At 49.7% G+C, this 72,089-nt stretch overlaps 1 protein-coding gene across 1 annotated transcript; it reads left to right on the top strand.

Moving 5' to 3' along the window:
- Nucleotides 1-4,851: 4,851 nt before the first annotated feature.
- LOC138350666 (uncharacterized) lies at nt 4,852-46,220 on the top strand. Its single transcript, XM_069301843.1, has 3 exons — nt 4,852-8,007; nt 11,494-11,700; nt 43,749-46,220. The coding sequence occupies exons 1-3, from the start codon at nt 5,346-5,348 to the stop codon at nt 43,901-43,903; spliced, it is 3,024 nt and encodes a 1,007-aa protein (XP_069157944.1). The 5' UTR covers nt 4,852-5,345; the 3' UTR covers nt 43,904-46,220.
- The last annotated feature ends 25,869 nt before the right edge of the window (nt 46,221-72,089 follow it).

The following is a 72,089-nucleotide window of genomic DNA, read 5'->3' on the forward strand; positions in this document are numbered from 1 at the left end:
TATGTGCCTCTAGGCGGCCCTTTTTGTACCTCTAGGCGGCCCTTTATGTGCCTCTAGGCGGCCCTTTTTGTACCTCTAGGCGGCCCTTTATGTGCCTTTAGGCGGCCCTTTTTGTACCTCTAGCCGGCCCTTTATATACCTCTAGGCGTCCCCTTTATGTACCTCTACACGGCTCTTTATGTCCCTCTTGACGGCCCTTTATGTGCCTCTAGGTGGCTCCTTTATGTGCCTCTAGTCGGCTTTTTTATGCACCTCTAGGTGGCCCTCTCTGCACCTCTAGGCAGCATTTTATGTACCTCTAGACAGCTCATTTATGTGCCTCTAGGCGGCTCCTTTATGTTCCTTTATGCTCACCCTTTATGTACCTCTGGGCGGCCCTTAATGTACCCCTAGGCGGCACTTTATGTACCTCTAGGCGGCCCTTTATGTACCTCTTGGCGGCCCTTTATATGTCTCTAGGCGGCCCTTTATGTGCCTCTAGGCGGCCCTTTATGTACCTCTAGGCGGCCCTTTATGTATCTCTAGGCGGCCCTTTATGTACCTCTAGGCGGCCCTTTATGTACCTGTAGGCAGCCCTTTATGTACCTCTAGGCGGCCCTTTATGTACCTCTAGGCGGCCCTTTATGTACCTCTAGGCTGCCCTTTATGTACCTCTAGGCGGCCCTTTATGTACCTCCAGGCGGCCCTTTATGTACCTCCAGGCGGCCCCTTTATGTGCCTCTAGGCGGCCCCTTTATGTACCTCTAAGCGGCCCCTTTATGTACCTCTAGGCGGCCCTTTATGTGCCTCTAGGCGGCCCTTTATGCGCCTCTAGGTGGCCTCTCTATGTGCCTCTAGGCGGCCCCTTTATGCGCCTCTAGGCGGCCCTTTATGTACCTCTAGGCGGCCCTTTATGTATCTCTAGGCGGCCCTTTATGTACCTCTAGGCGGCCCTTTATGTACCTGTAGGCAGCCCTTTATGTACCTCTAGGCGGCCCTTTATGTACCTCTAGGCGGCCCTTTATGTGCCTCTAGGCGGCCCTTTATGTGCCTCTAGGCGGCCCCTTTATGTGCCTCTAGGCGGCCCTTTATGTGCCTCTAGGCGGTCTTTTATGTGCCTCTAGGCGGCCCTTTATGTGCCTCTAGGCGGCCCTTTATGTGACTCTAGGCGGCCCCTTTATGTGCCTCTAGGCGGCCCTTTATGTGCCTCTAGGCGGCCCTTTATGTGCCTCTAGGCGGACTTTTATGTACCTCTAGGCGGCCCTTTATGTGCCTCTAGGCGGCCCCTTTATGTGCCTGTAGGCGGCCCTTTATGCGCCTCTATGCGGCCCTTTATGTACCTCTAGGCGGCCCTTTATGTATCTCTAGGCGGCCCTTTATGTACCTCTAGGCGGCCCTTTATATACCTGTAGGCAGCCCTTTATGTACCTCTAGGCGGCCCTTTATGTGCCTGTAGGCGGCCCTTTATGCGCCTCTATGCGGCCCTTTATGTACCTATAGGCGGCCCTTTATGTATCTCTAGGCGGCCCTTTATGTACCTCTAGGCGGCCCTTTATATACCTGTAGGCAGCCCTTTATGTACCTCTAGGCGGCCCTTTATGTACCTGTAGGCAGCCCTTTATGTACCTCTAGGCGGCCCTTTATGTACCTCTAGGCGGCCCTTTATGTACCTCTAGGCGGCCCTTTATGTACCTCCAGGCGGCCCTTTATGTACCTCCAGGCGGCCCCTTTATGTGCCTCTAGGCGGCCCCTTTATGTACCTCTAAGCGGCCCCTTTATGTACCTCTAGGCGGCCCTTTATGTGCCTCTAGGCGGCCCTTTATGCGCCTCTAGGTGGCCTCTCTATGTGCCTCTAGGCGGCCCCTTTATGCGCCTCTAGGCGGCCCTTTATGTACCTCTAGGCGGCCCTTTATGTATCTCTAGGCGGCCCTTTATGTACCTCTAGGCGGCCCTTTATGTACCTGTAGGCAGCCCTTTATGTACCTCTAGGCGGCCCTTTATGTACCTCTAGGCGGCCCTTTATGTGCCTCTAGGCGGCCCTTTATGTGCCTCTAGGCGGCCCCTTTATGTGCCTCTAGGCGGCCCTTTATGTGCCTCTAGGCGGTCCTTTATGTGCCTCTAGGCGGCCCTTTATGTGCCTCTAGGCGGCCCTTTATGTGACTCTAGGCGGCCCCTTTATGTGCCTCTAGGCGGCCCTTTATGTGCCTCTAGGCGGCCCTTTATGTGCCTCTAGGCGGACTTTTATGTACCTCTAGGCGGCCCTTTATGTGCCTCTAGGCGTCCCTTTATGTACCTCTAGGCGGACTTTTATGTACCTCTAGGCGGCCCTTTATGTACCTCTAGGCGGCCCTTTATTCACCTCTAGGCGGCCCTTTATGTGCCTCTCGGCGGCCCCTTTATGTACCTCTAGGCGGCCTTTTTATGTACCTCTAGGCGGCCCCTTTATGTTCCTCTAGGCGGCCTTTTTATGTGCCTCTAGGCGGTCCCTTTATGTGCCTCTAGGTGGCCCCTTTATGTGCCTCATGGCGGCCCTTTATGCACCTTTTAGCGGCCCTTTATTTACCCCTAGATGGCCCTTTTTGTGTTTCTAGGCGACACCTTTATGTACCTCTAGGCTGCCCTTTATGTACCTCTAGGCGGCCCTTTATGTGCCTCTAGGTAGCCCTTTATGTGCCTCTTGGCGGCTCCTTTATGCACTTCTAGGCGACCATTTTATGTGTTTTTAGGCGGTCCATTTATGGGCTACTAGAGGGCCATTTTATGTCCTACAAGGCGCCCGTTTTATGGGCCTAAAGGCGGCCATTTTATGTGCCTCTAAGCGGCCCTTTTTGGGGCCTCTATGCAGCCATTTTATGTGCCTCTAGGCGGCCCTATATGTGCATCTAGGTGGCCCCATTATGTGCCTCTAGGCTGCTCTTTTATGTACCTCTAGGCGGCCCTTTATGTACCTGTAGGCGGCCCTTTATGTACCTCTAGGCGGCTCCTTTATGTACCTCTATGCAGCCCTTTATGTACCTCTAGGTGGCCCTTTATGTACCTCTAAAAGGCTCCTGTATGTACCTCTAGGAGGCTCCTTTATGTACCTCTAGGCGGCCCTTTATGTACCTCTAGGCGGCCCTTTATGTACCTCTAGGAGGCTCCTTTATGTACCTCTAGGCGGCTCCTATATATACCTCTAGGCGGCCCTTTATGTACCTCTAGGCGGCTCCTTTATGTACCTCTAGGCGGCCCTTTATGTACCTGTAGGCTACCCTTTATGTACCTCTAGGCGGCCCTTTATGTACCTCTAGGTGGCCCCTTTATGCACCTCTAAGCGGCCCCTTTTTGTACCTCAATGCGGCACTTTATGTACCTCCAGACGGCCCTTTATGTACCTCTAGGCGGCAGTTTATGTACCTCTAGACGGCCCTTTATGTACCTCTAGGCGGCCCCTTTATGTACCTCTAGGCGGCCCCTTTATGCACCTCTAAGCGGCCCCTTTATGTACCTCCAGGCGGCCCCTTCATGTATCCCTAAGCGGCCCCTTTATGTGCCTCTAGGCGGCCCTTTATGTGCCTCTAGGCGGCCCTTTATGTACCTCTAGGCGGCCCTTAATGTGCTTTCAGGCGGCCCCTTTGTGCACCTCTAGCTGGCCTTTTTATGTGCATTTAGGCGGCCCCTTTATGGGCCTCAAGGCGGCCATTTTAAGGGCATCTAGGCGGCCATTTTATGTTCCTCAAGGGTGCCCTTTTTTGTCCTCTAAGCGGCCATTTTACGGGCCACAAGGCGGCCAATTTAGGGGCCTTTAGGCGGCCATTTTATGTGCCTCTAGGCGGCTATTTTATGTCCCTCAAGGCGACCATTTTATGTGCCTCTAGGCGGCCATTTTATGTGCCTCTAGGCGGGCATTTTATGTGCCTCTAGGCGGCCATTTTATATGATGAGCCTCTACGCGGCCCGCCATCATTGCTCCTATAAGAGACTCTCAGGGGACGGAAGTTTACTTGTAGTAAACTCCATGTAAGTTGTTAACATTATACTGTGAATATTGTCCACAAGAGAGCGGAGGGGGAGAGGGCGATCTACACAGAAGCTCAGCTGGGAACCCTTGCAAGAAAATAAATAAATAATTTAAAGCCTAATTAATATGATATAGCAAAGTTCGTGGTAGGGGGGTAGCTTTGGTACTCTTTAAAGTTGTACTCCCTACATATATGCCATTCCCTGTTGGGCACATACCCAGCAGGAATTACTGTTAGAAATTAGGTGAGGCTAGCTCCATGAGTAGGGTCTTCTAGCTCGCATAGACAGAGAAGCAGACATTATTTTTTATTGATACAGATTTATCATTTCTTGTTCTATTTTGTGTTGATATAGTTAACAACTTATTATTACTACTTTCGATATAACTTTTCATCCTTTTGACGACATCAATAATATCTACTATACTTTCCGAAGAATGTGTAAACATAGCTTCCTGAATCTCTCTTAATAATGGAGATTTCTAATTCCTGAGATCAACTTTGTCATTCTTCTCTTTACGGGTTCAAGTTAAATTATGTCCAGTATATTGTATGTTGACCAAACTGAACTGCATAATCTAAATAGGTCCTTACAAGAGCAAGATAAAGGCAGAGAATAACATTACTAAATGCTACACCGTATATTTCTGTGTGAGAAAATGAGCACCATTACTCTACCTAAACCAGAAGCCAACACCACAATGATCACAGGAGTTAGGTCAAAATATTGGCAAGTTTTAAGTTATAAAATAAAACAAAATGCAGGAGGCAGACTTTGGAATTTTATTTGTTTTAGTGATCTCAAAAATGTATTTCTGACCCAATGTTTAACACTAACATCTTGTTTTAATAACGTTAAATTGTTCTTCCAGATGACAGAATTCTGAAGAGTATAAAGACAGAAGAAATTAACTAGTTAAAGAACAAATTGAAAATAACAAATAAAGCTGGAACCGAATATTGCATTAATATGTGAACACATCTTGTAAAATTTGGTTTATTTGGAAATCACTTATATTTTTGGTCAATTAAGTGACTGTATTATGGTTAATGCAGTCGGATCATCACCGATTAGATCCGAGTTTGATTCCCTGGCAGTGTGAGATGCTCAGCCTCCTGATACCTCTGTTCACCTAGCAGTAAACATTAACCTGGAAATTAGTCAACTGTTGAGGGATGCATCCTGAGGAAGGTCTGTCGTTGGCTTAGGAAGGCCTACATAAGCCTAACAAGCTGCCCGTCTCCGACAGTGAGAAACAATGTTATGTTTTTAAACATAATATAATAACAAAACCAGCGTGGGACATTTACTGCTTGTGTGAAACTTGACAACAGTTGTGTGAGGTGAGAATCATACGGCCCAATATGGCGGCCTCGAGTCCTGTTATCCAACCGGAAGATGTGAACAGACTGCGGTATGGACTGGCTGTGACTAAGGCAGGACGAGACGCGCTAGCAAGTGTGTTTATGTGGTCGTACCGGGGCACCTTCCCAGTAGTGACTTACCTCACTCAGGACTTGGGGTACACCAATGCTCAGTACAGGCGTGTCTTCGATGCTCAACAGAGGGATAAACTCGAAGCTTCCTCTGACGCGGCAACTTTTGACATCACCCTGTTGTATAAACTCCTGCAACGTGTGTGTGGTCTGGCTGAGATGAATGACCCCACGTGGACCACTCCAGGGCCTCAGGGACCATCACTTGAACACCTCATTTACAGCCTGAAGCAACACCGAAACACGTTGGCCCATGATAATGTAGGAATGTCAGAGCAAGATCTTACGTCAACACTGACGGAGCTCAGTGACTTATTGGCCAAGATGCTGGCTGAGGCCCGCGTCCGGTGTGGGACAAACAGCCAGGATGTGGACCACGTGACCAGAGATGTCACCGAGTATATTGGTGATCTGCTAGCGAAGGTCAGAGAGCCGCTGGATCCCTCAGATGTGGCGCATTTGCCTCAGCTCCGCCAGGAGATTAAGATGTTCAAAAGCCACATCACAGAAGAGGTTAAGCAGATGAGCAAGCAGGAGCTAACTGACGGGTATAAACTGCTGTACCAGATTGTTCCCGCACCCTGGCTCCTCCTCAACATTAACTACAACCCAAGTCTTGCTTTTACACGACTACGACTCCTTGAAGATCCCGTCATAGGGGCAAGACCCTCCCACGCTGCCAAGGGTCAGGATATAAACTATGAAGACATCTTGAGTATGAGACGAGAGAACGGAAGAGTCCCTGAGTGTGTCCTCCTGACGGGGGAAGGTGGTATGGGCAAGACAACTTTACTCAAGCTCATCCTCGAGAAGTGGGTAGAGGACCCTGCTGCCATACGTCACCTGGGCACTGTGGACCTCGTTTTCTATGTACAGTGCAGGGACTCACATCTTAATACCTTCGAAGATCTACTCCGCCAGTTACTGCCTCAAACACTTCGTGATTCTGACGCTGACTTCCAGCTGTTTAAGGAGATAATCTTGAGCTTAAATATATTAGTCCTGATTGACGGCTACGACGAGGTCAACGACCATTCAGGAAGGCTGGTGAAGGAGCTGTTGCACCTGCCTGGCAAGGATGTGAGGTTGGTGATAACCACACGGCCGGGGTGGGACCAACACCTGTCACAGCTCGTCCCACACACCAGACCTCGCTGCAACATCCTCGTCTTGGGCATCACTCCAGAACGTCGCGTGGAGTTCGCCGAGAGAACCATCAAGGTGCTGGTGGAGGAAGAGAGCCAACGGCGTGTCATCACAGGGAGGTTTACCCAGCGGCTGGAGCAGATGAGTCAGTTCCTGGGTGAGTACCTCAACACTCCACTCACCTTGACCTTGTTGGCGCTGCTGTGTGTCGAGTCTCCAGAAGAATTTAACAACCTCACCACAAACACTCAAGTCTACGAGAAGATTCATGACTTCATAACCAACAAACTGGTGTCCAGACTCACAGACAAACATGTGACCGAACCCAAAGGAAAATGTGACCAGTTTCTGTTGTTCTTGGAAGAGATTAGTTTAAGAGGGATCCAGAGGAAGGAGTACGACCTTTGGCCGGAGACAGAAGCGGAGATTAGGGAGAAGTGTGACACTCTGGGACTGCCACAGGAGGAGGTCTTGTCCAACTATTTCACAAGAACCAGCTACCGTCGGGGCCTCAATGTGGTGTGGGTGTTTGGCTATTTTCACGCCAGGTACCAGGAGTATTGTGCCAGCAGGAGGCTGGTCGCTCTCTTGTTGAAGGCTGAGCAAGACCGAGGTGATCCAGCATCACACCGTGTGTCAGGGAAAAGCTCTATAATCATTGACCTCTTGGTGGATGTTGTACGTAAGAAAACGGGTTCCTTGGGAGATCACCTGAGATGGTCAACGTTTGATATTAGCGACGTGAATCATGAGCTTTGGGCGTGTAACAGATGGTGGAACATTTTACTCAGCACTACCGGGGTGCTGTATGCCCGGGGAGTAGAGCACAGGTTCATTACTCACATAATTGACCTGTGCAAGATGGTTACACATAAGCCTAACAATCTGTTGAAGCATGTAGCAGAGTCCCGCGGGAGTGAGCACGTCATCCAAGCCGTGTGTGAGAAGCTGCGTACAGAACACTGGTGGAGAATAGAGAGTGTTGAATTGTGGGATGTCCTGCCGCTTGTTCTTAAAAAGGTGACACCTGAGAACATTTGCCTAGTCATGCAAGATTACCTAATCATATACTTTCCATCCCAACTAGAGCAGTGTCTGTCTACACTGTCAGTGCTGGCAAAAATGAAGGTTACCTTATCCTTAGATCTTGAATATTTTGAATATGGATTATTCAGCAAAGATTTTGAGATACCAAAACAATTTTTGGAGAGGCTGACAGCCCCCGGCAGTAAGTGTACCTTAGAGGGGTTTAGTGGTGTCTTGCCTGCGGCAGCCATACCCCTCCTGCCTCACACCCTCGAGTTCCTCCACCTGCGCCTCACACCACAGCAACTGCCCGTCCTCATCTGTCACCTGCCTCACCTTCCTCACCTGCAGCGTCTTGGTAAATATTCATTTTTTCCCACCATAATTTTAAGGGTTATTTATTAATACCAAAATTACGCAAAGGGCTTCATTCGTCATGTTTAATATAGTAATTCAGATTTACATTGTTTACATATATGTTTACAACCTTATGGACGAAAGATTCCTTATATTGTTTACAAACATAATCACCTTAAGGGAGACAAATACCTTATATTGTTTACAAATATATTCACCTTAAGGTTGACAAACACCTGATATTGTTTACAAATATATTCACCTTAAGGTTGACAAACACCTGATATTGTTTACAAATATAGTCACCTTAAGAGCGACAAACACCTTATATTGTTTACAAATATATTCACCTTAAGGTTGACAAACACCTTATATTGTTTACAAATATAGTCACCTTAAGGGTGACAAACACCTTACATTGTTTACAAATATAGTCACCTTAAGGGTGACAAACACCTTATATTGTTTACAAATATAGTCACCTTAAGGGTGACAAACACCTGATATTGTTTACAAATATAGTCACCTTAAGAGCGACAAACACCTTATATTGTTTACAAATATATTCACCTTAAGGTTGACAAACACCTTATATTGTTTACAAATATAGTCACCTTAAGGGTGACAAACACCTTACATTGTTTACAAATATAGTCACCTTAAGGGAGACAAACACCTGATATTGTTTACAAATATAGTCACCTTAAGAGCGACAAACACCTGATATTGTTTACAAATATAGTCACCTTAAGAGCGACAAACACCTTATATTGTTTACAAATATAGTCACCTTAAGGGAGACAAACACCTGATATTGTTTACAAATATAGTCACCTTAAGAGCGACAAACACCTGATATTGTTTACAAATATAGTCACCTTAAGAGCGACAAACACCTTATATTGTTTACAAATATAGTCACCTTAAGGGTGACAAACACCTTATATTGTTTACAAATATAGTCACCTTAAGGGTGACAAACACCTTACATTGTTTACAAATATAGTCACCTTAAGAGCGACAAATACCTTATATTGTTTACAAATATAGTCACCTTAAGGGTGACAAACACCTGATATTGTTTACAAATATAGTCACCTTAAGGGTGACAAACACCTTACATTGTTTACAAATATAGTCACCTTAAGGGTGACAAACACCTTATATTGTTTACAAATATAGTCACCTTAAGGGTGACAAACACCTTATATTGTTTACAAATATAGTCACCTCAAGGGCGACAAACACCTGATATTGTTTACAAATATAGTCACCTTAAGGGTGACAAACACCTGATATTGTTTACAAATATAGTCACCTTAAGGGTGACAAACACCTGATATTGTTTACAATTATAGTCACCTTAAGGGTGACAAACACCTGATATTGTTTACAAATATAGTCACCTTAAGGGTGACAAACCTTCTACTTTGATTACAAATATAGACTTATTAAGGGCGACTACTCCATGAATAATAAATTTTCGAAACATTCCGCTGCTGTATATATTCTTGTGCATAAATAATTTCATGAAGTATTTAGCGACGCCAAACTTTTGGTTCAGATGACTTACCACTTTGACTTTGACTCGTGGTACACATCTCCTTTCACTGTGACCTAATTCCTGTTCAGGATGACCTTTCACTGTGACCTAATTCCTGTTCAAGATGACCTTTCACTGTGACCTAATTCCTGTTTAAGATGACCTTTCACTGTGACCTAATTCCTGTTCAAGATGACCTTTCACTGTGACCTAATTCCTGTTCAGGATGACCTTTCACTGTGACCTAATTCCTGTTTAAGATGACCTTTCACTGTGACCTAATTCCTGTTCAAGATGACCTTTCACTGTGACCTAATTCCTGTTTAAGATGACCTTTCACTGTGACCTAATTCCTGTTCAGGATGACCTTTCACTGTGACCTAATTCCTGTTCAAGATGACCTTTCACTGTGACCTAATTCCTGTTCAGGATGACCTTTCACTGTGACCTAATTCCTGTTCAAGATTACCTTTCACTGTGACCTAATTCCTGTTCAAGATTACCTTTCACTGTGACCTAATTCCTGTTTAAGATGACCTTTCACTGTGACCTTGATCCCTTGGTTAATTAGACCTTCCGTAACTTTGATCCTTAATTCAGGTGACCCATCTATTCCTGTGACCTTGATACTTGGTCCAGATGACCTTTCACTGTGACCTTGACTTAGTTTATATGACCTTCTAATGAGACTTTGACCATTGATAAAGTGTCGTGACGCTGAACCCCGGTTCATTCCGAACACAGCGATTACACAACACATAACACCTTGCCTCAGCAACCGTTACTACCACCGTGTACTCCTACACACACCAGACCCTTGAGGCGTACCACTAGGTTTGTACTGGAACACAATGAGTGAACATATGGAAGGTATTTAAAGGCCGTCGGGTTTTGTCATTTAATTACAAAGAATAGACTCTGACAAATAATAACATATTAACATACTCTATTAGGTAAATACACTTCCAATACCCATAGACCACTTGACCTCCGCGATCACCACCCACACTCGTAACTTCCGCCTAAGTCCCTAATACGGAATGATTACTACAACGCTCCACACCCGGTTAGTCTTTCATTCAATACTCACATACTGCAGACTTAACTTGGTCACTAAGATCACATCAGGTTCTCGCATAGCTGTCTGCTACACTTCGCTGCTGCCACAACAGGGATCCAGAGGACTTCTCAGTTCAACTCCCACAACAAGACTGACTCCAGTCAGCCATGGCCTTAAACATTTCACCACGCCTCTCAAGGAAGGTATAATCCGATTAACCTTATCCCTAGAGCGGTAACCTTGATCCTAGAAGCCTGACGAAGAATAATTCCTCTTTCCAGGAATTATTAATTTGGCTAAACAGCTTCGGTCTTAATCCATTGACCTTTCTTAGATATGTGATCCTTAGTCTGTCTACTTAACATGTACTTCCAATCATCATTCGTTAAGTGTTGTAGTAATGATCCTCTAGCTAATAATTCCTACTAACTTGTGGATTACAACAAAAGATGACCATGACTGTGACCTTGACCATGACACAGATGACCTTGATCATTGACACAGATGACCTTGACCATTGACACAGATGACCTTGACCATTGACACAGATGACCTTGACCATTGACACAGATGACCTTGACTGTGACCTTGACCATTGATACAGATGACCTTGACTGTTACCTTGACAATTGATACAGATAACCTTGACTGTGACCTTGACCATTGATACAGATGACCTTGACCATTGATACAGATGACCTTGACCTTGGCTTTTAAAAGCTATTAATACATAGTTTAGATGCTATTAATACTGTCCAAAATACGGACTTGTCATCAGGTAATAAACCCAGCAGTAAGGTGCGTGGATGGCTCAGTATGTCTTCTTGTTATATCTTAGAACATAACAGTAACGACAGTGACTGTATCTCAGTGTATGTCTTCAGACATTACCCTGGACGCCACGGGCTATGTGGACCCGGACACCCTGGACACTCTGCCGTACCAGGGAAGGACGCTCGACCTGACCATCAGGCGGCGCCTCACTGATGACAACCCCGCCATAGACTGGTGCTGCCACCTGGCGGCTCAGATGTGTCCTCCCATAAGAGGAGGGTATATTCGCCTGGACTTCTTTAACAGGCATCTCACCAGTACGTATTGACGACATTTTAACACGTGAATATCTGTAACTCAGTTGTTTAATTCACAGTGCTTCCAGTGGTTTCAAAAATATTTTTACATTAAAAGTCATGAATTAGAGAACTTATAAGGCTTCTTGAGTAACTTTGAGCACCGTTTAGCGACCAAGAATATTCATTAAGCAAGCTTCACTGCTTATAAGATAACACTGATCAATATTTAGCCCAACATTGTCTTGCTTAATACAAGCTAGATTTACTTGATATAAGTTTTCTTTGGCATGAGTGTGTGACATAGACAGGTGTGGGTGGGGAGAGTAGCCAGGTGTGGGCTTTAGTGTTCCCTCTCATGTGCAGGTGTGGGTGGGGAGAGTAGCCAGGTGTGGGCTTCCGTGTTCCCTCTCATCTACAGGTGTGGGGAGGGAGAGTAGCCAGGTGTGGGCTTTAGTGTTCCCTCTCATGTGCAGGTGTGGGGAGGGAGAGTAGCCAGGTGTGGGCTTTAGTGTTACCTCTCATGTGCAGGTGTGGGGAGGGAGAGTAGCCAGGTGTGGGCTTCCATGTTTCCTCTCATCTACAGGTGTAGGTCGGGAGAGTAGCCAGGTGTGGGCTTCCGTGTTCCTTCCCATCTGCAGGTGTGGGGAGGGAGAGTAGCAGGTGTAGGCATCAGTGTCCCCTCTCATGTGCAAGTGTGGGGTGGAGAGTTACCAGGTGTATGCTCCAGTTTTCCCTCTCATCTGCAGGTGTGAGTGGGGAAAGTAGTCAGGTGTGAAGGAGACAGGTGTTGGTTTACTGTTCCGTCTCATCTGCAAGTGGGCGCTGGCAGTGGTCCCAGCTGTAGAATTCAGTATTTACTCTGAGATGCAGGTTTGGATGAGGAGAATATGCTGGTGTGGGGCTTCTTCTGCAGGTGTGGGTGGGGAGAGTAGCCAGGTGTGGGGCTTCCGTGTTCCCTCTCATCTACAGGTGTGGGTCGGGAGAGTAGCCAGGTGTGACAACGTTTGTTTTCATGTATTAGCTACGTTAATGTGTGGTTGTGAATAAGTTGCCACAACTTACTGCACAACTTTGGCTAAACAATTTTGAGACCGTGTCGCAACCTTAAATGTTGCATAAAAATCGTTTTCCTGATTGATGGCATATATACAAAAAATGAAGAAATATATTAAAAATATATTTCTACATATACTAGAAATAAAATTGAAGCATAATAAAAGGTTGGTTAAAAATATTTTATTCATTACTTTCACTTAATGGAGAATCCATGGTAGTGGTGGTGGAATTGTTGCTGGGTTGTGGTTGGTGGCAGTGGTGGTAGGTTGTGATTGGTGGCAGTGGTGGGTGATGTTTATTGTTGGTGGTAGTGGTTGGTTCTAGTGGTGGTTAATAGTTGTGGTTGGTGGTGGTTGATTGCTGTGGTTGGTAATTGTGGTGGCTGATGGTTGTGATTAGTGGTAGTGGTGGTTATTGTTAATAGTGGTCGAGGTTGTCGTGGTTTATGGTATCTGGCTCTGCTCCACTACCCTCCTCCACCTCTGCACCACTACCCTCCTCCACCTCTGCACCACTACCCTCCTCCACCTCTGCACCACTACCCTCCTCCTCTGCACCACTACCCTCCTCCACCTCTGCACCACTACCCTCCTCCTCTGCACCACTACCCTCCTCCTCTGCACCACTACCCTCCTCCTCCTCTGCTCCACTACCCTCCTCCACCTCTGCACCACTACCCTCCTCCTCTGCACCACTAACCTCCTCCGAAGCACCACTACCCTCCTCCTCTGAACCACTACCCTCCTCTTTTGCACCACTACCCACCTCCTCTGCACCACTACCCGCATCCTCCTCTGCTCCACTAGCCTCCTTCTCCTCTGCACCACTACCCTCATCCTACTTTGCACCACTACCCCCTCCTCTGCACCACTAGCCTCCTCCTCTGCACCAACACTCTAATCCCCGTTTGCACCACTACCCTCCTCCTCCTCTGCACCACTACCCTTATCCTCCTCCTCTGCACCACTTCCTTCCTCCTCTGCACCACTTCCTTCCTCCTCTGCACCACTACCCCCTCCTCGGCACCACTACCCTCCTGCTCTGCACCACTACCCTTCTCCCCTGCACCACTACCCTCATCCTCCTTTGCACCATCACCCTCCTCCTCCTCCTCCTCCTCTGCACCACTACCCTCTTCTACCTCCTCCTCCTCTGCACCACTACCCTCCCTCGCCTCCTCTGCACCACTACCCTTCTCCTATGCACCACTACCCTCCTCCTCCTCCGCTGTACCACTACCCTCCTCCTAATCTGCACCACTACCCTTCTCCTCCTCTGCACCACTATCCTCCTCCTCCTCAGCACCACTACCCTCCCCCTCTGCACCACTACCCTTCTCCTCTGCACCACTACCCTCCTCCTCCTCTGCACCACTACCCTCCTCCTCCTCTGCACCACTACCCTCCTCCTCCTCTGCACCACTACCCTCCTCCTCTGCACCACTACCCTCCTCCTCCTCTGCACCACTACCCTCCTCCTCTGCACCACTACCCTCCTCCTCCTCTGCACCACTACCCTCCTCCTCCTCTGCACTACTACCCTCCTCCTCTACACCACTACCCTCCTCCTCCTCTGTACCACTACCCTCCTCCTCCTCTGCACCACTACCCTCCTCCTCCTCTGCACCACTACCCTCCTCCTCTGCACCACTACCCTCCTCCTCCTCTGCACCACTACCCTCCTCTTCTGCACCACTACCCTCCTCCTCCTCTGTACCACTACCCTCCTCCTCCTCTGCACCACTACCCTCCTCCTCCTCTGCACCACTACCCTCCTCCTCTGCACCACTACCCTCCTCCTCCTCTGCACCACTACCCTCCTCCTCTTCTGCACCACTACCCTCCTCCTCCTCTGCACCACTACCCTCCTCCTCTGCACCACTACCCTCCTCCTCCTCTGCACCACTACCCTCCTCTTCTGCACCACTACCCTCCTCCTCTGCACCACTACCCTCCTCCTCCTCTACAACACTACTCTCCTCATTCTTAGCACCACTACCCTCCACCTCCTACTCTGGACCTCTACTCTCCTCCTCCCATGAACCACTACCCTCCTCCTCTGCACCACTACCCTCCTCCTCTGCACCACTACCCTCCTCCTCCTCCTCTGGACCTCTACTCTCTTCCTCCTCTGCTCCACTACCCTCCTCCCCTGAACCACTACCCTCCTCCTCAGCACCACTACCCTCCTCCTCTGCACCACTACCCTCCTCCTCTGCACCATTACCCTCCTCCTAACACCACTACCCTCCAACTCCTCATCTGGACCTCTACTCTTCTCCTTCTCTGCACCACTACCCTCCACCCCTGAACCTCTACCCTCCTCCTCTGCACCACTACCCTCCTCCTCTGCACCACTATCGTCATCCTCTTCTGCACCACTACCCTCCTCCTCTGCACCACTATCGTCATCCTCTTCTGCACCACTACCCTCCTCCTCCTCTGCATCACTACCCTCCTCCTTCTCCTCTGCACCACTACCCTTCTCCTCCTCCTCAGTACCACTACCCTCCTACTCTGCACCACTACGCTCCTCCTCCGCACCACTACCCTCACCCTCCTCCTCTGCACCTCTACTCTCCACCTCCTCTGCACCACTACCCTTCCCCTGCTCAGCACCACTACCCTCCTCCTCCTCTGCACCACTACCCTCCTCTTCTGCACCACTACCCTCCTCCTCTTCCTCTACAACACTACTCTCCTCATTCTTTGCACCACTACCCTCTACCTCCTACTCTGGACCTCTACTCTCCTCCCATGAACCACTACCCTCCTCCTCTGCACCACTACCCTCCTCCTCTGTTCCACTACCCTCCTCCTCTGCACCACTACCCTCCTCTGCACCACTACCCTCCTCCTCTGCACCACTACCCTCCTCCTCTGCACCACTACCCTCCTCCTCTGCACCACTACCCTCCTCCTCTGCACCACTACCCTCCTCCTCCTCCTCTGGACCTCTACTCTCTTCCTCCTCTGCACCACTACCCTCCTCCCCTGAACCACTACCCTCCTCCTCAGCACCACTACCCTCCTCCTCTGCACCACTACCCTCCTCCTCTGCACCACTACCCTCCTCCTAACACCACTACCCTCCAACTCCTCATCTGGACCTCTACTCTTCTCCTTCTCTGCACCACTACCCTCCACCCCTGAACCTCTACCCTCCTCCTCTGCACCACTACCCTCCTCCTCTGCACCACTATCGTCATCCTCCTCTGCACCACTACCCTCCTCCTCCTCTGCATCACTACCCTCCTCCTTCTCCTCTGCACCACTACCCTTCTCCTCCTCCTCAGTACCACTACCCTCCTACTCTGCACCACTACGCTCCTCCTCCGCACCACTACCCTCCCCCTCCTCCTCTGCACCTCTACTCTCCACCTCCTCTGCACCACTACCCTTCCCCTGCTCAGCACCACTACCCTCCTCCTATTCTGCACCACTACCCTCCTCCACTGCACCACTACCCTCCCACTCTGCACCGCTACCCTCCTCCTCTGCACCACAACCCTCCTCCTCTGCACCACTACCCTCCTCCTCTGCACCACTACCCTACTCCTATGCACCACTACCCTCCTCCTCTGCACCACTTCCCTACTCCTATGCACCACTACCCTCTTCCTCATCTGCACCACTACCCTTCTCCTCCTCTGCACCACAACCCTCCTCCTCCTCCTCTGTACCACTTCCCGCCTCCTCCTCTCCACCACTACCCTCCTCCTACTCTGCACCACTACCCTCCCCCTCCTCTGCACCACTACCCTCCTCCTCCTCTGCACCACTATCCTCCTCCTCCTCTACACCACTACCCTCCTCCTCTGCACCACTATCCTCCTCCTCTGCACCACTACCCTCCTCCTCTGCACCACTACCCTCCTCCTCCTCTGCACCACTACCCTTCTCCTCTGCACCACTACCCTCCTCCTCTGCACCACACCCCTCCTCCTCTGCACCACTACCCTCCTCCTCCTCTGCACCACTACCCTCTTCCTCCTCTGCACCACTACTCTCCTCCTCCTCTGCACCACTATCCTCCTCTTCCTTTGAACCACTACCCTCCTACTCCACTGCACCACTTCCCTCCTCCTCTCTGCACCACTATCCTCCTACTCCGCACCACTACCCTCCTCCTCCTCCTCTGCACCACAACCCTCCTCCTCTGCACCACTACCCTCCTCCCCCTCTGCACCACTACCCTCCTCCTCTGCACCACAAATCTCCTCCTCCTCTGCACCACTATCCTCCTCCTCTGAATTACTACCCTCCTCCTCGTCTGCACCACTTCCCTCCTCCTCTCTGCACCACTACCATCCTCCTCCTCCGCACCACTACTCTCCTCCTCCTTAGCACCACTACCCTCCTCCTCCTCCTCCTCTGCACCACTACCCTCCTCCTCCTCTGCACCACTTCCCTCCTCCTCTCTGCACCACTACAATCCTCCTCCTCCGAACCACTACCCTCCTCCTCTGCACCACTACCCTCCTCCTCTGCACCCCTGCCCTCCTCCTCTGCACCACTACCCTCCTCCCCCTCTGCACCACTACTCTCTTCCTCCTGTGCACCACTATCCTCCTCCTCGGGACCACTACCCTCCTCCTCCTCTGCACCACTACCCTCCTCCTCCTCTGTACCACTACTCTCCTCCTCTGCACCACTATCCTCCTCCTCTGCACCACTACCCACCTCCCCCTCTGAACCACTACCCTCTTCCTCCTCTGCACCAGAACCCTCCTCCTCCTCTGCACCACTACCCTCCTTCTCCTCTGAACCAGTACCCTCCTCCTCCTCTGCACAACTACCTTCCACCTCTTCTGCACCACTACCCTCCTCCTCCTCTGCACCACTACCCTCCTTCTCCTCTGAACCACTACCCTCCTCCTCCTCTGCATAACTACCCTCCTCCTCTGCACCACTACCCTCCTCCTCCTCTGCACCACTACCCTCCTCCTCCTCTTAACCACTACCCTCCTTCCTCTCTGCAGCACTACCCTCCTCCTCTGCACCACTACCCTCCTCCTCTGCACTACTACCCTCCTCCTCCTCCTCCCCTGCACCACTTCCCTCATCCTCCTTTGCACCATCACCCTCCTCCTCCTCCTCCTCTGCACCACTACCCTCTTCTACCTCCTCCACCTCTGCACCACTACCCTCCCTCGCCTCCTCTGCACTACTACCCTCCTCCTCTGCACCACTACCCTCCTCCTATGCACCACTACCCTCCTCCTCCTCCTCAGCTCCACTACCCTCTCCCTCTGCACCACTACCCTCCTCCTCTGCACCACTACCTTCCTCCTCCTCTGCATCACTACCCTCCTCCTCTGCACCACAACCCTCCTCCTCCGCACCACTACCCTCCTCCTCTGCACCACTACCCTACTCCTATGCACCACTACCCTCCTCCTCTGCACCACTTCCCTACTCCTATGCACCACTACCCTCCTCCTCTGCACCACAACCCTCTTCCACTGCACCACTACCCTCCTCCTCTGCATCACTACCCTACTCCTATGCACCACTACCCTCCTCCTCTGCACCACAACCCTCCTCCTCCGCACCACTACCCTCCTCCTCTGCACCACTTCCCTACTCCTATGCACCACTACCCTCCTCCTCTGCACCACAACCCTCCTCCTCCTCTGCACCACTTCCCGCCTCCTCCTCTCCACCACTACCCTCCTCCTCCTCTGCACCACTACCCTCCTCCTCCTCTGCACCACTACCCTCCTCCTCCTTTCCACCATGTTCTCCTCCTCTTCCTCCTCTGCACCACTACCCTCCTCCTCCTCTGCACCACTACCCTCCTCCTCCTCTGCACCACTACCCTCCTCATCCTCTGCACCACTACCCTCCTCCACTGCTCCACTATCCTCCTCCTGTACACCACTACCCTCCTCTGCACCACTACCCTCCTCCTCTGCACCACTACAATCCTCCTCCTCTGCACCACTACCCTCCTCCTCTGCACCACTACCCTCCTCCTCTGCACCACAACCCTCCTCCTCTGCACCACTACAATCCTCCCCCTCTGCACCACTACCCTCCTCCTCTGCACCACTATCATCCTCTTCTGCACCACTACCCTCCTCCTCTGCACCACTACTCTCCTCCCCCTCTGCACCACTACTCTCCTCCTCCTCTGGACCACTATCCTCCTCCTCCTCTGCACCACTACCCTCTTCCTCTGCACCACTACCCTCCTCCTCCTCTGCACCACTACCCTCCTCCCCCTCTGCACCACTACCCTACTCCTCCTCTGCACCACTACCCTCCTTCTCCTCTGCACCACTACCCTCCTCCTCTGCACCACTATCCTCCTCCTCTGCACCACTACCCTCCACCCCCTCTGAACCACTACCCTCTTCCTCCTCTGCACCTGAACCCTCCTCCTCCTCTGCACCACTACCCTCCTCCTCCTCTGCACCACTACCCTCCTCCTCCTCTGAACCAGTACCCTCCTTCTCTCTGCACAACTCCCCTCCTCCTCTTCTGCACCACTTCCCTCCTCCTCTGCACCACTACCCTCCTCCTCCTCTGCACCACTACAATCCTCCTCCTCTGCATCACTACCCTCCTCCTTTGCACCACAATTCTCCTCCTCCTCTGCACCACTACCCTCCTCTTCCTCTGCACAACTACCCTCCTCTTCCTCTGCATCACTACCCTCCTCCTTCTCTGCACCACTACTCTCCTCCTTCTCTGCAGCACTACCCTCCTCCTCTGCAACACTACCCTCCTCCTCTGCACCACTACCCCCCTTCTCCTCTGCACCACTACCTTTCTCCTCCTTTACACCACCACCCTCCTCCTCCTCTGCACCACTACCCTCCTTCTCTGCATCACAACCCTCCTCCTCCTCTGCACCTCTACCCTCCTCCTCTGTACCACTACGCTCCTCCTCCTCTGCACCACAACCCTCCTCCTCCTCTGCACCACTACCCTCCTCCTCCTCCTCTGCACCACTACCCTCCTCCATCTCTGCAGCACTACCCTCCTCCTCTGCAACACTACCCTCCTCCTCTGCACCACTACCCCCCTTCTCCTCTGCACCACTACCTTCCTCCTCCTATACACCACCACCCTCCTCCTCTTCTGCACCACTACTCTCCTCCTCTGCACCACAACCCTCCTCCTCTTCACCACTACCCTCCTCCTCCTCTGCACCACTAACCTCCTCCTCCTCCTCCTCCTCTACACCACTACCCTCCCCCTCTGCACCACTACCCTCCTCCTCCTCTGCACCACTACCCTCCTCCTCTGCACCACTACCCTCCACCTCCTCTGCACCACTACCCTCCTCCTCTGCACCACTACCCTCCTCCTCCTCTGCACCACTACCCTCCTCCTCTGCACCACTACCCTCCACCTCCTCTGCACCACTACCCTCCTCCTCTGCACCACTACCCTCCTCCTTTGCATGACTACATTCCTCCTCCACTGCACCACTACCCTCCTCCTCCTCTGCACCACTACCCTCCTTCTCTGCACCACTACCCTCCTCCTCTGCACCCCTAACCTCTTCCTCCTCTGCACCACTACCCTCCTCCACTGCACCACTATCCTCCTCCTGTACACCACTACCCTCCTCCTCTGCACCACTACCCTCCTCCTCTGCACCACTACAATCCTCCTCCTCTGCACCACTACCCTCCTCCTCTGCACCACTACCCTCCTCCTCTGCACCACAACCCTCCTCCTCTGCACCACTACCCTCCTCCCCCTCTGCACCACTACCCTCCTCCTCTGCACCACTATCCTCCTCTTCTGCACCACTACCCTCCTCCTCTGCACCACTACTCTCCTCCCCCTCAGCACCACTACTCTCCTCCTCCTCTGGACCACTATCCTCCTCCTCCTTTGCACCACTACCCTCTTCCTCTGCACCACTACCCTCCTCCTCCTCTGCACCACTACCCTCCTCCCCCTCTGCACCACTACCCTCCTCCTCCTCTGCACCACTACCCTCCTTCTCCTCTGCACCACTACCCTCCTCCTCTGCACCACTATCCTCCTCCTCTGCACCACTACCCTCCTCCCCCTCTGAACCACTACCCTCTTCCTCCTCTGCACCAGAACCCTCCTCCTCCTCTGCACCACTACCCTCCTCTTCCTCTGCACCACTACCCTCCTCCTCCTCTGAACCAGTACCCTCCTTCTCTCTGCACAACTCCCCTCCTCCTCTTCTGCACCACTTCCCTCCTCCTCTGCACCACTACCCTCCTCCTCCTCTGCACCACTACAATCCTCCTCCTCTGCATCACTACCCTCCTCCTTTGCACCACTACCCTCCTCCTCCTCTGCACCACTACCCTCAACCTCTTCTGCATCACTACCCTCCTCCTCTGCACCACTACCCTCCTCCTCCTCTGCACAACTACCCTCCTCTTCCTCTGCATCACTACCCTCCTCCTTCTCTGCACCACTACTCTCCTCCTTCGCTGCAGCACTACCCTCCTCCTCTGCAACACTACCCTCCTCCTCTGCACCACTACCCCCCTTCTCCTCTGCACCACTACCTTCCTCCTCCTTTACACCACCACCCTCCTCCTCCTCTGCACCACTACCCTCCTTCTCTGCACCACAACCCTCCTCCTCTTCTGCACCTCTACCCTCCTCCTCTGTACCACTACGCTCCTCCTCCTCTGCACCACAACCCTCCTCCTCCTCTGCACCACTACCCTCCTCCTCCTCCTCTGCACCACTACCCTCCTCCATCTCTGCAGCACTACCCTCCTCCTCTGCAACACTACCCTCCTCTTCTGCACCACTACCCCCCTTCTCCTCTGCACCACTACCTTCCTCCTCCTATACACCACCACCCTCCTCCTCTTCTGCACCACTACTCTCCTCCTCTGCACCACAACCCTCCTCCTCTTCACCAATACCCTCCTCCTCCTCTGCACCACTAACCTCCTCCTCCTCCTCCTCCTCTACACCACTACCCTCCACCTCTGCACCACTACCCTCCTCCTCCTCTGCACCACTACCCTCCTCCTCTGCACCACTACCCTCCACCTCCTCTGCACCACTACCCTCCTCCTCTGCACCACTACCCTCTACCTCTGCACCACTACCCTCCTCCTACTCTGCACAACTGCCCCCCTCCTCTGCACCACTACTCTCCTCATTCTTTGCACCGCTACCCTCCTCCTCCTCTGCACCACTACCCTCCTCCTCCTCTGCACCACTACCCTCCTCCTCCTTTCCACCATGTTCTCCTCCTCTTCCTCCTCTGCACCACTACCCTCCTCCTCCTCTGCACCACTACCCTCCTCCTCCTCTGCACCACTACCCTCCTCCTCCTCTGCACCACTACCCTCCTCCACTGCACCACTATCCTCCTCCGGTACACCACTACCCTCCTCTGCACCACTACCCTCCTCCTCTGCACCACTACCCTCCTCCTCCTCTGCACCACTACCCTCCTCTTCTTCACCACTACCGTCCTCCTCCTCTGCACCACTACCCACCTCCTCTGCACCACTACCCTCCTCCTCTGCACCACAACCCTCCTCCTCGGCACCACTACCCTTCCTCCTCTGCAACACTACCCTCCTCCTCTGCATCACTACATTCCACCTCCTCTGCACCACTACTCTCCTCATTCTCTGCACCGCTACCTCCTCCTCCTCTGCACCACTACCCTCCTCCTCTGCACCACTACCCTCCTCCTCCTCTGCAGCACTACCCTCCTCTTCCTCTCACTCACTACCCTCCTCCTTCTCTGCACCACTACCCTCCTCCTCCTCTGCACCACTACCCTTCTGCTCTGCACCACTACCTTCCTCCTCCTTTACACCACCACCCTCCTCCTCCTCCTCCTCCTCCTCCTTTCCACCACTACCCTCCAACTTCTCTGCAACACTACCCTCCTCCTCCTCTGCAAGACTACCCTTCTCCAATGCACCACTACCCTCCAATTCTGCACCACTATCATCCTCCTCCTCTGCACCACTACCCTCCTCCTCTGCACCATTTACCCTCAACGTCCTCTGCACCACTTTTCCTCCTCCTCTGCACCACTACCCTCCTCCTCTGCACCACTACCCTCCTTCTCTGCACCACTACTTTCCTCCTCCTCCTCCTCCTCTGCACCACTACCCTGCCCCTCCTCCTCTGCAAAACTACCCTCCTCCTCCTCCTCTCCACCTCTTCCCTCCTCGTCCTCTGCACCACTACCCTCCTCCTCCTCCTCCTTCTCCTCCTCCCCTCCTCCTCCTCTGCACCACTACCCTGCCCCTCCTCCTCTGCACCACTACCCTCCTCCTCCTCCTCCTCCTCCTCTGCACCACTACCCTGCCCCTCCTCCTCTGCACCACTACCCTCCTCCTCCTCCTCCTCCTCCTCTGCACCACTACCCTGCCCCTCCTCCTCTGCACCACTACCCTCCTCCTCTGCAAAACTTCCCTCCTCTTTCTCTGCGTCACTACCCTCCTCCTCCTCTGCACCATTACCCTCCTCCTTCTCTGCATCACTACCCTCCACCTCCTCTTCTGCACCACTACCCTCCTCCTCCTCTGCACCACTATCATCCTCCTCCTCTGCACCACTACCCTCCTCCTTTTCTGCACCACTACCCTCCTCCTCTGCACCACAACCCTTCTCCTCTGCACCACTACCCTCCTCCTCCTCTGTACCACTAACCTCCTCCTCCCTCTCCTCCTCTACACCACTACCCTCCTCCTCCTCCTCTTCCTCCTCTGCACCACTACCCTCCTCGTCTGCAACACTACCCTCCTCCTCTGCACCACTACCCTCCTTCTCTGCACCACTACCCTCCTCCTCCTCTACACCACTACCCTCCTCCTCTGCACCACTACCCTCCTCCTCTGCACCACTACCCTCCTCCTCTGCATCACTACCCTCCACCTCTTCCTCTGCATCACTACCCTCCACCTCTTCCTCTGCACCACTACCCTCCTCCTCCTCTGCACGAATACCCTCTTCCTTCTCTGCATTACTACCCTCCTCCTCCTCTGCACTACTACCCTCCTCCTCCTCTGCACCAATACCCTCTTCCTTCTCTGCATCACTACCCTCCTCCTCCTCTGCACCACTACCCTCCTCCTCCTCTGCACCAATACCCTCTTCCTTCTCTGCATCACTACCCTCCTCCTCCTCTGCACCACTACTCTCCTCATTCTCTGCACCGCTACCCTCCTCCTCCTCGGCACCACTACCCTCCTCCTCCTCTGTACCACTACCCTCCTCCTCCTCTGAACCACTACCCTCCTCCTCCTCTGCACCATTACCCTCCTCCTCTTCTGCACCACTACCCTCCTCTTCTGCACCACTACCCTCCTCCTTCTCTGCAACACTACCCCCTCCTCTGCACCACTACCCCCCTCCTCTGCACCACTACCCTCCAATTCTGCACCACTATCATCCTCCTCCTCTGCACCACTACCCTCCTCCTCTGCACCACTACCCTCCACGTCCCCTGCACCACTTTCCCTTCTCCTCTGCACCACTACCCTCCTCCTCTGCACCACTACCCTCCTTCTCTGCACGACTACCCTCCTTCTCCTCTGCACCACTACCCTCCTCCTCCTCTGCACCACAACCCTCCTCCTCCTCTGCACCACTAACCTCCTCCTCCTCTACACCACTACCCTCCTTGTCCTCTGCACCACTACCCTCATCCTCTGCACCACTACCCTCCTTCTCTGCACCACTATCCTCCTCCTCTGCACCACTACCCTCATCCTCTGCACCACTACCGTCCTCCTCCTCCTCCTCTCCACCACTACCCTGCCCCTCCTCCTCTGCACCACTACCCTCCTCCTCCTCTCCACCATTTCCATCCTCATCCTCTGCACCACTACCCTCCTCCTCCTCCTCCTCTGCACCACTACCCTGCCCCTCCTCCTCCACTGCACCACTACCCTCCTCCTCTGCAAAACTTCCCTCCTCCTTCTCTGCGTCACTACCCTCCTCGTCTGCACCATTACCCTCCTCCTTCTCTGCATCACTACCCTCCACCTCCTCTTCTGCACCACTACCCTCCTCCTCCTGTGCACCACTACCCTCCTCCTCCTCTGCACAACTACCCTCCAATTCTGCACCACTATCATCCTCCTCCTCTGCACCACTACCCTCCTCCTACTCTGCAACACTACCCTCCTCCTCTGCACCACTATTCTCCTCATTCTTTGCACCACTACTAACCACCTCCTCTTCTGCGCCACTACCCTCCTCCTCCTCTGCACCACTACCTTCCTCCTCTGCACCACTACCCTCCTCCTCCTCTGCACTACTACCCTCCTTCTCCTCTGCACTACTACCCTCCTCCTCTGCACCACTACCCACCTCCTCTGCACCACTACTCTAATCCTCCTCTGCACCACTATCCTCCTCCTCTGCACCACTACCCTCATCCCCTGCACCACTACCCTCCTCCTCCTCTTCACCACTACCCAACTCCTCTGCACCACTTCCCTCCTCCTCCTCTGCACCACTACCCTCCTCCTCCTCTGCACCACTACCCTCCTCCTCCTCTGCACAACTACCCTCCTCTTCCTCTGCATCACTACCCTCCTCCTCCTCTGCACCACTACCCTCCTCCTTCTCTGCAGCACTACCCTCCTCCTCTGCAACACTACCCTCCTCCTCTGCACCACTACCCCCCTTCTCCTCTGCACCCCTACCTTCCTCCTCCTTTACACCACCACCCTCCTCCTCCTCTGCACCACTACCCTCCTCCTTCTCTGCAGCACTACCCTCCTCCTCTGCAACACTACCCTCCTCCTCTGCACCACTACCCTCCTCCTCTGCACCACTACCCCCCTTCTCCTCTGCACCACTACCTTCCTCCTCCTTTACACCACCACCCTCCTCCTCCTCTGCACCACTACCCTCCTCCTTCTCTGCAGCACTACCCTCCTCCTCTGCAACACTACCCTCCTCCTCTGCACCACTACCCCCCTTCTCCTCTGCACCCCTACCTTCCTCCTCCTTTACACCACCACCCTCCTCCTCCTCTGCACCACTACCCTCCTCCTTCTCTGCAGCACTACCCTCCTCCTCTGCAACACTACCCTCCTCCTCTGCACCACTACCCTCCTCCTCTGCACCACTACCCCCCTTCTCCTCTGCACCACTACCTTCCTCCTCCTTTACACCACCACCCTCCTCCTCCTCTGCACCATTACCCTCCTCCTTCTCTGCATCACTACCCTCCACCTCCTCTTCTGCACCACTACCCTCCCCCTCCTGTGCACCACTACCCTCCTCCTCCTCTGCTCAACTACCCTCCAATTCTGCACCACTATCATCCTCCTCCTCTGCACCACTACCCTCCTCCTACTCTGCAACACTACCCTCCTCCTCTGCACCACTATTCTCCTCATTCTTTGCACCACTACTAACCACCTCCTCTTCTGCGCCACTACCCTCCTCCTCCTCTGCACCACTACCTTCCTCCTCTGCACCACTACCCTCCTCCTCCTCTGCACTACTACCCTCCTTCTCCTCTGCACTACTACCCTCCTCCTCTGCACCACTACCCACCTCCTCTGCACCACTACTCTAATCCTCCTCTGCACCACTATCCTCCTCCTCATCTGCACCACTACCCTCATCCTCTCCACCACTACCCTCCTCCTCTTCACCACTACCCAACTCCTCTGCACCACTACCCTCCTCCTCCTCTGCACCACTACCCTCCTCCTCCTCTGCACCACTACCCTCCTTCTCTGCACGACTACCCTCCTTCTCCTCTGCACCACTACCCTCCTCCTCCTCTGCACCACTACCCTCCTCCTCCTCTGCACCTATAACCTCCTCCTCCTCTACACCACTACCCTCCTTGTCCTCTGCACCACTACCCTCATCCTCTGCACCACTACCCTCCTTCTCTGCACCACTATCCTCCTCCTCTGCACCACTACCCTCATCCTCTGCACCACTACCCTCCTCCTCCTCCTCCTCTGCACCACTACCCTGCCCCTCCTCCTCTGCACCACTACCCTCCTCCTCCTCTCCACCATTTCCATCCTCCTCCTCTGCACCACTACCCTCCTCCTCCTCTCCACCATTTCCATCCTCATCCTCTGCACCACTACCCTCCTCCTCCTCCTCCTCTGCACCACTACCCTGCCCCTCCTCCTCTGCACCACTACCCTCCTCCTCTGCAAAACTTCCCTCCTCCTTCTCTGCGTCACTACCCTCCTCCTCGTCTGCACCATTACCCTCCTCCTTCTCTGCATCACTACCCTCCACCTCCTCTTCTGCACCACTACCCTCCTCCTCCTGTGCACCACTACCCTCCTCCTCCTCTGCACAACTACCCTCCAATTCTGCACCACTATCATCCTCCTCTTCTGCACCACTACCCTCCTCCTACTCTGCAACACTACCCTCCTCCTCTGCACCACTATTCTCCTCATTCTTTGCACCACTACTAACCACCTCCTCTTCTGCGCCACTACCCTCCTCCTCCTCTGCACCACTACCTTCCTCCTCTGCACCACTACCCTCCTCCTCCTCTGCACTACTACCCTCCTTCTCCTCTGCACTACTACCCTCCTCCTCTGCACCTCTACCCACCTCCTCTGCACCACTACTCTAATCCTCCTCTGCACCACTATCCTCCTCCTCCTCTGCACCACTACCCTCATCCCCTGCACCACTACCCTCCTCCTCCTCTTCACCACTACCCAACTCCTCTGCACCACTTCCCTCCCCCTCCTCTGCACCACTACCCTCCTCCTCCTCTGCACCACTACCCTCCTCCTCCTCTGCACAACTACCCTCCTCTTCCTCTGCATCACTACCCTCCTCCTCCTCTGCACCACTACCCTCCTCCTTCTCTGCAGCACTACCCTCCTCCTCTGCAACACTACCCTCCTCCTCTGCACCACTACCCCCCTTCTCCTCTGCACCCCTACCTTCCTCCTCCTTTACACCACCACCCTCCTCCTCCTCTGCACCACTACCCTCCTCCTTCTCTGCAGCACTACCCTCCTCCTCTGCAACACTACCCTCCTCCTCTGCACCACTACCCTCCTCCTCTGCACCACTACCCCCCTTCTCCTCTGCACCACTACCTTCCTCCTCCTTTACACCACCACCCTCCTCCTCCTCTGCACCACTACCCTCCTCCTTCTCTGCAGCACTACCCTCCTCCTCTGCAACACTACCGTCCTCCTCTGCACCACTACCCCCCTTCTCCTCTGCACCCCTACCTTCCTCCTCCTTTACACCACCACCCTCCTCCTCCTCTGCACCACTACCCTCCTCCTTCTCTGCAGCACTACCCTCCTCCTCTGCAACACTACCCTCCTCCTCTGCACCACTACCCCCCTTCTCCTCTGCACCCCTACCTTCCTCCTCCTTTACACCACCACCCTCCTCCTCCTCTGCACCACTACCCTCCTCCTTCTCTGCAGCACTACCCTCCTCCTCTGCAACACTACCCTCCTCCTCTGCACCACTACCCTCCTCCTCTGCACCACTACCCCCCTTCTCCTCTGCACCACTACCTTCCTCCTCCTTTACACCACCACCCTCCTCCTCCTCTGCACCATTACCCTCCTCCTTCTCTGCATCACTACCCTCCACCTCCTCTTCTGCACCACTACCCTCCTCCTCCTCTGCACCACTATCATCCTCCTCCTCTGCACCACTACCCTCCTCCTTTTCTGCACCACTACCCTCCTCCTCTGCACCACAACCCTTCTCCTCTGCACCACTACCCTCCTCCTCCTCTGTACCACTAACCTCCTCCTCCCTCTCCTCCTCTACACCACTACCCTCCTCCTCCTCCTCTTCCTCCTCTGCACCACTACCCTCCTCGTCTGCAACACTACCCTCCTCCTCTGCACCACTACCCTCCTTCTCTGCACCACTACCCTCCTCCTCCTCTACACCACTACCCTCCTCCTCTGCACCACTACCCTCCTCCTCTGCACCACTACCCTCCTCCTCTGCATCACTACCCTCCACCTCTTCCTCTGCATCACTACCCTCCACCTCTTCCTCTGCACCACTACCCTCCTCCTCCTCTGCACGAATACCCTCTTCCTTCTCTGCATTACTACCCTCCTCCTCCTCTGCACTACTACCCTCCTCCTCCTCTGCACCAATACCCTCTTCCTTCTCTGCATCACTACCCTCCTCCTCCTCTGCACCACTACCCTCCTCCTCCTCTGCACCAATACCCTCTTCCTTCTCTGCATCACTACCCTCCTCCTCCTCTGCACCACTACTCTCCTCATTCTCTGCACCGCTACCCTCCTCCTCCTCGGCACCACTACCCTCCTCCTCCTCTGTACCACTACCCTCCTCCTCCTCTGAACCACTACCCTCCTCCTCCTCTGCACCATTACCCTCCTCCTCTTCTGCACCACTACCCTCCTCTTCTGCACCACTACCCTCCTCCTTCTCTGCAACACTACCCCCTCCTCTGCACCACTACCCCCCTCCTCTGCACCACTACCCTCCAATTCTGCACCACTATCATCCTCCTCCTCTGCACCACTACCCTCCTCCTCTGCACCACTACCCTCCACGTCCCCTGCACCACTTTCCCTTCTCCTCTGCACCACTACCCTCCTCCTCTGCACCACTACCCTCCTTCTCTGCACGACTACCCTCCTTCTCCTCTGCACCACTACCCTCCTCCTCCTCTGCACCACAACCCTCCTCCTCCTCTGCACCACTAACCTCCTCCTCCTCTACACCACTACCCTCCTTGTCCTCTGCACCACTACCCTCATCCTCTGCACCACTACCCTCCTTCTCTGCACCACTATCCTCCTCCTCTGCACCACTACCCTCATCCTCTGCACCACTACCGTCCTCCTCCTCCTCCTCTCCACCACTACCCTGCCCCTCCTCCTCTGCACCACTACCCTCCTCCTCCTCTCCACCATTTCCATCCTCATCCTCTGCACCACTACCCTCCTCCTCCTCCTCCTCTGCACCACTACCCTGCCCCTCCTCCACTGCACCACTACCCTCCTCCTCTGCAAAACTTCCCTCCTCCTTCTCTGCGTCACTACCCTCCTCGTCTGCACCATTACCCTCCTCCTTCTCTGCATCACTACCCTCCACCTCCTCTTCTGCACCACTACCCTCCTCCTCCTGTGCACCACTACCCTCCTCCTCCTCTGCACAACTACCCTCCAATTCTGCACCACTATCATCCTCCTCCTCTGCACCACTACCCTCCTCCTACTCTGCAACACTACCCTCCTCCTCTGCACCACTATTCTCCTCATTCTTTGCACCACTACTAACCACCTCCTCTTCTGCGCCACTACCCTCCTCCTCCTCTGCACCACTACCTTCCTCCTCTGCACCACTACCCTCCTCCTCCTCTGCACTACTACCCTCCTTCTCCTCTGCACTACTACCCTCCTCCTCTGCACCACTACCCACCTCCTCTGCACCACTACTCTAATCCTCCTCTGCACCACTATCCTCCTCCTCTGCACCACTACCCTCATCCCCTGCACCACTACCCTCCTCCTCCTCTTCACCACTACCCAACTCCTCTGCACCACTTCCCTCCTCCTCCTCTGCACCACTACCCTCCTCCTCCTCTGCACCACTACCCTCCTCCTCCTCTGCACAACTACCCTCCTCTTCCTCTGCATCACTACCCTCCTCCTCCTCTGCACCACTACCCTCCTCCTTCTCTGCAGCACTACCCTCCTCCTCTGCAACACTACCCTCCTCCTCTGCACCACTACCCCCCTTCTCCTCTGCACCCCTACCTTCCTCCTCCTTTACACCACCACCCTCCTCCTCCTCTGCACCACTACCCTCCTCCTTCTCTGCAGCACTACCCTCCTCCTCTGCAACACTACCCTCCTCCTCTGCACCACTACCCTCCTCCTCTGCACCACTACCCCCCTTCTCCTCTGCACCACTACCTTCCTCCTCCTTTACACCACCACCCTCCTCCTCCTCTGCACCACTACCCTCCTCCTTCTCTGCAGCACTACCCTCCTCCTCTGCAACACTACCCTCCTCCTCTGCACCACTACCCCCCTTCTCCTCTGCACCCCTACCTTCCTCCTCCTTTACACCACCACCCTCCTCCTCCTCTGCACCACTACCCTCCTCCTTCTCTGCAGCACTACCCTCCTCCTCTGCAACACTACCCTCCTCCTCTGCACCACTACCCTCCTCCTCTGCACCACTACCCCCCTTCTCCTCTGCACCACTACCTTCCTCCTCCTTTACACCACCACCCTCCTCCTCCTCTGCACCATTACCCTCCTCCTTCTCTGCATCACTACCCTCCACCTCCTCTTCTGCACCACTACCCTCCCCCTCCTGTGCACCACTACCCTCCTCCTCCTCTGCTCAACTACCCTCCAATTCTGCACCACTATCATCCTCCTCCTCTGCACCACTACCCTCCTCCTACTCTGCAACACTACCCTCCTCCTCTGCACCACTATTCTCCTCATTCTTTGCACCACTACTAACCACCTCCTCTTCTGCGCCACTACCCTCCTCCTCCTCTGCACCACTACCTTCCTCCTCTGCACCACTACCCTCCTCCTCCTCTGCACTACTACCCTCCTTCTCCTCTGCACTACTACCCTCCTCCTCTGCACCACTACCCACCTCCTCTGCACCACTACTCTAATCCTCCTCTGCACCACTATCCTCCTCCTCATCTGCACCACTACCCTCATCCTCTCCACCACTACCCTCCTCCTCTTCACCACTACCCAACTCCTCTGCACCACTACCCTCCTCCTCCTCTGCACCACTACCCTCCTCCTCCTCTGCACCACTACCCTCCTTCTCTGCACGACTACCCTCCTTCTCCTCTGCACCACTACCCTCCTCCTCCTCTGCACCACTACCCTCCTCCTCCTCTGCACCTATAACCTCCTCCTCCTCTACACCACTACCCTCCTTGTCCTCTGCACCACTACCCTCATCCTCTGCACCACTACCCTCCTTCTCTGCACCACTATCCTCCTCCTCTGCACCACTACCCTCATCCTCTGCACCACTACCCTCCTCCTCCTCCTCCTCTGCACCACTACCCTGCCCCTCCTCCTCTGCACCACTACCCTCCTCCTCCTCTCCACCATTTCCATCCTCCTCCTCTGCACCACTACCCTCCTCCTCCTCTCCACCATTTCCATCCTCATCCTCTGCACCACTACCCTCCTCCTCCTCCTCCTCTGCACCACTACCCTGCCCCTCCTCCTCTGCACCACTACCCTCCTCCTCTGCAAAACTTCCCTCCTCCTTCTCTGCGTCACTACCCTCCTCCTCGTCTGCACCATTACCCTCCTCCTTCTCTGCATCACTACCCTCCACCTCCTCTTCTGCACCACTACCCTCCTCCTCCTGTGCACCACTACCCTCCTCCTCCTCTGCACAACTACCCTCCAATTCTGCACCACTATCATCCTCCTCTTCTGCACCACTACCCTCCTCCTACTCTGCAACACTACCCTCCTCCTCTGCACCACTATTCTCCTCATTCTTTGCACCACTACTAACCACCTCCTCTTCTGCGCCACTACCCTCCTCCTCCTCTGCACCACTACCTTCCTCCTCTGCACCACTACCCTCCTCCTCCTCTGCACTACTACCCTCCTTCTCCTCTGCACTACTACCCTCCTCCTCTGCACCTCTACCCACCTCCTCTGCACCACTACTCTAATCCTCCTCTGCACCACTATCCTCCTCCTCCTCTGCACCACTACCCTCATCCCCTGCACCACTACCCTCCTCCTCCTCTTCACCACTACCCAACTCCTCTGCACCACTTCCCTCCCCCTCCTCTGCACCACTACCCTCCTCCTCCTCTGCACCACTACCCTCCTCCTCCTCTGCACAACTACCCTCCTCTTCCTCTGCATCACTACCCTCCTCCTCCTCTGCACCACTACCCTCCTCCTTCTCTGCAGCACTACCCTCCTCCTCTGCAACACTACCCTCCTCCTCTGCACCACTACCCCCCTTCTCCTCTGCACCCCTACCTTCCTCCTCCTTTACACCACCACCCTCCTCCTCCTCTGCACCACTACCCTCCTCCTTCTCTGCAGCACTACCCTCCTCCTCTGCAACACTACCCTCCTCCTCTGCACCACTACCCTCCTCCTCTGCACCACTACCCCCCTTCTCCTCTGCACCACTACCTTCCTCCTCCTTTACACCACCACCCTCCTCCTCCTCTGCACCACTACCCTCCTCCTTCTCTGCAGCACTACCCTCCTCCTCTGCAACACTACCGTCCTCCTCTGCACCACTACCCCCCTTCTCCTCTGCACCCCTACCTTCCTCCTCCTTTACACCACCACCCTCCTCCTCCTCTGCACCACTACCCTCCTCCTTCTCTGCAGCACTACCCTCCTCCTCTGCAACACTACCCTCCTCCTCTGCACCACTACCCCCCTCCTCCTCTGCACCCCTACCTTCCTCCTCCTTTACACCACCACCCTCCTCCTCCTCTGCACCACTACCCTCCTCCTTCTCTGCAGCACTACCCTCCTCCTCTGCAACACTACCCTCCTCCTCTGCACCACTACCCTCCTCCTCTGCACCACTACCCCCCTTCTCCTCTGCACCACTACCTTCCTCCTCCTTTACACCACCACCCTCCTCCTCCTCTGCACCATTACCCTCCTCCTTCTCTGCATCACTACCCTCCACCTCCTCTTCTGCACCACTACCCTCCCCCTCCTGTGCACCACTACCCTCCTCCTCCTCTGCACAACTACCCTCCAATTCTGCACCACTATCATCCTCCTCCTCTGCACCACTACCCTCCTCCTACTCTGCAACACTACCCTCCTCCTCTGCACCACTATTCGCCTCATTCTTTGCACCACTACTAACCACCTCCTCTTCTGCGCCACTACCCTCCTCTTCCTCTGCACCACTACCTTCCTCCTCTGCACCACTACCCTCCTCCTCCTCTGCACTACTACCCTCCTTCTCCTCTGCACTACTACCCTCCTCCTCTGCACCACTACCCACCTCCTCTGCACCACTACTCTAATCCTCCTCTGCACCACTATCCTCCTCCTCATCTGCACCACTACCCTCATCCTCTCCACCACTACCCTCCTCCTCCTCTTCACCACTACCCAACTCCTCTGCACCACTACCCTCCTCCTCCTCTGCACCACTACCCTCCTCCTCCTCTGCACCACTACCCTCCTCCTCCTCTGCACAACTACCCTCCTCTTCCTCTGCATCACTACCCTCCTCCTCCTCTGCACCACTACCCTCCTCCTTCTCTGCAGCACTACCCTCCTCCTCTGCAACACTACCCTCTTCCTCTGCACCACTACCCCCCTTCTCCTCTGCACCCCTACCTTCCTCCTCCTTTACACCACCACCCTCCTCCTCCTCTGCACCACTACCCTCCTCCTTCTCTGCAGCACTACCCTCCTCCTCTGCAACACTACCCTCCTCCTCTGCACCACTACCCTCCTCCTCTGCACCACTACCCCCTTCTCCTCTGCACCACTACCTTCCTCCTCCTTTACACCACCACCCTCCTCCTCCTCTGCACCACTACCCTCCTCCTCTGTACCAATATGCTCCTCCTCCTCTGCTCCACAATCCTCCTCCTCCTTTGCACCACTACCCTCCTCCTCCTCTGCACCACTACACTCCTCTACCTCCTACTCCTCTGAACAATTGCCCTCCCCCTCCTCTTCTGCACCACTACCCTCCTCCTCTGCACCACATCCCTTCTCCTCTGCACCACAACCCTTCTCCTCTGCACCAGTAACCTCCTTCTCCTCCTCCTCCTCTGCACCACTACCCTCCTACTTTGCATCACTACATTCCACCTCCTCTGCACCACTACACTCCTTCTCCTCTGCACCACTACCCTCCTTCTCTGCATCACTACCCTCCTCCTCCTCTGCACCACTACCCTCCTACTCTGCTCAACTACCCCCTTCCTCTGCACCACTACTCTCCTCATTCTCTGCACCACTACCCTCCTCCTCCTCTGCACTACTACCCTCCTCCTCCTCTGCACCACTACCCTCCTCCTCTGAACCACTCTCCTCCTCCTCCTCTGCACTACTACCCTCCTCCTCTTCTGCACCACTACCCTCCTCTTCTGCACCACTACCCTCCTCCTCCTCTGCAACACTACCCTCCTCTTCCTCTCACTCACTACCCTTCTCCTTCTCTGCACCACTACCTTCCTCCTCCTTTACACCACCACCCTCCTCCTCCTCCTCCTCCTTTCCACCACTACCCTCCTCCTCCTCTGCACTACTACCCTCCTCCTCCTCTGCACCACTACCCTCCTCCTCCTCTGCACCACTACCCTCCTCCTCCTCTGGAATACTACCCTCCTCCTCCTCTGCACCACTACCCTCCTCCTCCTCTGAACCACTACCCTCCTCCTCCTCTGCAACACTACCCCCCTCCTCTGCACCACTACCCTTCTCCAATGCACCACTACCCTCCAATTCTGCACCATTATCATCCTCCTGCTCTGCACCACTACCCTCCTCCTCTGCACCACTACCCTCCAATTCTGCACCACTATCATCCTCCTGCTCTGCACCACTACCCTCCTCCTCTGCACCACTACCCTCCACGTCCTCTGCACCAATTTCCCTCCTCCTCTGCACCACTACCCTCCTCCTCTGCACCACTACCCTCCTTCTCCTCTGCACGACTACCCTCCTTCTCCTCTGCACCACTACACTCCTCCTCCTCTGCACCACTACCCTCCTCCTCCTCTGCACCACTAACCTCCTCTTCCTCCTCCTCCTCCTCTACACCACTACCGTCCTTGTCCTCTGCACCATTACCCTCCTCCTCTGCACCACTACCCTCCTCCTCTGCACCACTACCCTCCTTCTCTGCACCACTACCCTCCTCCTCCTCCTCCTCTGCACCACTACCCTGCCCGTCCTTCTCTGCACCACTACCCTCCTCCTCCTCTCCACCACTTTCCTCCTCGTCCTCTGCACCACTACCCTCCTCCTCCTCCTCCTCCTCCTCCTCCTCCTCCTCCTCCTCCTCCTCCTCCTCCTCCTCCTCCTCCTCTGCACCACTACCTTGCCCCTCCTCCTCTGCAAAACTTCCCTCCTTCTCTGCATCACTACCCTCCTCCTCCTCTGCACCATTACCCTCCTCCTTCTCTGCATCACTGCCCTCCACCTCCTCTTCTGCACCACTACCCTTCTCCTCCTCTGCACCACTACCCTCCTCCTCCTCTGCACAACTACCTTCCAATTCTGCACCACTATCATCCTCCTCCTCTGCACCACTACCCTCCTCCTCCTCTGCACCACTACCTTCCTCCTCTGCACCACTACCCTCCTCCTCCTTTGCACTACTACCCTCCTCCTAATCTGCACCACTACCCTCCTCCTCCTCTTCACCACTACCCACCTCCTCTGCACCACTACCCTCCTCCTCCTCTGCACCACTACCCTCCTCCTCCCCTGCACCACTACCCTCCTTCTCTGCACCACTACCCTCCTACTCCCCTGCACCACTACCCTCCTCCTCCTCTACACCACTACCCTCCTCCTCCTCTGCACCACAACCATACTCCCCTGCACCACTGCCTTCCTCTTCCTCTGCACCACTACCCTCCTCCTCCTCTACACCACTACCCTCCTCCTCGTCTGCACCACTACCCTCCTCCTCCTCTGCACCATTAACCTCCACCTCCTCTGCACCACCACCCTCCTCCTCCTCTGCATCACTTCCCTCCTCCTCCTCTGCACCACTACCCTCCTCCTCCTCTGCACCATTACCCTCCTCCTCCTCTGTACCACTACCCTCCTCTTCCTCTGCATCACTACCCTCCTCCTCCTCTGCACCACTAACCTCCTCCTGCTCTGCACCACAACCGTCCTCCTCTGCACCACTACCCTTCTCCTCTGCACAACTACCCTCCTCCTCCTCTGCACCACTACTCACCTCCTCTGCACCACTACCCTCCTCCTTCTCTGCATCACTACCCTCCTCCTTCTCTGCATCACTACCCTCCTCCTCCTCTGCACCACTACCCACCTCCTCTGCGCCACTACCCTACTCCTCCTCTGCACCACTACCCTTCTCCTCCTCTGCACCACTACCCTCATCCTCTGCACCACTACCCTCCTCCTCCTCTTCACCACTACCCACCTCCTCTGCACCACTACCCTCCTCCTCCTCTGCACCACTACCCTCCTCCTCCTCTGCACAACTACCCTCCTCTTCCTCTGCATCACTACCCTCCTCCTCCTCTGCACCACTACCCTCCTCTTCCTCTGCACAACTACCCTCCTCTTCCTCTGCACTACTACCCTCCTCCTCCCCTGCACCACTACCCTCCTCCTCCTCTGCACCACTAACCTCCTCCTCTGCACAACTACCCTCCTCTTCCTCTGCATCACTACCCTCCTCCTCCTCTGCACCACTACCCTCCTCCATCTCTGCAGCACTACCCTCCTCCTCTGCAACACTACCCTCCTCCTCTGCACCACTACCCCCGTTCTCCTCTGCACCACTACCTTCCTCCTCCTTTACACCACCACCCTCCTCCTCCTCTTCACCACTACCCTCCTCATCTGCACCACTACCCCCTTCTCCTCTGCAACACTACCCTCCTCCTCTGCAACACTACCCTTCTCCTCTGTATCACTACGCTCCTCCTCCTCTGCACCACTACCCTCCTCCTCCTCTGCACCACTACACTCCTCTACCTTTTCCTCTGCACAATTGCCCTCCCCCTCCTCTTCTGCACCACTACCCTCCTCCTCTGCACCACAACCCTTCTCCTCTGCACCACTACCCTCCTCCTCCTCTGCACCACTAACCTCCTCCTCCTCCTCTACACCACTACCCTCCTCCTCCTCTTCCACCTCTGCACCACTACCCTTCTCCTCTGCACCACTACCCTCCTCCTCTGCACCTCTACCCTCTTCCTCCTCTGCACCACTACCCTCCTCCTCTGCACCACTACCCTCCTCCTCCTCTGTACCACTACCCTCCTTCTCTGCACCACTACCCTCCTCCTCTGCACCACTACCCTCCTCCTCTGCACCACTACCCTCCTCCTCCTCTGCACCACTACCTTCCTCCTCTGCACCACTACCCTCCTCGTCTGCATCACTACTCTCCACCTCCTCTTCTGCACCACTACCCTCCTCCTCTGCACCAGTACCCTCCTCCTCTGCATCACTACCCTCCTCTGCATCACTACCCTCTACCTCTTCCTCTGCACCACTACCCTCCTCCTCTGCACCACTACCCTCCTCCTACTCTGCACAACTACCCCCCTCCTCTGCACCACTACTCTCCTCATTCTCAGCACCGCTACCCTCCTCCTCCTCTGCACCACTACCCTCCTCCTCCTCTGCACCACTTCCCTTCTCCTCCTCTGAACCACTACCCTCCTCCTCCTCTGCACCACTACCCGCCTCCTCTTCTGCACCACTATCCTCCTCCTCCTCTGCAGCACTACCCTCTTCTTCTGCACAACTACCCTCCTCCTTCTCTGCAACACTACCCTTCTCCTCTGCACCACTACCTTCCTCCTCCTTTACACCACCACCCTCCTCCTCCTCCTCCTTTCCACCACTACCCTCCTCCTTCTCTGCAACACTACCCCCCTCCTCTGCACCACTACCCTTCTCCAATGCACCACTACCCTCCAATTCTGCACCACTATCATCCTCCTCCTCTGCACCACTACCCTCCTCCTCCTCCTCTGCACCACTTCCCTGCCCCTCCTCCTCTGCACCACTACCCTCCTCCTCCTCTCCACCACTTCACTCCTCGTCCACTGCACCATTACCCTCCTCCCCCTCCTCCCCCTCCTCCTCCTCCTCCTCCTCCTCTGCACCACTACCCTACCCTTCCTCCTCTGCACCACTACCTTCCTCCTCTGCAAAATTTCCCTCCTCCTTCTATGCGTCACTACCCTCCTCCTCCTCTGCACCATTACCCTCCTCCTTCTCTGCATCACTACCCTCCACCTCCTCTTCTGCACCACTACCCTCCTCCTCCTCTGCACCACTACCCTCCTCCTCTTCTGCACAACTACCCTCCTACTTCTCTGCATCGCTACCCTCCACCTCCTCTTCTGCACCACTATCATCCTCCTCCTCTGCACCACTTCCCTCCTCCTCTTCTGCACAACTACCCTCCTCCTTCTCTGCATCGCTACCAACCACCTCCTCTTCTGCACTACTACCCTCCTCCTCCTCTGCACCACTACCCTCCCCCCCTCCTCTTCTGCACCACTACCCTCCTCGTCCTCTGCATCACTACCCCCTCCTCTGCACCACTACCTTCTTCCTCCTCTGCACCACTACCCTCCTACTCCTCTGCACCACTACCCTCCTCCTCCTCTGCACTACTACCCTCCTCCTTCTCTGCACTACTACCCTCCTCCTCTGCACCACTACCCTCCTCCTGCTTTGCACCACTACCCTCCTCCTCCTCTGCACCACTACCAACCTCCTCTGCACCACTACCCTCCTCCTCCTCTGCACCACTACCCTCCTCCATCTCTGCAGCACTACCCTCCTCCTCTGCAACACTACCCTCCTCCTCTGCACCACTACCCCCGTTCTCCTCTGCACCACTACCTTCCTCCTCCTTTACACCACCACCCTCCTCCTCCTCTTCACCACTACCCTCCTCATCTGCACCACTACCCCCCTTCTCCTCTGCAACACTACCCTCCTCCTCTGCAACACTACCCTTCTCCTCTGTATCACTACGCTCCTCCTCCTCTGCACCACTACCCTCCTCCTCCTCTGCACCACTACACTCCTCTACCTCCTCCTCTGCACAATTGCCCTCCCCCTCCTCTTCTGCACCACTACCCTCCTCCTCTGCACCACAACCCTTCTCCTCTGCACCACTACCCTCCTCCTCCTCTGCACCACTAACCTCCTCCTCCTCCTCCTCCTCTACACCACTACCCTCCTCCTCCTCTTCCACCTCTGCACCACTACCCTTCTCCTCTGCACCACTACCCTCCTCCTCTGCACCTCTACCCTCTTCCTCCTCTGCACCACTACCCTCCTCCTCTGCACCACTACCCTCCTCCTCCTCTGTACCACTACCCTCCTTCTCTGCACCACTACCCTCCTCCTCTGCACCACTACCCTCCTCCTCTGCACCACTACCCTCCTCGTCTGCATCACTACTCTCCACCTCCTCTTCTGCACCACTACCCTCCTCCTCTGCACCAGTACCCTCCTCCTCTGCATCACTACCCTCCTCTGCATCACTACCCTCCACCTCTTCCTCTGCACCACTACCCTCCTCCTCTGCACCACTACCCTCCTCCTACTCTGCACAACTACCCCCCTCCTCTGCACCACTACTCTCCTCATTCTCTGCATCGCTACCCTCCTCCTCCTCTGCACCACTACCCTCCTCCTCCTCTGCACCACATCCCTTCTCCTCCTCTGAACCACTACCCTCCTCCTCCTCTGCACCACTACCCGCCTCCTCTTCTGCACCACTATCCTCCTCCTCCTCTGCAGCACTACCCTCCTCTTCTGCACAACTACCCTCCTCCTTCTCTGCAACACTACCCTTCTCCACTGCACCACTTCCTTCCTCCTCCTTTACACCACCACCCTCCTCCTCCTCCTCCTTTCCACCACTACCCTCCTCCTTCTCTGCAACACTACCCCCCTCCTCTGCACCACTACCCTTCTCCAATGCACCACTACCCTCCAATTCTGCACCACTATCATCCTCCTCCTCTGCACCACTACCCTCCTCCTCTGTACCACTACCCTCCTGCTCTGCACTACTACCCTCCTCCTCTGCACCATTACCCTCCTTCTCCTCTGCACGACTACCCTCCTTCTCCTCTGCACCACTACCCTGCTCCTCCTCTGCACCACTACCCTCCTCCTCTGCACCACTACCCTCCTTCTCTGCACCACTACCCTCCTCCTCCTCCTCTGCACCACTTCCCTGCCCCTCCTCCTCTGCACCACTACCCTCCTCCTCCTCTCCACCACTTCACTCCTCGTCCACTGCACCATTACCCTCCTCCCCCTCCTCCTCCTCCTCCTCCTCCTCCTCCTCCTCCTCCTCTGCACCACTACCCTACCCTTCCTCCTCTGCACCACTACCTTCCTCCTCTGCAAAATTTCCCTCCTCCTTCTATGCGTCACTACCCTCCTCCTCCTCTGCACCATTACCCTCCTCCTTCTCTGCATCACTACCCTCCACCTCCTCTTCTGCACCACTACCCTCCTCCTCCTCTGCACCACTACCCTCCTCCTCTTCTGCACAACTACCCTCCTACTTCTCTGCATCGCTACCCTCCACCTCCTCTTCTGCACCACTATCATCCTCCTCCTCTGCACCACTTCCCTCCTCCTCTTCTGCACAACTACCCTCCTCCTTCTCTGCATCGCTACCAACCACCTCCTCTTCTGCACTACTACCCTCCTCCTCCTCTGCACCACTACCCTCCCCCCCTCCTCTTCTGCACCACTACCCTCCTCGTCCTCTGCATCACTACCCCCTCCTCTGCACCACTACCTTCTTCCTCCTCTGCACCACTACCCTCCTACTCCTCTGCACCACTACCCTCCTCCTCCTCTGCACTACTACCCTCCTCCTTCTCTGCACTACTACCCTCCTCCTCTGCACCACTACCCTCCTCCTGCTTTGCACCACTACCCTCCTCCTCCTCTGCACCACTACCAACCTCCTCTGCACCACTACCCTCCTCCTCCTCTGCACCACTACCCTCCTCCATCTCTGCAGCACTACCCTCCTCCTCTGCAACACTACCCTCCTCCTCTGCACCACTACCCCCGTTCTCCTCTGCACCACTACCTTCCTCCTCCTTTACACCACCACCCTCCTCCTCCTCTTCACCACTACCCTCCTCATCTGCACCACTACCCCCCTTCTCCTCTGCAACACTACCCTCCTCCTCTGCAACACTACCCTTCTCCTCTGTATCACTACGCTCCTCCTCCTCTGCACCACTACCCTCCTCCTCCTCTGCACCACTACACTCCTCTACCTCCTCCTCTGCACAATTGCCCTCCCCCTCCTCTTCTGCACCACTACCCTCCTCCTCTGCACCACAACCCTTCTCCTCTGCACCACTACCCTCCTCCTCCTCTGCACCACTAACCTCCTCCTCCTCCTCCTCCTCTACACCACTACCCTCCTCCTCCTCTTCCACCTCTGCACCACTACCCTTCTCCTCTGCACCACTACCCTCCTCCTCTGCACCTCTACCCTCTTCCTCCTCTGCACCACTACCCTCCTCCTCTGCACCACTACCCTCCTCCTCCTCTGTACCACTACCCTCCTTCTCTGCACCACTACCCTCCTCCTCTGCACCACTACCCTCCTCCTCTGCACCACTACCCTCCTCCTCCTCTGCACCACTACCCTCCTCCTCCTCTGCACCACTATCCTCCTCCTCTGCACCACTGCACCACTACCCTCCACCTCCTCTGCACCACTACCCTTCTCCTCCTCTGCACCACTACCCTCCTCCTCCTCTGCATCACTACCCTCCTCATCCTCCTCTGCACCACTATCCTCCTCCTCTGCACCACTACCCTCCTCCTCCTCTGTACCACTATCCTCCTCCTCTGCACCACTACCTTCCTCCTCCTCTGCACCACTACCCTCCTCCTCCTCTGCACCACTACCCTCCTCCTCCTCTGCACCACTACCCTCCTCCTCCTCTGCACCACTATCCTGCTCCTCTGCACCACTGCACCACTTCCCTCCTCCTCCTCTGCATCACTACCCTCTTCCTCCTCTGCACCACTACCCTCCTCCTCCTCTGCACCATTACCCTCCTCCTCCTCCTCTGCACCACTATCCTCCTCCTCTGCACCACTACCCTCTTCCTCCTCTGCACCACTACCCTCCTCCTCCTCTGCACCACTACCCTCCTCCTCTGCACCACTACCCTCCTCCTCTGCACCACTACCCTCCTCCTCTGCACCACTACCCTCCTCCTCTGCATCACAACCATCCTCTTCCTCTTCCTCCTCCTTAAGAGATGGGTGTGAGGAGTAACCAGGTGTGGGCTTCAGTGTTCCCTTTCATTTGCAGGTGTGGGTGGGGAGAGTTTGCAGGTGTGGGCTTCAGTGTTCTCTTTCATCTGCAGGTGTAGGTGAGGAGAGTTGCCAGGTGTGGGCTTCAATGCTCCCTCTCATCTACAGGTGTGAGTTTGGAGAGTTGCCAGGTGTGGGCTTCAGAGTTCCCTCTAATCTACAGGTGTGGGAGGGGAGAGTTGCCAGGTGTGAGCTTCAATGTTCCCTCTCATCTGCAGTTGTGGGTGTGGAGAGTTGCCAGGTGTGAGCTGCAACGTTCCCTCTCATCTACAGGTGTGGGAGGGGAGAGTTGCCAGGTGTGAGCTTCAATGTTCCCTCTCATCTGCAGTTGTGGGTGTGGAGAGTTGCCAGGTGTGAGCTGCAATGTTCCCTCTCATCTACAGGTGTGGGAGGGGAGAGTTGCCAGGTGTGAGCTGCAACGTTCCCTCTCATCTACAGGTGTGGGAGGGGAGAGTTGCCAGGTGTGAGCTTCAATGTTCCCTCTCATCTGCAGTTGTGGGTGTGGAGAGTTGCCAGGTGTGAGCTGCAATGTTCCCTCTCATCTACAGGTGTGGGTGGGGAGAGTTGCCAGGTGTGAGCTGCAATGTTCCCTCTCATCTACAGGTGTGGGTGGGGAGAGTTGCCAGGTGTGAGCTGCAATGTTCCCTCTCATCTACAGGTGTGGGTGGGGAGAGTTGCCAGGTGTGAGCTGCAATGTTCCCTCTCATCTACAGGTGTGGGTGGGGAGAGTTGCCAGGTGTGAGCTGCAATGTTCCCTCTCATCTACAGGTGTGGGTGGGGAGAGTTGCCAGGTGTGAGCTGCAATGTTTCCTCTCATCTACAGGTGTGGGTGGGGAGAGTTGCCAGGTGTGAGCTGCAATGTTTCCTCTCATCTACAGGTGTGGGTGGGGAGAGTTGCCAGGTGTGAGCTGCAATGTTTCCTCTCATCTACAGGTGTGGGTGGGGAGAGTTGCCAGGTGTGAGCTGCAATGTTTCCTCTCATCTACAGGTGTGGGTGGGGAGAGACTCCTGCGAGGACTTCACCGGAGGGGCGTCACTGGTGATGAACTTGTGATTTGGATCCAGGACAGTGAGGAGAACGAGAAGTACCTCCGAGAGCTCAGTGCGTCGCTTAACAATTTTAAGAATGTTTTGATATTGTAGATTGTTGAGACCAGCCTCACGAGACCAATAATGTACAAGGACACATCTACGAGGAGCTGGTTGTTGAGACCAGCCTCACGAGACCAATAATGTACAAGGACACATCTACGAGGAGCTGGTTGTTGAGACCAGCCTCACGAGACCAATAATGTACAAGGACACATCTACGAGGAGCTGGTTGTTGAGACCAGCCTCACGAGACCAATAATGTACAAGGACACATCTACGAGGAGCTGGTTGTTGAGACCTGCCTCACGAGACCAATAATGTACAAGGACACATCTACGAGGAGCTGGTTGTTGCTGAGAATTTTGGTATGCTGGAGGTATGAATGAGTTTTGGTATGCTGGAGGTATGAATGAGTTTTAGTATGCTGGAGGTATGAATGAGTTTTAGTATGCTGGAGGTATGAATGAGTTTTAGTATGCTGGAGGTATGAATGAGTTTTAGTATGCTGGTGGTATGAATGAGTTTTAGTATGCTGGTGGTATGAATGAGTTTTAGTATGCTGGTGGTATGAATGAGTTTTAGTATGCTGGTGGTATGAATGAGTTTTAGTATGCTGGAGGTATGAATGAGTTTTAGTATGCTGGAGGTATGAATGAGTTTTAGTATGCTGGAGGTATGAATGAGTTTTAGTATGCTGGTGGTATGAATGAGTTTTAGTATGCTGGTGGTATGAATTAGTATTAGAATGTTAGTAGGATGAATGAATTTTGGTATGCTGATGGAATGATTGAGTTTTTGTATGCATTGTATGAATGTATTTTAGTATGCTGGAGGTATAAATAAGAATTTGTATGCAGATTTTATTAATACGTTCAGAAATGCATATTGCATGAATAACTGATTTTGATATACTGATTTTATGTATAAGTTTTGGCATTTAATTTATATATTAGCATTTTCTACACTTTATATCGATATGATTTTCTTTACTATTGTTTATTGGATCAATATTATTAGTTTTAGCTGTTTATTTTTTAAGGGATTTAAGTTATTTTGACATTTAAGGAATTTTAGGCATTGAGAATTTCTGTCTCACTTTTATTCTGTCTTAACCTTATTATCCTCAAGATCAAGCAGGAGCATATATACACCTGTGTTATTGTAAGTTGCTTAATGTACAACTTAATACAGTAAGTTGCCTACTGTAACTTACTATAATGCATTAAGCAGTTTATTGTATATGTACTTTAATATTATCAGTATCCGATTGTAAACTTGTTCTACTACAGTAGCTAGCCTTTTTAGGAACTTTCTTTATTACAGTAAGTAGCGTACTGTACAAGTACTTTAATATAGTATGCAGTATACTGTTCAAGTAGTTTAATACAGTAAGTGTCCTTCTGCTACAGTAAGTGTCCTTCTGCTCACTTAAATGTACAATTTCTTTAGAAAAGAAACTACCAAGAATCTGCCTTTAAAGGAGAAATTGAGTATAACCTTGGATTGTCAATGAGAAGTCTGAGAGCAATAGTACACCAAGAACTTCAACAAAATCTTGTAGATCTGAAGCAAAGTGAAATCGACACCAGTAATTCCATCTATCATCATACTATCATGCAAGAGGAGCCACACATCTATGGTTTATCCAATAAAATCAGCAGACTTCTAGATGTTATTACTGCTCGGTTTAGACTCGGTTATAAGTATCTCTAGGAATTCTCATTATCTGCTGATGTAGACCTGACCAAATGTAAACTGTGTCAACAAAATTATTCGCACACCCTCCGTCACTATGTGATGGAGTGCGAAAAGATACATGAATTCAGAGACAATTCTATAGAAATGTTCTAAAGATGAGTAAATGTTTCATTCAAAATGATCTGCTGCCAGAGATTTTGGCCAAATATCCCCAGTTTGCAAACTGTAGGTAGTAACTAAGTGATTGTAACCTATCCACCGCTGCCCACTGGATGGGGGGCGGTGTGCAGGACAAACATATCAATTGTGACACTAGCTCTCCACATATGTCAGTTGCTTAATTTAGAAACTGTACTTGTGGTCGATCTCGAACCCTTTGTTGATGTGACGACTTATACTGAATTTTGTAACTAGCTCATCAAGATTGTAACTTGCTTAGCTAAATGAATTGTGGGGTTCAGTCCCTGAGCCCATTATGTGCCTCTGTAACCCTTTCCACTGCCGCCCACAAGATGGGTATGGGGTGCATAATAATTGAACTAAACTGTACACCTCCTATGATACTGTAAGTAGTACTGTACTACGCTTTTTATAGTTCAGTACTGCAAGTATTAAAGTAAATACATGCATTATCGGAAATAAAGTAACATATAACTTTAAACAATATAAACACTTTTATTTGCCCTCATTTTCTGAGGCCTGTTGTTTGGAGGTATTAACTTGCTAGTGGTATATGATATGACTTTTTCAACAGAAACAGAGTAAGACAAATCCGAGTGGTAAACGTTGTCAATGGTCCTCAGGACTCTGGCCTGAGACCTGTGTTGTTTACCGTATATATAAACCATGTTGATACAACACTCAAGTGCAACATTACCATAGTTGTCAATGGTCCTCAGGACTCTGGCCTGAGACCTGTCTTGTTTACCGTATATATAAACCATGTAGATACAACACTCAAGTGCAACATTACCATAGTTGTCAATGGTCCTCAGGACTCTGGCCTGAGACCTGTCTTGTTTACCGTATATATAAACCATGTTGATACAACACTCAAGTGCAACATTACCTAGTTTCCGATGATACAAAAATGTTGATAGAAATAAATTAAGAAAAACTTAAAATCGTTGCAAGATAACTTAGGCTTTCAAAATTTAACAAAAGATTTGCATATGATGATCAATACTGTCTATGCAAAGTTTAATATTACTTTGACTTTTCTTTAAGTGACAGGAGAGGAAAGTCTTATTTAAAAAAAAAATCATTGAAGATGACCTAACTAGTTACATCTGAGGGTATAAGACTCAGTGATTGTGACAACCTTTCCTGACATTTTCCTGTCATAGACACCGTCACTATACCTCACTGTCGAACTGTTGCTGCTGACAGTGAGAACAGTAACCAACCTTAAAACATTTAAACTGGGAAAAAGTCACCATTGCTGACCTGGAAAAACTTCGAGTGTCTGTTTAACAGAAAATTTTATAATATTCATATATCAATCATTGTTTAAATATTAATATGAAATTACGCAATTAACGTTAAAATTGGTGATAGTTGAATAGCTTTGTTAGTGTAACGCATGTCGGCCTGGTTGAGCGGTGCTATGGGCGCTTCGTAGGGCATGTGAAGTGATTGGGTTATGGAGGTGTGTGGGGGGGGGGATACAAGTGCGCCCCAATATGGGAGAGCAGATGTCTGGCGTGTGTAGGAAGGGCTCGGGTTGGTTCCCCCAGCTGGAGGAAGATACGCCATTGGGGGTCTTTGATTGGATATACACACAGCGAGCAAGCTGCAGCCGGCTAGACAGCCTGTCATCCAGTTAGACAGCCAGTCAAGCCAGCCAGTTAGCCAGCCAGCCAACCAGTTAGACGGCCAGCCAGCCAGTTAGACAACCAGTTAGACGGCCAGCCAGCCAGTTAGACGGCCAGCCAGCCAGTTAGACAGAGACAGACACAGAGAGAGAGAGAGAGAGAGACAGACAGACACACAGAGAGAGAGAGAGAGAGAGAGACAGACAGACACACAGAGAGAGAGAGAGAGAGAGAGAGAGAGAGAGAGAGAGAGAGAGAGAGAGAGAGAGAGAGAGAGAGAGAGAGAGAGAGAGAGAGAGAGATACAGACAGACAGACAGACAGACAGACAGACAGACAGACACACACACACACACACACACACACCAGTTGGGGCCGGTGGCTGAGCGGACAGCACACTGGACTTGTGATCCTGTGGTCCTGGGTTCGATCCCAGGCGCCGGCGAGAAACAATGGGCAGAGTTTCTTTCACCCTATGCCCCTGTTACCTAGCAGTAAAATAGGTACCTGGGTGTTAGTCAGCTGTCACGGGCAGCTTCCTGGGGGTGGAGGCCTGGTCGAGGACCGGGCCGCGGGGACACTAAAAGCCCCGAAATCATCTCAAGATAACCTCAAGATAAAATCATTGCAACTTTCAACACAAATCTTCAGTGTAATATCTATGAAAACCGTTTCAGTTACTGTTTTGTTCCGTCTGTCATGTCAGTGTTAGTTAAGGAAGAGGAGAGAGAATCCTTCTGTATAAATAGAAGAAATTTGCCTGGTTGGAAGTGTCACATTAAAGCATTCCAAATTTCATATATCATTGGGATACTCTGTGGCAAGATGCTGGGTGTCCCAGAGATGGCTGGGATACCCTGTGGCAAGATGCTGGGTGTCCCAGAGATGGCTGGGATACTCTGTGGCAAGATGCTGGGTGTCCCAGAGATGGCTGGGATACTCTGTGGCAAGATGGTGGGTGTCCCAGAGATGGCTGGGATACTCTGTGGCAAGATGCTGGGTGTCCCAGAGATGGCTGGGATACTCTGTGGCAAGATGCTGGGTGTCCCAGAGATGGCTGGGATACTCTGTGGCAAGATGTTGGGTGTCCCAGAGATGGCTGGGATACTATGTGACAAGATGCTGGGTGTCCCAGAGATGGCTGGGATACTCTGTGGCAAGATGCTGGGTGTCCCAGAGATGGCTGGGATACTCTGTGGCGAGATGCTGGGTGTCCCAGAGATGGCTGGGATACTATGTGACAAGATGCTGGGTGTCCCAGAGATGGCTGGGATACTCTGTGGCAAGATGCTGGGTGTCCCAGAGATGGCTGGGATACTCTGTGGCAAGATGCGGGGTGTCCCAGAGATGGCTGGGATACTCTGTGGCAAGATGCTGGGTGTCCCAGAGATGGCTGCCTGTCCCAGACCAGACCAAGAACTAGTGCTCTGACCATCATACTATTAACAGGATTAAAGACAAAATAAATATTATATAATCAAAGGATTTGTGATTGCCTTCAAAGACAAAAAGTTTTATGAATTTTAGGATGAAATTATAAAATTATGAGAGTAAGGAACGTCATGGAAGATTCCTCTGGGCCTGTATTACATGTAATACTTTCAGAGATAAGTATTCAACACTATACAGCAGTGCTGTATACAGGACACGAGACTGAACCTGATCTTAGTACAGTTCTCTGTGACATCTGTTTATATTTGGCCACTGATGTTTTAAAATTTAAATAAATTGATTTCTAAATTTATTTCTTGATTTAAAATTAAAATAAATTTATTGAGATATAATTTATACACAAACAGTTGAAGCAACTCAAGCTATTCTCACACCGTCCAGTCCAACGTGTACATATTTACCTGAATTTACCTGAAGGCCACTATCTCTCGAGTGTCCTCGACGAACCCGGCTTGTCAAAAGTCACGCCATTTGTTCTGATGATTTTGTCTATTTGGATCTTAAATTGTTGCAGTCTTTTGACATTTACGGCTTCGGCGGGTAGGCAGTTCCATGGGTTTATACTAAAAGCATCACCTATTTTCTGTCCTACATTGTCTTGTTGAGCTTAAAACCGTTGGTACTTGTTTGTGATACATCTGACCTTTTGAAGAAGTTGTCTGGATCCACAAATTCTTCAATATTTTAAGTTTGGTTGAGATCAGCCTTGTTATGTCTGGTCTGCAGTGTTGTTAGCCCTGTAAACCCTCAACTATTCCTCGTACGGGAACCCACTTAGTTCATGAATGATTTTTCTGGCCAGGTGTTGAACTCTTAAGCAGATGTGCCTCTCTGAAGCTGAGGTCTCCATGCTTGGCTACAATAATACAAGCACCTGACTGACGTCAAGCGGCTGACTATTCCTAGGATGTGGATGGCTTCTTTTACTGCAGCTCCCACTTGTTGACCAACTTTTACTGCAGCTCCCACTTGTTGACCAACTTTTACTGCAGCTCCCACTTGTTGACCAACTTTTACTGCAGCTTCCACTTGTTGACCAACTTTTACTGCAGCTCCCACTTGTTGACCAACTTTTACTGCAGCTCCCACTTGTTGACCAACTTTTACTGCAGCTCCCACTTGTTGACCAACTTTTACTGCAGCTCCCACTTGTTGACCAACTTTTACTGCAGCTCCCACTTGTTGACCAACTTTTACTGCAGCTCCCACTTGTTGACCAACTTTTACTGATTTGTGGATTCTGACTCCAAGGTCCTTCTTCATCAACCTCCTGCAAGGTAAGGCTTTTGATTTGATAGTTATGATGTGCAATGTTATGCCCCACATGCAAGGTCTTTACATTTTTCGGTATTAAAGAGCATCTGCCAATCTTCCGACACTTATGGAGTTCATGCAGCTCGCTTTGTAAGGCCTCAATATTATGGTCACTCCTTACTTTACCATAAATCTAAGCGTCATCTGCAATTTTGATGATATGGTTTGTAATATTTTATTCCATGTCATTGATATATATGACAAATAGGGATGGCCCCAAAATGGACCCATGCGGTACTTCGCTCACCACATTTTTCCAGCCATAGTTATTTCCGTTTAGGACGACTCTACTTTCTTTGTTATAATCATTATTTGATCTATTCTAGTGTTCTACCATATATTCCATGTGCTTGTACTTTCCATGTCAGTCTTTCATATGGCACCTTATCAAAAGCTTTAACAAAGACCATGTATACTACATGTACTGAAAGTCCTTGTCTGAATAGCTAGTTACCATCCCCTAAAATTTGAGCAGGTTTGTAAGGCATCATTTATTTTTAAGAAGGCCATTGTTGTGACCCAAACTGTAGGAGTGAATAAATTAGAAAATCTCTCTCAGAGTATGGGACAAGGGAAGTGTGTGTGTGTGTGTGTGTGTGTGTGTGTGTGTGTGTGTGTGTGTGTGTGTGTGTGTGTGGAAGCAAGCTAGTGGAGACATCTGGGACGCCAGAATGTCGGTACCGTCTAAGAATCATCCGCCAGTTATGGCTGCTATAAGGAAGGCGGTACTTCAAGGACACAGGGTGGCCGGAAGCGCACAAGGGCTGTTTGTGTGGAGGACCAGAGGACATATGTGACAGATGTGGATTTGAGAGTTGACTTGTGGCTGGAGCAAGTGACGGAAGGTAGTTCTGTCCTACACATGTAATGTAGCCACCATAGCTGGCGGCTACACTACAGGCTAAAAGGCCTTTCCCCAGTATTTACAGCTTAATGGATATGTGTGTTATGTAACTTGAAATTTATCGTGTACTAATATTATTTTTCAACAAATAATAAAGAATATATATATATATATATATTTATATATATATATATATATATATATATATATATATATATATATATATATATATATATATATACACATTGTCGGGGTTCCCTCTTCCTTACTATATCACAGTGTACACAAGGTCACTCACCGTAGCCCTGCGGGTCTTCACTCAATCCTTGTGGCACCACTGTACGTCTGGATAGTCTACCAGTCGATCCCCGGCCGGCCTCTTTAGCCAGAGATGAGTGAGAACACAGTTTGCACTTTCAACTGTGTGCCCGCCCCGACAAGGGCTCTACTACTAACCACAAGGTCGCCAACTGGTGTTTCCCGTGTCCAGTAACACATCAGTGGAATTGTGGTAACAGTGGCAAGAGCACACTCAATAGATCTGATATCAGGCAGGTATTTATTTCTGTCACTCTATCTCCTCTCAAGTATTATATAGCCACAAGAAATATGGAGGGGATGATACAAACGCCAAGGTATTTTGTATTTTACTTAAAACTCAAGGTATCATATTGTTATATCAACAAGCAAACAGCAAATACGTGCAAAAGTCGCTCGCTCTCCATATATAATCAGGAACACACCAAGATGGCAATGCTCCCCCTCACGTCAACGTCAAAATCAGCTGGGCGACTCCCCCCCCCCTCACCGCTGATCTCTTACTGCACTTGTTTGTTGGCGTTAGGCGCCTGTTTCTTTAAATACTCAAGAATCACTAAAGGTTCACACAACACAATATTTGCGACAATGACAATGGAACACAAATGAGTCACTGCACTGATCTTGAGCTCAATCAAACATTTCTATATTAATGAACATAATAATTCACTATCATGGCGTAACACACTTTACTTCATATAAATAACGAATGCAACAAGATATAATACTGGAGTTCTCAGTAATTCCTTTCGTAAGCGAATATTCAATTGATCACTGCACACATGAAAAATTATTCAACACACAAGCATGTATATATATAGATAAATCATAGATATCAATAATAGTAATAATATAAATACTGGGCACATAGCCTAACACCAATAACTGGTAAACTTATATATATATATTCTCTCTCTAAGTTATCATAGTAAAGTCACATGAAAGAAATTATCGACACAATAAATTCTTCAGTAATTCCAGGTGCCTGCACACACCACATATATATAAATATCGTGAGAGCTTTGTGCAGCCTCACTCTACACTACTGTACCTTACTGTGACATAGACCTAGGTGAGACTTGCTCACGACATGAAAGATACTCTGGCTAAATATATAGCTGACTAAAGGGGAATTGAGAGGGAAACTAGAATCACCTACTTCCACCTATCCTCTGGTGAGAGTTGAGTTGTAGCTCCTGGTCCAGGCTCTCGCCTCGTGTAGGGAACGCCCCCACACACACCCTGTCGTGTCCTCCAGGAACCCAATCAACGTCCTAAAATAAATGCGTCGTCTCCGTGTTCTGTCGTCCGTGGGTCCGTGCTCCTCCTCTACGTCTTGTAGGGTTGGAGTCGGTCTCCCGGCCGTCATCTTCTCCTCCCAACTACGGCTGCCAACCTACTTCTCGGCTGCAGTCGTACGAATTCCCAATTAGTATCTTCTTTCACTGCTTCCCAGTGGATTAGCCCAGCCGCTATGTCGTCACTGTGAAGCTATCAGACGTCCCAGACGATACTGCCTAGACTTCACCTGCACAGCACCCAAACCTGGAGCACTTGATGCTCAATATTCCGTCAATTCCCTCTTCGGTCCACACATGGAATGAAGGAAGACCTCTCGGCGTACTTGCAGACTACGGGTGACGTGTAAGATCCACGGGATCGGGGTATAACTGTCAAACTGACAGGGCCAACCTTCACACATCCGTCGTGCCAGACTGATTCCCTCACGGAGGATTGGCCCAGACACTACGTCATCACTGTGAAGCTATCAGCCGTCGCATACGTTGCTGCCTAGACTTCACCTGCACAACACCAGTCCCAGGAGCACTTGTTGCTCAATATTCTGTCAATTCCCTCTCTGGTCCAACACATGAACGAAGGAAGAGCCCACAGGTGCTGTCAGACCGCTGGTGATGCGTAAGTCCTCCGGAGACGGGGTAAACTGTCCAACTGACAGGACCCCCCAGCGAACGTCCGACCTCCTTGACGTGCTGTCTCAGACTAGTGGTGCCACCGCGGCGCGACCCCCCTTCCTTCGTGACGTCATACTTGCCAAGAGAGGTTTTCATTGGCTCCCTGTGCCACGTCGCTGTCGGTGACCAATCTGGCGCCACTGACGTCACACAGTTTTGGCGGCAAAACGGAGGGGCCAGCGCCATATTGGCTCCCTAAAGGGCCTATACCACAGGCCAAAATACTCTTCTTTTACAAGTTTCTCGCCACCTCCTGTTTGTCTGTAGGGACTCCCTACAGACAAAAATCAGAGGATACAACTGACGATTTACTATAAAACCAGAAAAACGGCCAGCCTACTCATGAGAAACTCTCCAGACACAAAGCAGAACGCTTTAAAAGAGACCAACGTCGTCTATGCCTTCAAATGCCCACTTGGGGACTGTAAGCTCCAAAAAACCCAGTATATAGGCAAGACAACAACATCTCTTTCTAGGCGTTTAACGATGCATAAGCAACAGGGCTCCATTAAGGTCCATATAATCTCTTCCCACAACCAAACCATCGCCAGAGAAATCCTAGTAAACAACACAGAAATCATCGATAGATACAGCGATAGCAGACGGCTTGACGTTTGCGAGGCACTGCACATTAAGAAGTCAACACCAGCAATCAACAGCCAATTAATGCACAACTATATTCTACCCACCTCAAGACTCCGCTCCAATATAGAAGCATCAAGAAATATGGACCAATAGGCTTTCTACAATCACTTCCATTTCAATACCCATTGTTTCGTGTTCTGTCTTGTGTTGATGAAATTAATACCCTATTAAGTACCACCTCACCCCATCCACCTCACTCAAAAGTAGATATAAACAAATCGGAGATATGTAAGTTCCATTCAGTTGTGTATGTGTAAAGTCTTTGAAAATGTAATAAGTTTTACGAAACGCGCTCAAGTGTCGCGTCAGACTAGAAATAAAAATGAATTTTGGAGAATTGATTTTTGAATTACCTCCAACAGTGAAAAGAAATGTACGAAAGATTGAGAAAATTCGTGTTAGAATTATTAATCTTACTTTTTCGGTCATATTTAATAATATATGTCTACAGGAAAGACTGCTACCAAAATATACTAATATATATATATATATATATATATATATATATATATATATATATATATATATATATATATATATATATATATATATATATATATATATGTGTGCTCTCTCCTCCTATATATATATATATATATATATATATATATATATATATATATATATATATATATATATATATATATATATATATATATATATATATATATATATATATATATATATATATATATATATATATATATATATATATATATCCCTCTCCCCCTGCCCCACCCCCAACCGCGACCGCTACCTCCCTGTGTCCACCCCCTCACGCTACTTCCGCCCAGCGCCCACCCTGAGCCCGCCCAGCGCCCACCCAGCGGCCACCCAGCGCCCGCCCAGCGCCCGCCCAACGCCCGCCCAGCGCCCGCCCAGCGCCTGCCCAGCGCCCGCCCAGCGCCCGCCCAGCGCCTGCCCAGCGCCCGCCGATGTCGCAGGTCACGACTGACAGCCAGGCTTCTCTCAGCCAAGAGGAGCCATCAATCGACGACAGGTATGGCACATGCCAAGTGTGTGACAAGGTGTGGAGACTCAAGCGTAACGGAGATGTGCGCAAGCATGCTCACAACGGAACCGATTGTCCGGGTATGTGGCGCCCTCCCAAAGAGAGTATCAATCAAGGCCCCACTCCAGCAGTCAGGGAAAACACCTCCAACAGCTTCATTTCGACTGAGAACCTACTAGAAGCCATCAAAGCAACATCGGTTGGAACCTTGCAGCACATCCCCAAAGCTGCCCGGCCCCAGGCAGCAGCCAAACTATCCAGCCTCTTGAAAAAGGTCAATGACTCCCCCGGAACTATCCAAGCATGGCACAACCTTCTCCTGTTTGGAAACATATGCCTAGCTGTCCCTGCAAGGAGAGACAAATCACTAGCTTCGTCGGTCATTATGGCTATAAATAGTTTTCCTAGAGAGGACAACCAGGCACCCCTCCCCACCCGTGCCAAAAACACCCACCGCAGGAAAGGTATCAACAGCAGAACCGAGGCATCCAAAATCAGAGCAACAGTCAGCAAGAAAATAGAAGAAGGCAACACAATAGGGGCGATCAGAGTCATCACCAGTGAAGACACAGTTGCCACCAGGGATGCCAATACAGCACAAGCCCTGAGGGAAAAACACCCACCCAGAGCTCCTCGTGACGACAGTGTCCCCCCTAGTCGGTGTCACCAGAGCAGAACCCCTGTGTGTGCTCGAATCCATGGTGCACAAAGCAGCTTTATCCTTCCCACCAGGATCAGCAGGTGGGTTCACAGGACTACGACCCAACCACATCAAACAAATGCTCAACCCTGCACTGGGAGACATTGCACGGAGCCTCCTGGTGGAACTAACTAGATTCGCCAACACATGTCTAGCTGGCAACATACCAGAGACCATACGGCCTCTCTTTTTTGGCGCTACCCTCTGTGCCCTGAGGAAAAAAGATGGAGGAATCAGACCGATAGCTGTGGGCAATTCACTCCGGCGTCTCGTCGCTAAGGCTGCTGCTAGAGCAGTTAGTCAGGCAGCAGCCGACATGCTGAAGCCAAAACAGCTTGGGTTTGGCATTCCCCAAGGGTGTGAGGCAGCGGCTCATGCAGCTAGAGCCTACATTGCCAACATTACGAATGAAAAAGCCCTGATAAAGCTGGACTTCAAAAATGCTTTCAATCTGGTTAGAAGGGATGCAGTACTCAGTGCAGTTCATCGCCTTTTTCCTTCCCTCTACCCGTTTGTAAACTCATGCTACAGCAAGAATCTAACTCTGCTTTTTGGGGAACATGAAATTGAATCACAAGAAGGTGTCCAACAAGGTGACCCCCTTGCTCCTTTTCTGTTCTGCCTAGTTATCAAGGAAGTCACCGATAACCTGTCCAGTGAGCTCAACATTTGGTTTCTGGATGATGGTACTCTAGCCGGCTCCCCAGCCTCACTCTTGGACGACATAAGAATAATCCAGGAGCAAGGAGCAAGCCTAGGCCTCACCCTGAACCCTTCCAAGTGCGAAATAACCTCCACCAACCAGCACATAATAGAGCAAATAAAGGTTGTTTTGCCTGACATTCATACAACCAACCCTGAGGACAGCACACTCCTAGGTGCTCCTCTTGGAAGGAATGCCATCGACGGGGTCCTCGGTAAGAAGATCACTGACCTGAAGAGGATGAACGAGAGGATTGAAGACATCGATGCTCATGATGCACTTTACCTCATCACCAGATGCTTGTCCCTCCCCAGGCTGACCTACTTTCTAAGATGTTCGCCATCTTTCAACAATATTAAATTAGAAGAGTATGACAGCTTGCTGAAATCAACACTAGAAAAAGCCCTCAATCTTTCCCTCAGCGACTCACAGTGGAAACAGGCCTCCCTTCCTGTCAGACTTGGGGGCCTTGGCGTGCGCACAGCAACACAAATTGCTGTACCAGCGTTCCTGTCCTCTTCAGTGGGGTCTGACAACTTGGTGAAGGAAATCCTACCTGAGCACCTAGTTCAACAGGCAGGGGTGCATGATCCCAGCTTCACAGACTGCACAACCAAATGGGTCTCTCTCGCAGGACCAGCACCCCAACCACCGCCTTCTGAAGCCCATAAGCAATCCAGCTGGGATCGCCCCATTGCCGACCAAGAAGCTGCAACTTTACTAGAAGCTGCGACAACACCACATGACACTGCCCGACTTAGAGCTGTAGCAGCTCCCCATGCAGGTGATTTCCTATTAGCAACCCCAATGTCAGCAACCGGCACCCGTCTCACACCGCAGGCCCTCCGAATTGCCGTGGCTCTCCGCCTAGCTGCCCCAATCCACACCGAATACAGGTGTATTTGCGGCGAGGCAGAGGCCGACAGATATGGACGGCATGGCCTTCTTTGCCAAAGGACGGGAGGATGGCATGCAAGACACGGCGAGGTTAATGACATTATTAAGAGAAGCCTTACCACAGCCGGTTGTCCAGCAGAGAGAGAGCCCCGTTACCTAATGTCCCGCAACTCTGATGAGCCTGTCGGTCGCCCAGACGGAATCACGGTGAACCCCTGGAAGAATAGTAGACAGTTGGTGTGGGACTACACTTGCGTTTCAACTTTAGCCAATACCTATGTTGACTTCAGTGCTACACAAGCAGGAGGAGCTGCCAATCACCGGGAAGCGGCCAAGTCACGCAAATACAGAGACCTTGAGCACCACTACAATTTTGTCCCCATCGCCTCAGAGACACTTGGTGCCTGGGGTAAAAGTGCTGCTAGCTTTTTGAAGGAGTTGGGGTCTAAGCTAATCGAAACAACTAGAGACCCTAGAGCTGCCAGTTTTCTTTTTCAGCGCCTTAGTGTGGCCATCCAGAGAGGAAATGCTCACTGCATCCACGGTTCCTGCCCGCCATCTGAGGAGCTGGAGGAGCTTTTCAACTTGTGACAAGCAGCCTTGTACCCTGCATGTAATCAATATTGTAACTTTTTTTGTGTAATGACATTTTCAAATAAAGTTAGATAAATATACACACTTAACAAAAGAATAGGGGTGGTAGGAGAAGAAAATATCAAAGAGTTCAGTGAGGATCCACAAGGTCTTCTCTGAGTACTCTTTATTTTCTTCTCCGAGGCTATGGGTCCCTACACTTGCACCAGAGGTGGTACCCCTTCTATATATATATATATATATACACATCTCATACCACAACGCAAATTACTGTTCCAGCCTTCCTGTCCTCCTCATCGGCATCCGACGACCTTGTGAAGGAAATTCTACCAGCCTAATTACATCAGCTGGCAGGTGTACATGATCCCAATTTTACACGCTGTGCCACAGAGTGGGCCTCTCGTGCAAGCCCATCACCTCAACCACCATCCCGAAAGCCCACAAGCATCCAGCTGGGATGGCCCCATTGTAGACCAAGATGCTGCAGAGTGCCTGGGTGCTGCAACAACACAACACGACATTGCTCGCCTCACAGCAGTAGCAGCCCCACATGCATGGGATTTCCTGTTAGCAACACCAATGTCGGCAACTGGCACGCGTCTCACACCACACGCTCTCTGAATTGCTGTGGCCCTCCGTCTTGCTGCCCCAATCCACACCAGATATAGGTGTATTAGCGGCGAGGTGGTGGTTGACAAGTACGGTCACCATGGCCTACTCTGCCAAAGTTCAGGGGGATGGCACTCGAGCCACAGTGAAGTTAACGACATCATCAAAAGCCCCATTAACTAACGCCCTGTAACTCTGATGCTCTTATTGGTCGCCCGGATGGTATCACAGTGAACCCCTGGAAGAACGGCAAGCAGTTGGCATGGGACTACACGTGCGTATCAACCCTGGCTAACACCTACATCAATCTCAGTGTTGCACAACCAGGTGGCGCTGCCACCCACAGGGAAGCAGCCAAATCCCGTAAATACAGAGAACTGGATCACCACTACAATTTTGTCCCCATTGCTTCTGAGACACTCGGTGCCTGGGGTAAAAGTGCTACAGTTTTTTGAAGGTACTGGGTTCTAAGCTCAATTAAACAACAAGGGACCCTAGAGCTGCCAGCTTTCTTTTCCAGCGCCTTAGCGTGGCAATACAGAGGGGAAATGCACACTGCATTCATGGTTCATGCCGCCATCTGAGGAGCTGGAGGAACTCGACAACTTATGATAACAATCTTTGCACCCTATATGTAACGCCTTTTTTGTAACAAAGTTCAAATAAAACAACTATATATGTGTACATACAAAAGAATGGGGGTGGTAGGAGAAGATAATATTAGTGTTCAGTGAGAAACCACAAGGTCTTCTCTGAATACTTTATATTTTCTTCTCCGAGGCTATGGGTCCCCACATTGGCACCAGAGGTGGTACCCTCACAACTCACAAACTTTTATATATATATATATATATATATATATATATATATATATATATATATATATATATATATATATATATATATATATATATATATATATGTATATATATATATATATATATATTATTAAATATTACCAAAAAAGTAAGATTAATAATTCTAACACGAATTTTCTCAATCTTTCGTACATTTCTTTTCAATGTTGGAGGTAATTCAAAAATCAATTCTCCAAAATTCATTTTTATTTCTAGGCTGACGCGACACGAGCGCGTTTCGTAAAACTTATTACATTTTCAAAGACTTTAGTTTACAAATACACAACTGAATAGAACTTACACATCTCCGTTTTTGTTTATATCTACATTTGAGTGAGGTGGATGGGGTGAGGTGGCATTAATAGGGTATTAATTTCATCAACACAAGACAGAACAAGAGGTGGCATTAATAGGGTATTAATTTCATCAACACAAGACAGAACACGAAACAATGGGTATTGAAATGGAAGTGATTGTAGAAAGCCTATTGGTCCATATTTCTTGATGCTTCTATATTGGAGCGGAGTCTTGAGGTGGGTAGAATATAGTTGTGCATTAATTGGCTGTTGATTGCTGGTGTTGACTTCTTAATGTGTAGTGCCTCGCAAAAGTCAAGCCGCCTGCTATCGCTGTATCTCTCGATGATTTCTGTGTTGTTTACTAGGATTTCTCTGGCGATGGTTTGGTTGTGGGAAGAGATTATATGTTCCTTAATGGAGCCCTCTTGTTTATGCATCGTTAAACGCCTAGAAAGAGATGTTGTTGTCTTGCCTATATACTGGTTTTTTTGGAGCTTACAGTCCCCAAGTGGGCATTTGAAGGCATAGACGACGTTGGTCTCTTTTAAAGCGTTCTGCTTTGTGTCTGGAGAGTTTCTCATGAGTAGGCTGGCCGTTTTTCTGGTTTTATAGTAAATCGTCAGTTGTATCCTCTGATTTTTGTCTGTAGGGATAACGTTTCTATTAACAATATCTTTCAGGACCCTTTCCTCTGTTTTATGAGCTGTGGAAAAGAAGTTCCTGTAAAATAGTCTAATAGGGGGTATAGGTGTTGTGTTAGTTGTCTCTTCAGAGGTTGCATGGCGTTTCACTTTCCTTCTTATGATGTCTTCGACTAAACCATTGGAGAAGCCGTTGTTGACTAGGACCTGCCTTACCCTACAGAGTTCATTGTCGACTTGCTTCCGTTCTGAGCTGTGGCTTAGAGCACGGTCGACATATGCGTTAACAACACTCCTTTTGTACCTGTCTGGGCAGTCGCTGTTGGCATTTAGGCACATTCCTATGTTCGTTTCCTTAGTGTAGACTGCAGTGTGGAAACCTCCGCTCTTTTCCATGACTGTTACATCTAGAAAGGGCAGCTTCCCATCCTTTTCCATCTCGTAAGTGAAACGCAGCACGGAACTCTGCTCAAATGCCTCCTTCAGCTCCTGCAGATGTCTGACATCAGGTACCTGTGTAAAAATGTCGTCAACATACCTGCAGTATATGGCCGGTTTCAAGTTCATGTCGACTAAGACTTTCTGCTCGATGGTACCCATATAGAAGTTTGCAAACAGGACACCTAGGGGAGAACCCATGGCGACCCCATCTACTTGCTTATACATGTGCCTATCCGGGCTCAAGAAGGGTGCCTCTTTAGTACAAGCTTGGAGTAGTTTCCTTAGGATATTTTCGGGTATGTCAAGAGGAGTACAGGCTGGATCACGATACACTCTGTCGGCTATCATCCCGATTGTCTCGTCCACAGGTACGTTGGTAAACAGTGATTCTACGTCCAACGAGGCTCTTATCCCTGTGGCCCGTGTTCCCCGCAGTAAGTCAACAAATTCCTTTGGAGACTTCAGGCTGAAGGCGCAAGGAACATAAGGAGTCAGCAGGCTGTTGAGTCGCTTCGCCAGTCTGTACGTGGGTGTGGGTATCTGGCTAATGATTGGCCGAAGTGGGTTTCCAGGCTTGTGTGTCTTGACATTTCCATACGCATATCCAGGTTTATATTCCCCAATGATCTTTGGCAGGTGGAGTCCGGATTTCTTGGCGTTCACAGTTTCGATCAGTTTGTTGACCTTTGCTTTCAATTCGGCTGTAGTGTCCTTCGTTACCCTTTGGAACTTAGTCTGGTCAAAGAGTATGAGGTTCATTTTCGCCAGATATTCGTCTTTTTTAAGAATGACATATATTGGCGACTTGTCACCTCTCCTGACAACTATCTCCTTGTTCTCACGAAGGCTTTTAGCTGACGCTTTGAGCTCGGGGGACAGTATGGTGCTTCTGTAATTGCCTCGATTCTTTCCTCCTTCTGCAATAAGTTCTGCTTGTAAGGTATCTTTGGTAGTGACCTTCTTTTGTGTCTCGAGGTCGAATATGTCGTCCAACAGAATTTCCAACTCTACTTTCCGGGCCATCTCACTCGGTCTGGACATAACGTGACAGTTTATGCCCAGATTTAGGAGAGTGATTTGGTCCTCAGTGAGGTTAATTCCTGCAAGGTTCAGGAAGCCATCTCTTGGTCGTGGAATTGCCATACGTCCTCCATATAATGTTGTTAGTTTCTTGATAATCCTTGTTTCAGTGCTGAGGTGATGTCGGTCTGTGAGGATGTCGAGGTGTTGTTCAATGCGAGTACGGATACTTTCGTCGATGTTGCTATTTCTCCACTCGTTTGTAGCATGAAGTAGTTGCGTTTTGTTGTCTTTGATTTCATTCTCTGCCTTGTATATCTGATCACGAATCAGATCCTGGCGATATTTTATCGTAAAGGCTTGATTCCTTGCTGCTGGGTCGTGCACTTTAATATTAGTATATTTTGGTAGCAGTCTTTCCTGTAGACATATATTATTAAATATGACCGAAAAAGTAAGATTAATAATTCTAACACGAATTTTCTCAATCTTTCGTACATTTCTTTTCACTGTTGGAGGTAATTCAAAAATCAATTCTCCAAAATTCATTTTTATTTCTAGTCTGACGCGACATGAGCGCGTTTCGTAAAACTTATTACATTTTCAAAGACTTTAGTTTACAAATACACAACTGAATAGAACTTACACATCTCCGTTTTTGTTTATATCTACATTTGAGTGAGGTGGATGGGGTGAGGTGGCATTAATAGGGTATTAATTTCATCAACACAAGACAGAACAAGAGGTGGCATTAATAGGGTATTAATTTCATCAACACAAGACAGAACACGAAACAATGGGTATTGAAATGGAAGTTATTGTAGAAAGCCTATTGGTCCATATTTCTTGATGCTTCTATATTGGAGCGGAGTCTTGAGGTGGGCAGAATATAGTTGTGCATTAATTGGCTGTTGATTGCTGGTGTTGACTTCTTAATGTGTAGTGCCTCACAAAAGTCAAGCCGCCTGCTATCGCTGTATCTATCGATGATTTTCGATAGATACAGCGTATCTATCTCTGACCAAACTAAGTTCCAAAGGGTAACGAAGGACACTACAGCCGAATTGAAAGCAAAGGTCAACAAACTGATCGAAACTGTAAACGCCAAGATATCCGGACTCCACCTGCCAAAGATCATTGGGGAATATAAACCTGGATATGCGTATGGAAATGTCAAGACACATAAGCCTGGAAACCCACTTCGGCCAATCATTAGCCAGATACCCACACCCACGTACAGACTGACGAAGCGACTCAATGGCCTGCTGACTCCTTATGTTCCTTGCGCCTTCAGCCTGAAGTCTCCAAAGGAATTTGTTGACTTACTGCGGGGCACACGGGCCACAGGGATAAGAGCCTCGTTGGACGTAGAATCGCTGTTTACCAACGTACCTGTGGACGAGACAATCGGGATGATAGCCGACAGTGTATCGTGATCCAGCCTGTACTCATCTTGACATACCCGAAAATATCCTAAGGAAACTACTCCAAGCTTGTGCTAAAGAGGCACCCTTCTTGAGCCCGGATGGGCACATGTATAAGCAAGTAGATGGGGTCGCCATGGGTTCTCCCCTAGGTGTCCTGTTTGCAAACTTCTACATGGGTACCATCGAGCAAAAAGTCTTAGTCGACATGAACTTGAAACCGGCCATATACTGCAGGTATGTTGACAACATTTTTACACAGGTACCTGATGTCAGACATCTGCAGGAGCTGAAGGAGGCATTTGAGCAGAGTTCCGTGCTGCGTTTCACTTACGAGATGGAAAAGGATGGGAAGCTGCCCTTTCTAGATATAACAGTCATGGAAAAGAGCGGAGGTTTCCACACTGCAGTCTACACTAAGGAAACGAACATAGGAATGTGCCTAAATGCCAACAGCGACTGCCCAGACAGGTACAAGAGGAGTGTTGTTAACGCATATGTCGACCGTGCTCTAAGCCACAGCTCAGAATGGAAGCAAGTCGACGAAGAACTCTGTAGGGTAAGGCAGGTCCTAGTCAACAACGGCTTCTCCAATGGTTTCGTCGAAGACATCATAAGAAGGAAAGTGAAACGCCATGCAACCTCTGAAGAGACAACTAACACAACACCTATACCCCCTATTAGACTATTTTACTGGAACTTCTTTTCCACAGCTCATAAAACAGAGGAAAGGGTCCTGAAAGATATTGTTAATAGAAACGTTATCCCTACAGACAAAAATCAGAGGATACAACTGACGATTTACTATAAAACCAGAAAAACGGCCAGCCTACTCATGAGAAACTCTCCAGACACAAAGCAGAACGCTTTAAAAGAGACCAACGTCGTCTATGCCTTCAAATGCCCACTTGGGGACTGTAAGCTCCAAAAAAACCAGTATATAGGCAAGACAACAACATCTCTTTCTAGGCGTTTAACGTTTGCATAAGCAACAGGGTTCCATTAAGGAACATATAATCTCTTCCCACAACCAAACCATCGCCAGAGAAATCCTAGTAAACAACACAGAAATCATCGAGAGATACAGCGATAGCAGGCGGCTTGACGTTTGCGAGGCACAAGGCATTAAGAAGTCAACTTCTTAATGCGAGGCATTAAGAAGTCAACACCAGCAATCAACAGCCAATTAATGCACAACTATATTCTACACACCTCATGACTCCGCTCTAATATAGAAGCATCAAGAAATATAGACCAATAGGCTTTCTACAATCACTTCCATTTCAATACCCATTGTTTCGTGTTCTGTCTTGTGTTGATGAAATTAATACCCTATTAATGCCACCTCTTGTTCTGTCTTGTGTTGATGAAATTAATACCCTATTAATGCCACCTCACCCCATCCATCTCACTCAAATGTAGATATAAACAAAAACGGAGATGTGTAAGTTCTATTCAGTTGTGTATTTGTAAACTAAAGTCTTTGAAAATGTAATAAGTTTTACGAAACGCGCTCGTGTCGCGTCAGACTAGAAATAAAAATGAATTTTGGAGAATTGATTTTTGAATTACTTCCAACAGTGAAAAGAAATGTACGAAAGATTGAGAAAATTCGTGTTAGAATTATTAATCTTACTTTTTCGGTCATATTTAATAATATATGTCTACAGGAAAGACTGCTACCAAAATATACTAATATATATATATATATATATATATATATATATATATATATATATATATATATATATATATATATATATATATATATATATATATATATGTATATATATATATATATATATATATATATATATATATATATATATATATATATATATATATATATATATATATATATATATATATATATATATATATATATATATAACCCAGACTATGAGCTCCAAAAAAACCAATTGGAATGTTGGAATTACTTCCAACAGTGAAAAGAAATGTACGAAAGATTGAGGAAATTCGTGTTAGAATTATTAATCTTACTTTTTCGGTCATATTTAATAATATATGTCTACAGGAAAGACTGCTACCAAAATATACTAATATATATATATATATATATATATATATATATATATATATATATATATATATATATATATATATATATATATATGTCGTACCTAGTAGCCAGAACTCACTTCTCAGCCTACTATTCAAGGCCCGATTTGCCTAATAAGCCAAGTTTTCCTGAATTAATATATTTACTATAATTTTTTTCTTATGAAATGAGAAAGCAACCCTTTTCTCTATGTATGAGGTCAATTTTTTTTTATTGGAGTTAAAATTAACGTAGATATATGACCGAACCTAACCAACCCTACCTAACCTAACCTAACCTATATTTATAGGTAAGGTTAGGTTAGGTAGCCAAAAAAAGCTAGGTTAGGTTAGGTTAGGTAGGTTAGGTAGACGAAAAAACATTAATTCATGAAAACTTGGCTTATTAGGCAAATCGGGCCTTGAATAGTAGGCTGAGAAGTGCGTTCTGGCTATTAGGTACGACATATATATATATATATATATATATATATATATATATATATATATATATATATATATATATATATATATATATATATATATATATAAATATATATATATATATATATATATATATATATATATATATATATATATATATATATATATATATATATATATATATATATATATATATATGTGCATTGAAGTTCCTGAAGGAATTGGGGGACAAATTGATCAGCGCTACAAAAGACCAGAGAGCAAAAAGTTTCTTGTTCCAGCGCCTCAGTGTTGCGATTCAGAGGGGAAATGCCTGTTGCGTCTTGGGCACTAGTCCAACTTCAGAGGAATTCGAAGAAGTGTTTGACTTGCAACAATGATCGAACCCGTCTGTGACATTCATCAATGTTTCCCATTGTTGTGTTCTTCAAGAGATCCATAACCTTTAAGCACCTTTTTGCATTATTATTTTTGTATCAACCCACGTATATCTTGTAACCATCAAATGCATAATAAAGCACAAAAAATATTCAAGGAAGGGGGTGGTAGGAGAAAAGCACACAGAAACTGTATTGGAGGGGATCTAAACATTCCCTCTAATGCGTTATGCGTGGTTTCCTCCGAGGCTATGGGTCCCCCTTCTTCCAGCTAGAGGTGGTACTCCCTTCCCTATTATATATATATATATATATATATATATATATATATATATATATATATATATATATATATATATATATATATATATATATATATATATATATATATATATATATATATATATATATATATATATATATATATATATATATATATATATATATATATATATATATATATATATATATATATATATATATATATATATATAACCCAGACTATAAGCTCCAAAAAAACCTGTATATAGGCAAGACAACAACATCTCTTTCTAGGCGTTTAACGATGCATAAGCAACAGGGCTCCATTAAGGAACATATAATCTCTTCCCACAACCAAACCATCGCCAGAGAAATCCTAGTAAACAACACAGAAATCATCGATAGATACAGCGATAGCAGACGGCTTGACGTTTGCGAGGCACTGCACATTAAGAAGTCAACACCAGCAATCAACAGTCAATTAATGCACAACTATATTCTACCCACCTCAAGACTCCGCTCCAATATAGAAGCATCAAGAAATATGGCCCAATAGGCTTTCTACAATCACTTCCATTTCAATACCCATTGTTTCGTGTTCTGTCTTGTGTTGATGAAATTAATACCCTTTTAAATACCACCTCATCCCATCCACCTCACTCAAATGTAGATATAAACAAATCGGAGATATGCAAGTTCTATTCAGTTGTGTATGTGTAAAGTCTTTAAAAATGTAATAAGTTTTACGAAACGCGCTCAAGTGTCGCGTCAGACTAGAAATAAAAATGAATTTTAGAGAATTGATTTTTGAATTACCTCCAACAGTGAAAAGAAATGTACGAAAGATTGAGAAAATTCGTGTTAGAATTATTAATCTTACTTTTTCGGTCATATTTAATAATATATATATATATATATATATATATATATATATATATATATATATATATATATATATATATATATATATATATATATATAATATATATATATATATATATATATATATATATATATATATATATATATATATATATATATATATATATATATATATATATATATATATATATATATATATATATATATATATATGACAATGTCAGACCACGGAGGAAAAATGAAACAGGAAATTTCCTTAAGTACTTCCAAAGAATGTGTTATGTTTACCATATTTCTCTGGGTTTGAGAATATTGTCAAGGCCTTGAAACTTTTTAATATAGATGTAATGTTTAGCTACGAAAACACTATTGGTAAGTAAGGAACAGCCCTCGTAGTGATAATTGCGTCATTTATAAAATACCTTGTAAGGAATGTAATAAGTTCTATGTCGGGCAAACATCTAAAGATTTAAAATGTAGAATATCGCAACATAAATACTCTGTAAGACATGGTCAATTGTCTAATGCTTTGTTTGTGCATTTGTCAGAAAAAGCTCACAAAATTGATTGGGAGAGTGCTTCTTCAATAACAAATTGTAAAAGCACCTATAACAGAAACATAATTGAATCTGCTTTGATACAGATCACCAAAGAAAGTAATTTGAATATTAGCAGTGGTCTATATAACTTAGATCCATTTCTAATAGATCAGCTAAAGGGCGATTTAAGTAGAATCATTGAAAAACATTTGTCTCACTAATTTATTGTATATATTTACTTCTTTATGTTATAATTACCTATATATTATGCTTGTATGTCTGCTGTATCAGATGGGCCATTGGGCTACATCGGATGGGCCAATTGGGTGCATCTGATGGGCCAATGGGCCGTCTGCGTTGTCCAAGTATTGTACCTCACCTTACTTCACCACTCCTTCCTGCCTATTTATACCCATCACTCGATCTGTAAAATGACCTTCTGAAGATGTATTTAATATACGAAAGTACTTAAGGAAATTTCCTGTTTCATTTTTCCTCCGTGGTCTGACATTGTCACATTCTTAATCACGTGTTTATTTTCGTGATATACACACACATATATATATATATATATATATATATATATATATATATATATATATATATATATATATATATATATATATATATATATATATTATATATATATATATATGCAGAATAACCACATATGAAAAATAGAAAATGTCTTGTCATTTTCTATTTTTCATATGTGGTTATTCTGCATACTTGGATCAGTGTTTTTGTGATCATTGTTGCATATATATATATATATATATATATATATATATATATATATATATATATATATATATATATATATATATATATATATATATATATATATATGCAATTGACCATCACAAAACACTGATCATTTTATGCGGAAAATCCATAGAGAAATATGAAATGAGGTGAACGTCTCGGCTTGTTAAAGCCTTTGTCAACACCAGACTGACTAAAAGAGAAGATTGATTGATTGATGAAGATTAAGCCACCCCAAAGGTGGCATGGGCATGAATAGCCCGTAAGTGGTGGCCCTTTTGAGCCATTACCAGTATAGATGATACTGGAGATCTGTGGAGGTGCGACTGCTTCCTGCGTGACGGGAGATGTCTCCCGTGGACTAAATGGCATAATATTCCGATTGATTGATTGATGAAGATTAAGCCACCCAAAAGGTGGCACGGGCATGAATAGCCCATAAGTGGTGGCCCTTTTGAGCCATTACCAGTATCAAGAGCTGATACTGGAGATCTGTGGAGGTGCAAATGCACCCTGCATGACGGGAGATGTCTCCTTTGTGAATATGTTAAGATGAAGATGAAGCCACCCAAAAGGTGGCACGGGCATGAATAGCTCGTAAATGGTGGCCCTTTTGAGCCATCACCAGTATCATTAGATGATACTGGAGATCTGTGGAGGTGCGACTGCGCCCTGCGTGACGGAAGATGTCTTCCGTGATTTAAACAGATTGAATTGATTGATGAAGATTAAGCCACCCAAGAGGTGGCATGGTCATGAATAGCCTGTAAGTGGTGGCCTTTTTGAGCCATTACCAGTATCAAGAACTGATACTGGAGATCTGTGGAGGCGCGACTGCACCCTGCGTGACGGGAGATGTCTCCCGAGAAAAAGAGAAGATTGATTGATTGATAAAGATTAAGCCACCCAAGAGGTGGCACGGGCATGAATAGCCCGTAAGTGGTACAATTTTTTTTTCAGTATTCTGAGGTTGCATTTTAACCATCAAGCTGTTATCGCGGGGGAGGATACTGCTTCACAGTCTTTATGAGGGTGTCCAGCTGCTGGACACCTTTGTTGACCAGGAGAGTGGCTGTGTTGATGGCTTCAGGGTGGCAACTGCATGATTTAGGAACTCTTAAAGCTCTTCTAAGGTCATTGGTTGCTTCACATTCCAGAAGATAGTGAAGTAATGGCTTTAAAAGAGAAGATGATTGATTGATGAAGATTAAGCCACCCAAGAGGTGGCACGGGCATGAATAGCCCGTAAGTGGTGGCCCTTTCGAGCCATTACCAGTATCAAAAGATGATACTGGAGATCTGTGGAGGCGCAACTGCACCCTGCGTGACGGGAGATGTCTCCCGGACCAAGTGGTGACCAAATGGTGAAAAGAGAAGATTGATGAAGATTAAGCCACCCAAAAGGTGGCACGGGCATAAATAGCCCGTAAGTGGTGGCCATTTTAAGCCATTACCAGTATCAAGAGCTGATATTGGAGATCTGTGGAGGTGCGAATGCACCCTGCATGACGGGAGATGTCTCCCTTGTGAATGTGTTAAGATGAAGATGAAGCAACCCAAAAGGTGGCACAGGCATGAATAGCTCGTAAGTGGTGGCCATTTTAAGCCGTTACCAGTATCAAGAGCTGATACTGGAGATCTGTGGAGGTGCGAATGCACCCTGCATAACGGGAGATGTCTCCCTTGTGAATGTGTTAAGATGAAGATGAAGCCACCCAAAAGGTGGCACAGGCATGAATAGCTCGTAAGTGGTGGCCCTTTTGAGCCATCACCAGTATCAATAGATGATACTGGAGATCTGTGGAGGTGCGACTGCACCCTGCGTGACGGGAGATGTCTCCCGGACCAAATGGTGAAAAGAGACGATGATGATGATGATGAAGATTAAGCCACCCAAAAGGTGGCACGGGCATGAATAGCCCGTAAGTGGTGGCCATTTTAAGCCATTACCAGTATCAAGAGCTGATACTGGAGATCTGTGGAGGTGCGAATGCACCCTGCATGATGGGAGATGTCTCCCTTGTGAATGTGTTAAGATGAAGATGAAGCCACCCAATAGGTGGCACGGGCATGAATTGGTAAGTGGTGGCCCTTTTGAGCCATCACCAGTATCAATAGATGATACTGGAGATCTGTGGAGGTGCGACTGCACCCAGCGTGACGGGAGATGTCTCCCGTGTTTTAAACAGATGAAGAAGATGAAGATGAAGCCACCCAAAAGATGGCACGGGCATGAATAGCTCGTAAGTGGTGGCCCTTTCGAGCCATCACCAGTATCAAGAGCTGATACTGGAGATCTGTGGAGGTGCAAGTGCACTCAGCGTGACGGGAGATGTCTCCCATGAATGTGTCCAAGATGACGATTAAACCATCGAAAAGGTGGCACGGGCATGAATAGCCCGTAAGTGGTGGCCCTTTTGAGCCATTACCAGTATCAAGAGCTGATACTGGAGATCTGTGGAGGTGCAACTGCACCCTGCGTAACGGGAGATGTCTCCCGGACCAAGTGGTGACCAAATGGTGTGAATGTGTTAGATTGATTGATGAAGATTAAGCCACCCAAAAGGTGGCACGGGCATGAATAGCCCGTAAGTGGTGGCCTTTTCATGCCATTACCAGTATCAAGAGCTGATACTGGAGATCTGTGGAGGTGCGAATGCACCCTGCATGACGGGAGATGTCTCCCTTATGAATGTGTTTAAGATGAAGATGAAGCAACCCAAAAGGTGGCACGGGCATAAATAGCCCGTAAGTGGTGGCCATTTTAAGCCATTACCAGTATCAAGAGCTGATACTGGAGATCTGTGGAGGTGCAAATGCACCCTGCATGACGGGAGATGTCTCCTTTGTGAATGTGTTAAGATGAAGATGAAGCAACCCAAAAGGTGGCACGGGCATAAATAGCCCGTAAGTGGTGGCCATTTTAAGCCATTACCAGTATCAGGAGCTGATACTGGAGATCTGTGGAGGTGCGAATGCACCCTGCATGACGGGAGATGTCTCCCTTGTGAATGTGTTAAGATGAAGATGAAGCCACCCAAAAGGTGGCACAGGCATGAATAGCTCGTAAGTGGTGGCCCTTTTGAGCCACCACCAGTATCAATAGATGATACTGGAGATCTGTGGAGGTGCGACTGCACCCTGCGTGACGGGAGATGTCTCCCGGACCAAATGGTCCGAAAAGAGAAGGGAGAAGGGGAGGATATATAGGCCGACACCTGACCAACCCATCCGTAGGGAAAGAATTAACCAGAAACAGGTATAGCTTAGCTTAGAATGGTCAAAGAGGATTAAGTGGCCAGAGAATAAGGATTAAAGATTAAAGAAAAGCCTCATGAACACGCAATATATGAATATAAAATTATAATGAGACATTGTAAGCCTCTCTAGAGTTTTTTCTTAAACTGTTGTGCAATATTATAACTTAAAAATGGATCAAGTTTGTACATTCCAGTACTAACATTAAGAAGATTTGGACACTGACTGATTAGAGCAGACTCAATTAAATTCCGTTCCACGAAATCCCCACAATTGGTAATGCTTTTTGCCCGATTCCAGTTAATATTGTGATCGCATAAACTCGTATGTAGATACAATGCATTAGACGTTTGGGCAGTTCTAATACTATAAGCATGTTGTGACAACCGCAATTGTAAG

Source organism: Procambarus clarkii, chromosome 46, assembly GCF_040958095.1.
Source record: "Procambarus clarkii isolate CNS0578487 chromosome 46, FALCON_Pclarkii_2.0, whole genome shotgun sequence".
Taxonomy (NCBI): domain Eukaryota; kingdom Metazoa; phylum Arthropoda; class Malacostraca; order Decapoda; family Cambaridae; genus Procambarus; species Procambarus clarkii.

Excerpts from the sequence above, each read along its gene's own strand:
- LOC138350666 (XM_069301843.1), top strand. The coding sequence starts at position 5,346 with ATGGCGGCCTCGAGTCCTGTTATCCAACCGGAAGATGTGAACAGACTG. Across the intron at positions 8,008-11,493 it reads TCCTCACCTGCAGCGTCTTG|ACATTACCCTGGACGCCACG; the intron begins GTAAATATTCAT and ends GTATGTCTTCAG. Across the intron at positions 11,701-43,748 it reads CTTTAACAGGCATCTCACCA|GTGTGGGTGGGGAGAGACTC; the intron begins GTACGTATTGAC and ends TCTCATCTACAG.